The following is a 71,821-nucleotide window of genomic DNA, read 5'->3' on the forward strand; positions in this document are numbered from 1 at the left end:
ACACCCTTCTGGAAGTACATGTTCCTAAGAGCTTGCAGCCAGTAGGAGTGAAAACTATTTACATTTGCTTCAATTACTGCTGTCATGTGAAACTTCCAGTTATGGACTACCACCGCCTGGGGGTGTGTGCCCATACAGAGCTGGCAGTCCCCATCTCTCCCACTCACCAGGGGCACGAGGAGTGGGGTGAGATGGAGCACAGAGGACAGTGATGGGGAAGGGGAGCTGGGACAGATGCGGTGTGCCCCTTGCTCCTTGCACAGAGGTTGTTCCTCTTCGTAGAGAGAAACTCACAGCGCGGAGCGTTCACCAAGCAGCATCGCCTTTAACCGAGTGCGCAGAGCCTAACTTCCCAGCACCGCAAAGGTTCGGCTGCGCTCTGCAGGATGAGCAGCTCCGTTAACAGGGCTGAAGGAACGTCGTCTCCTCCTCAGAAGCAACGTAAAGCCCTCTGCTAGGACAGTTCCTAACTTTCCTTTCCCCACCGGCTCCCACTGCAGTGTCAACAAGAGGCTGTTACGGATAGGAGGGACGGACGGAGAGAGGAAGGGAGGGAGAGGGAGGAGGAGGAGCAGGAGGAGAAGAGGGAGGGAATGAGACAGGCAGAGAGCTCGAGTTACCGCAGCCGCATCAGTGCCGTCCCCGGGCTCGCCCGCAGCCCACGCGGTGCCGGAGGCGGCCACGTACGATGGGATAGTGGAACTGCTCGGGGAAGGGCCGGGACACCGCAGGCAGCGCCGTCCCCCGCATTCACCGCAGCACGGCCCTACGAGCCCGAGGATGTGCCACGAGCGTGTGAGGGAAGGAGCGCGGCTCACCCGGTGCAGGTACGGCCATGTCCGGGGATCTCGTTCGTGCACTGAAGATGGGGATCCCCGAACCTGGTGGGCTTTTGGTTGGGAGAACAACAGAAAAAAGGGCGGTGGGCACGGACCTGATGGCTTTGAAGCGTCGAGTCAAAGTGCAAAACGAGCTACCTGTGATGTCCCCAGCTGACGGCGAGTTCATCTGAAGGCTCGAGATTGAAGCATCCATCCTGCAGTAAAACGAGCAGGAGGTGCGCCCTGGCACAAGGGGCACCTGGGCTGGTGGGACAGCTGTAAGAGATCTCACATACCGGGCCATTTAGGCTGTGGTTTAGTACATTTTAGCACATTCTGGCTGCCCATGAACCTGCCCCCAGCTGCAGAGCTTGAGTTGAGTTTGGGAGGACGGGGAGCAAGGTTTGGCTGTCCCATGCTTTTGTTGAGAGCTGGGAGAAAATTCTTAAAAATCAGGGGATCCACGAGGTAGAGACAAATAATTAAAGGAAGCAGCCACTGGGCTTGGTGCCGCAAATACGTACAGTCAGCAGTTGCAAGCCAAATATTTATTTACGGAGGATTTCCTGCCATGAACACCTCGCGGCAGGGTTTAGTCCCTCTGCTCTGTGCTTTCATCCCACCAGCCAAAAGGGGGAGCTGGGTGCTGAACCCCTGGGTTGGTTTTTGGAGACGGCTGGAGCAAGGAGAGGGCATGAGCTGCTGCTCCTGAGCTGCTTATGCCTTGGGCAGGAACCGTAGTGTGGTGAGAGCTATAGGGTAATGGGAACTGTTGGGGGGAACCATATGTTGCCCTAAATTGTTAACTTCCAAAATACTGGCTTGCCTTTTTGGTAGACATGTAAATGCAAATGTTATGTTGATAAGGGAAAAATGAAGCTCCAAACACTAAACTGACAATGATGCCAAGAGGGAGCGTGAAAGGAATGGGCAGAGAAAGGCACAAGCACTAGGCTCACCTACTCTGTGCAAGTGCTGCTTCTAGTGAAAATAGGAGAAAGAAACCCACATCTCAAGTGCAATGTCCTGACAAGTCCTCATCCCACAGTGGCAGTGGCTGGGCGGCGAAGCACTGTGTGAAAAATTTCAATGACACTGGAATGCCTTTGTTGGTAATTTTTCTTGGTTCGGACATTTTTTTACAGTCTGCATAATTACCTCTTCTCCACATTGCTCTTTTCCTTCCTTCTCCCTGTATCTTGAGATTGCTTCTGAGGGGGAGAAGAGCAAGCTTTGTCCTGCCTCAAATATCATTTTCAGTTTTATTTTGCTTTTTCATTGTGATGAAAAACCCAGCTGTAGGACTGCTTATAAATAAGGGTGCAAGAAAGGTGAAAAAAGCATCTGAACAACACTCTGAGATACAGAATTTGATTTTGGGTGGAGCTATGTGGAGCCAGGAGAAGGACTTAGTGGCCCTTATGGGTGCCTTCCAACTCAGGATGTTCTGTGATTTTATGACTCTTAAGTAATTTCTTTGGGGGTGGCACAAACTCATCTGCATAATTTTTGAAGCACAGTGCTCCTGCAGATAAGTAAACTGGGCTTTTGGAGCCATAGCAGTAACAGTAGGAGCTGAAGGAAGAAGGAAGAATTGTCCTCGTTGCTTTATTTTGCTGTGAGGGTAAGAGGGTGGCTCTGAGTTTGGTTTTACTGTTCAGGACCCTGAATGACATTGGATTGTACTGGGGGAGGCCGCACAATGGGTGCATCCAATAGTGGACAGCCCCCTACCTTTGGTATGATCAGCAAATAAAACAGTAATTGCATTATGCTCACCAATTCATGAGGTGTTGGGAAAAAAATAAAATTAAAAACGCTCATTAGCATCAGAGGTAAACTGAAGATTGGGGGATTGGAGGAAGAGAGTCCACTGGTATTGAAGAGAATTCCAGAAAGCAACATTTGGTATAAGGGAGGTGAAGGGAGCACAGAGACAGAAAGCAAAGGTTTTTAGACTGATAGTTGGAAAAAAGGACTGCTAAGAAGAGTGAAGGTTGTGTGAGGGCAAGGAGGCAGCACAATGAAGGAGCCACCATCTGCCCCTGTCATGAGGCAGGACCTTGGCTAGGTGCTTGCTGGGACTGCGCATTTAGTAAGGCTGTCCCAATATCCTCCTGAAGGGGGAAAAGCACTGGCCTCAGGTGACAGATTGGGTTAATTTTCTTCCTAGAGGCTCGTATGATGCCATGTTTGGGATTTTTGATGAAAATAGTTATGATCATACACTGATCACTGTTGTAGTTGTTGCTGTGCAGTGCCTATGCAGAGCCAAGGATATTTCAGCTCCTCACACTACTTGCCAGGGAGGAGCTGAGGGCACACCAGAAACTGGGAGGGTACAGAACCAGGACAGCTGACCCTGACTGTCTTGTACCATGGGTTGTCATGCTCAGCAATAAAAGCTGGGGTTAGAGGGAGAAAGGGATAATTAAGCTGTTATGTTGCCTTATATGGTACTAAAACCATCATTCAGAGAAGGAAGTGGTGTGAACTGTCGAAAGATAAGAAGAGATAAAGGACTGCAGATGCCTATTCTAAAACTGCCTGTGCTGCAGCACAACCATAGGAGATCTAGAGCAAGCTAGTGTAATTTTTCAGAGATATTCCTCCATTATTGAACTTTGGCCATGGATTTTCTTTGATTTTTACAAGAAAAATTTCTCTGCTTATTACTGCATATTACAACTGTAATGAGTGTTGAGGCTGTGTTGATTGTGCTGCTTAAAGATACAGTTGTATGCACATATCTGAATGCAGATTCCATATGTCTAGGATTTCCTCAGTATGAGCATTAATCTAGAATTTAACGTAACTTTCAAATCTATTTTTTTGTCAAGAACTATTAAATTCTTCAAAGCTGGACTAGTTTCTTCTGTTCAGTTTTAAAGAAAAAAAAAAAAGGTGTTTATTATTAAAATCCAAAGAAATAAATGAAACCAGTGCTATCCTCTCTGGACAGCTGGTTCCAGCACCTCACCACTCTCTGTAAAGAATTTCCTCCTAACATTTATCTATCTTCTCTTTTAGTTTAAAAACATTTCCCCTTATGCCATCACTATCAGACTGTGTAAAAAGTTGGTCTTCCTGTCTATACGCTTTTCTTAAGTACTGGAGGGACACAATGAGGTCCCCCAGGAGCCTTCTGCAAGATAAACAAGCCCAGACCACTTGACCTTTTTACACAGGAAAGGTGCTCCAGCCCTCTGAACATGCTCTTGTCTTCCTGCGGACCCACTCCAACATCTCCACTCCTTGTGCTGATGGCCCCAGGCCTGGACGCAGTACTCCAGGTTGAGCCTCACAAGGGCAGGGCAGAGGGAGACAATCCCTTCCCTCTCCCTACTGCCCACCCCTCCTGTGATGCAGCCCAGGGTACAGTTGGCCTTCTGAGCTGCAAAAGTACCCATCCAGCTTTTCACCCCCAGAAGCCTCGAGTCCTTCTCTACAGGGCTGCTCTCAAGTTCTTCTCTCAGTCTGTACACGTATCTGGGGTTGCCTCAATCCAAAGTGGTGCCTTGCACTCGGACTTGTTGAACTTCATTAGGTTCACGTGGGCCCTCTTTTCAAAATTGTCTGGGTCCTTGTGTCCTATCAACTTAACCACTCAGCTTAGAGGCAGCCATAGTGTAGTGTAGCCGATAATTTACAGAACAGGGGGATGTTTTGGATGGGCAAGGTTGGGGACGTTGGTGACTCTCTGAAGGCCTTGGCAGCACAGCTTCCCACCCCGGGTCCTTTTTCAGAAAGGATGCCCAGCTGAAACCTCACCGCAGCAGCTCAGGAGGCCTGGGCTCTCCTCCTGGTTGTGCAGCAGGTCTTTTCTGTGGCTGCTAGTGAATTCACTAATCACTGCCCGGTACCATTTCCTTGTTCATAAATTGCTTTTGTCTTTCTGGAGGTCCTGAGGTTTATCTTAAATATTAACATCTTCCCTTCTCAGGCCCCTCTCCCCATATATGACCCAAAATGGAGGCCCAGGGTCTGCTGGGGAGCAGCCCTGAGGTTGATGTGCTTTCAAAACACGAAGTGCACAGCTATCTGCTTCCTTGTCCCTCAGGCTGTTTAACCTGCAGTGCCATCTGCCCCGCATGGAAAAGCCAATATTTTCTTTAAATGTTTTTCCATTTAAAAATAATAGAGAAAAGCATTCCTTGGAGGGGTGGGACAGAGTCCACAAGTCTTGTTCACGTGGCCTGTATCTTGTCCTGGTGACAATCCCGGAATAATGGGAGTAAAATATTGCTGCATGTGAAAACAAATAAAAAAACGCACCCATTCAACTAACCAACATCCTCAGTATTAAATAAAGTGCCTAGCAAGTCAGTACTTCCTTGACAGAAACTGGCAAGTATGAAGCAGTAGAACAATATCTTGCTTAGACTTGCTAATCAACTGACAAAAGGAGAGAATCCTGACATTGGTGAGAGGTATCAGGGAGGAAAAGCCTTCTTATGATCCAACAGAAAGACCAGAAGACAACACTTTCTCCCTGTTCTTTATCCAGTTTCCCATCCTCCTTGCCTTCCAGTCTTGACATTCACTTTGGATGAGGACATTGTTAATACGTGCTGCTGTGCATGGTATCCTCTGAGTTGAAAAGAGACATTCTAAAGCGCTGTGAAGATGAAATTTAGCCCCACCACCTCGGCTGCTATCCACACTGAGTTCCTGTGGTTGAGATGGCATCGTGGCCTGACTCACCTATCATAGGTGGCCCTGTGTATGTGGGCACCAAGCAAAGAGGCAGGACTCAGCCAGCACTCCAAGGGAGCACGGTAGGGCCAGGTGTCCGAGGACAATGTTTTATTTTGAACAGAAGTCAGTTGGGCTGGATGACAATGATCAAAGAGAGAAACCTGGCCGCCCAGCGGGGGACAATTTTTCCTTCCCTAGCAGTGTTGACCCAGCTACTGCTGAGCCCTCTGTTTTCGCAGTTTTCACCTTTGAGAGATTGAAGGTGACCCCTGCTCTCCTAAAATGCTTGTGTTTAGGAACATTATTTTCTGATATGTTAAATTATCTAAGTATATTCAGTCCCTCTCTGTGTCCTGCCAAGCTTCTGTGAATGCAGTTTAAAGGCTTTGTTCCAGGGGAAATAAAAAATTAACAAGTATTAGTAGTGGTTACGCCAGGGCACATACTACTTTTGGCTCTTAAGAAAGGCAGTTTGAAATACCTCTGCTGTCTTTAGCTATGCGGTGCCTGAGGCTTCTACTCCTCTTTGCATGTTTAAATCACACCCGTGCTTTTGGGTGTGCAAGTGGTGATAGCAACTGCTTGCCTCTCTCTTGTACAAAGTGGCAACTCCTGCTGATAGCCAGATGTGCTTTGGACATGTTGTGCTTTGGTTCCTTCACTGTTCAACATGTGCGACATGAACGAGAATCTAACACTTCATCATTCACCAAACTCAGCAGTGTGACTGTAACTTCGACCCAGAAAAATTAAGCAAACTTTATTTCTTTAAATTTTTGTTTTTAATCTTTTTCTCATGGGGACTCTAGACCTACTTACCTTCTCTGCTGCAAGCCATATTGCTTTTCCTGATCCCTATGCTGTGTAACCTTGATCTCTTGGTACTGTTTAAATAATTATACTCATTAACAGATCTAAAGAAGGTGTTATTAACTTTGATGGAATAACTAGGCTCAGTCAAATGAGTTAACGTGACCCATTCACAGTGCAACATAAAGAAGTTTAACAAAGGTCAGTGTTGTAAGCAGAGTCTCTAGCAAATTTACCCACCATGGCATACTGTCATGGTGCTTGGGAGGCCTCCTGGCACAGCAAAGATGGCAAATAAATTCTCTCATTCTCCTTGTTTGCTGAAAGGAATGAAATTTAAGGAGGTGGTCTTGGTGAGTTCTGGCAAGCTCAAAGGTTTCCTTTTGCTGCTTTCTAGATCACTCTGACAAGAAGCCGCTTCTGGTGCTCCAACAAAGGGCTGATCCTTCAGCCTATGAGGACTGTGGTTTGTCTAACGTGATACAGACCTATGTTATTGTAAGATCAATAAGTATACAGACGTTGTAAAGTATTTGATGATCAGTAAGTATGCAGAGCAATTAGGCTTAGTAAGATTATCATGTTGGAAAAGATAATCAAAGATAAGTGGAAAGTACTCACCGGGGGTTGTAGGCTTGCAAACAACTCCCCAAGGAGGAATCTCCAGAGGGAGATCCTTCCTTAGTGGCTGTCAGCCCTTAAATGGGATCTAGGAGAGGTAGAGCCAAGCTCCAGCCCTTCCGATCACACGGTTGAATTGCCTTCACCTGTGCTCCTGCAGCTGACTCAGTGCTTGCCTCAGGTGGTCAGTCAGAGGTTCAGACTGTGACCCAACAGTTCCATTACAGTTATCTTCTTCTTTTCTTCCTTGTTCATTTTAGGCATGTGTCAAGAGACAGTGCAACTGCAGGCTGCTGTGACTCCCATTGCTCTGGTCTCAGGCTTTAGTACAAACTTCGTTGGATCTACACAGAGCATTAACACACTCTGCTGGGCAGGTTAAACAAACCACTCTCTAGGATATGAAACAGGTAATTTTTCTGCAATGCCCTACATTAAATACTTGGCAGTTGAAGTGACAGGAAATAGAAAAAGCTTTGAGATAATTGTAAACCGCAATTCATGACTCAAATCAAAGAGAAAACTCAGACCTGTGTTGTGATTTAACCCGGCAGGCAGCTCAGCACCACACAGCCATTTGCTCACTCCGCTCACAGTAGGATAGAGGAGAGAATCAGCAAAAACATAAAATTTGTAGTTGAGATAATGACAGTTTAATAGGACTGAGAAGGAAAATAATGATGATGATGATGATGATGATGATGATAAAAGAATATTAAAGGTGAGTGATGCACAGTGCAATTGCTTGCTACCTACTGACAGATGCCCAGCCAGTCCCCAGGCAGTACCTCCTCCCCACACCTAACCCCCACTTTTATTGTTTAGCATGACATCCCTTCTGCCAGTTTAGGTCAGTTTCCTTGTTCTGTCCCCTCCCAGCTCCCTGTGCACCCTCAGCTCCTTGTTGGTAGGTCAGCGTGAGGAGCTGAAATGTCCTTGGCTCTGTGTAGGCGCTGCTCAGCAACAACTACAACAATGGTGGGTTATCACCTTTGTTCTCATCCTAAATCCAAAACACAGCATCATACTGCTACTAGAAAGAAAATTAACTCTCCCAGCCAAGACCATTTCAGTATCCATGCCATCTATGTCATGATCAGATCCCACACTTTCCCATTATCATTCCCTTAGTCTATGGGCTCTCTCTCTAAAATGTCCATAGAGTTTATTTAGTCTATAAATTTGGGATCCCTCCATTACCATGGTCCTTCTGAGCAGGAGATGTGGTGTGTGATGTTGGATCGTTGCATGCTGAAGCCATTTCTGGTTCCCATTACCACAGTTCTTTGATTGGTTACATAAAAATTGTTTTTTCATTAATTTGAGTGATTCTTGTTGATGAGGCATACAACAACCACAGAAGTGATGATATACAGTACTGTATAGCAGTTGGCATTATATAATTCAAATTATTGGCTGTTTTCACCCATCATCAAATTTCTTTGAGGTACACACTGGACTTCACCATCGTTTTGCATTACTCATCAAATACACCTATGTCCTTGAGAAAAAGCAATCTCACAAATGGGCTTGCCTTTGCCTGAGGCAGGAATAATCCAGACTGTCTTGCCCAGCACTTCCACATGTACCACTGGGATTTTTTCTCTTCTGCAGTATGTAGATATTTTAATTGGGCAGGGCCAGCTCTACTGACAGATCCCTAAGTGTTATCTAACCAGATAGTTTTTTGGTAAATGTGTAACCCAGTGCTTGAATGTCCCAGCACCCATTGCTCTTAGTGTAGTCTTAAACAGTCTTAGCCAGGTTTCTATGAGGTTGTTTTGGAAATGATCTCATTGTTTGACTCAGTTCTTTCTAGAGTGCCATGCCACTACAGGCCTTGCTTTTCAAGGCCCAGGATAGTATTCGGGCAGTGGCATGGGGCATGGGATCTGTTTCCAACTGTTTGGTGGCTTTCACCATTGCAAGCACATTGTGTTTGCCATGGTGAATTTGTGGGAGTGTGGTGTAACCCACCTGCTAGTTTTCCCCATATTTATATTTCAGCTGCTGTCCTCTGAGCCAAAGAGACTTTATCTTCTTGGCTTGATTAATCACAGTGCATATTTTACATTCTTGGATAGCCTGTGCCCACAGTAGAGTCCTGTGTCCACAGTAGAGTCCATCCCTCAGTCCTGAGCCCATCTATATGTTGATGGCCTTTCTTGATGACCTGAGGTTTCATGGGCCCACTGAACTGGAAATTATTATGTTGCCAGTCCAGATTTACCTTCAATCCTAGTGGCTCAATCCACCTGCTGGTTGTCTTGATTTTCCTCAGTGGCTCAGCTTTGTGGTACATGGGCATCCATGGGATTTACTTTTACAACTACATTCTCTACCCAGACAGCAATGTCTTTCCACTCTGCAGTGGCCTAAACCGGTTTGCCTCTGTGCTGCCAGTTCTTTTGCTTCCATTGCTGTTACCACCCCCAGAGAGCATCTGTCACTATCCATGAGTCAGGTAGAAATCATGGGTTGAGATAAAAACAGTTTAATAGGACAAAAAAAGATGGGAAAATAGTAATAATAAAAAATATGAAAGCAAACAAAATAAAGTGATGTATAATGCAGTTGCTCACCACCTGCTGACAGATACCTAGCCAGCCCCTACTAGGGGAAGAATATTAACTCAGACAAAACCAGGGCAAGCGTTCTGCCAAAGGATTTTCTATAAAACATAAGAAATATTGATGCTAAAATAGTGGGTGCTCTTCAAAATAATCAAGAGAAAAGAGGTTGATTACTGTTAAGTCTACACTGTTTTCTAGACCACCTTCTGTAGACTGTAACATCTCCAGGACTCTTCCATGAAGATAAGTATGTAGAAGCTGGAAATCTTGAATCATAGGCTGTACTATTTGTTAGATGCAGACCAAGGAGAAAAAATACAGGGAAAATCAGATAATTTAGAAACTGTAGCCCTTGTCACACCTAACCTGTGCTGTAGAACAAGATGCTTTAGACTGGATGGTGATGGTTCTGCAAAATGCAGTCATGGACATGTTTTGCTAGTTAAACATGACAGAAGCAGTTGTTCGCCAACCCTTCTTTATAGAATAGCAATTTTCCTAGTAAATACAGGAGGAAGAGCATCCCATCCACCCTAGGTTGGATGGGGCCCTGGTCAGCCTGAGCTGGTGGGGGACAGCCCTGCTCATAGCAGGGCTTGGGCTGGGTGAGCTTTGAGGTTCCTTCCAATCTAAGCCATTCTATGAATTCGGTGATGTGCAGGACAGGGACAGTGGGGAAAACTGCAACACAGGAAGTTCCATACATACATGAGGAAGATCTTCTTTACTGTGAGGGTGACAGAGCACTGGAAGAACATGCTCAGAGAAGTTGGGGATTCTCCTTCTCTGGAAGTGTTCAGGAAGCATCTGGATGCTTTCCTGAGTGACTTGCTGTTGGGAACCTGCTTTAGCAGAGGGGTTGGAGTGTTTCTGAAGAAATTTCAATGGGCATCCATTAAGGGAATGGCTTGTGTGAAGGGTTTCTGGGTGTACATATGCTGGGAGTCTTGCTACGGAGCAATGGCAGATCCTTGAGCATCATGAAAGCATGTAACAGGAGCATCATGAAAGCTGGTAACAGGAGCTAACCCATTTTGAACAAGATGGGTTGTTTCCTTGTTCTTAGAACATCATATGTAGAAATGTGTTTATATGTGCATGTTTTTTATTATAGCTAAACTCTCACGCAAATTTACATGTATATTCATTTAAAACAGTTACTGAGATGATCGTAAGACTACTGTATGCTATGCATAGTTGAAAAAATACAGATCTGAGAAGTATTCAATGTAAAGATAATTTAAATGCAAATATCAGAAGAAACATGAATTTGGTAGGTATTTTCAAAAATGCTTATTGAATCTTTAAAAAAACATACATTTCACTGTGGAAGGAATTTCAGCAAATTAGGACTCCAATTCTACTCATCTTGTTTTTGTGGGTACTTACCAAAATTACTGGGATCATTCCTGTTGATAAGTAGAGTTGAACTTACTGACTGAATGTTAAAATGCATTTAAGTCTTTAACGCATAACCTATTCATTGAGTAAAAAGGAAAGAAGTTGGAGGCCTCTGTCTGCATTTGAGAGGAAAGCACTGGTGTGGCTTGGAGAGTCCAGGCAGAACATTCCTGGTCAGAAGACAGAGATCAGATTTTCATGAAATCTACAACTCTGAGTCTTCCCAGCTCCATTTGATTTGTTTTGTTTTGTTGGTTGTTGTTTTTGTTGTTGTTGTTGTTTGTTTGTTTGTTTGTTTATGGGAAACCAAATAAAATTTGCTGTTATAAAGTGGGAGAAGAGGAATCGAATGCTTTCCTCCCAGTAAAAATTCTCTCACTCTAGTTCTCTGAAAGAGGAGCTGGTGAGCCATTTGGTCATGTACTTAGTTACTCAACCATTGGAATTTTCTCAGTTCATTTATGGAGGCATATAATTCTTTTTGGCACTGTGATCTATTTGGCTTTACTTTCATTATTTTTCTCTCTCTTACAATTTGTACTAGGCTTGCAACCATGTATGCAGCACATTGATATGTTACAAAGATGAATGAGCTGTTATTCTTTGGGTCTCCTTCCTCTAAAAGACAGAGAAGTGCAGACCACTCCCTTTTCATGTCAACATGCCTTAGTGAGTCATTTACAGTCTGCAAAAAGAGAAATGTTCCAGTAACCTGACCCACTGCTTTGTCTTCTTTTTCCAAGCAGCTGGCCCAATGTCAAACATACCACTCATAGCCCCTCCAGCAGCAAGATCAGGAACGACTTCTGGATCTGTGCAAGAGACCAACACGATGAAGAGATGAAGACTGGAGGAACCTGGTTGGTTATGCCTGCTAATTGGCCAAGGCTTGCTGTCTTCAGGACCCAGACATTTTTCAAATAAATGGAGAAATATGGTATTTAAAACTTGTATTACTGTTATTTTCTCTCACCTGGCATGAGTGTCACTGCTGATGGGTCAAAGGCATGCTAGGTAACATGCTTAGTGGAGAAATGTTGATGGTAGGTGGGTGGTTGGAGTGGATGATATTGGAGGTCTTCTCCAATCTTGGTGATCCCATGATTCTATGCTGGAAGTAATGCGGAAGTGTGAAGCATCAGCCAGGGTGACCTGGTATCAGTGAGCCCTCTTGTGTGAGTAATTGAGGATATACTGTCTTGGGGGCAGGCTCAAGGAAGAACAAGTGAGAATTTGGCTGCCAGCAGCATATCTTATCCTCAGAAAAATGTGTTTGGGCAAATGCCCTGAGACAGGTAGCTTTCAAAAGGGATGATCTAGCTTTAAAACCCTACGCAGTAAATTTTGTATGCAGCACTGAAAGGAAATAAAATATTTAAAATATGCCATTCTTTCTTGTTTATTTCAGATGGATTTCAGAAAAATCAAGGTGCTTGTTTGCCTTGTGGGGCTCAGCTGTGGCAGCTTATGTTATTTTTGCATGAATTTGACCGGACTGTCTGTATTCTATGGCAAAAAACAAAATTGTACACTACAAACATTTAGGAAAATTGAAGAAAACTTCTTGCAGCTCCCAGATATAGATTGCCGTAAGGACCCACCTTTCCTTGTACTACTTGTGGCATCCTCATGTCAAGACATCGATGCCAGGATGGTCATCCGGCAAACCTGGGGGAAGGAGAGAACGGTGGCTGGCAAGCATCTAGTGACATATTTCCTCTTGGGAACCCCTGTGAATCTTAGGCAGCAGGCTGACATCAGTGCTGAAAGCCAAAAATACAAAGACATTATTCAAAAGGATTTTATGGACACATACTACAATTTGACTTTAAAGACCATGATGGGAATTGAATGGGTTCACCAGTTTTGTAACCAGTCCAGCTTTGTGATGAAAACTGACACAGATGTGTTTGTCAATGTTTTTTACCTCACTGAGCTGCTTCTAAAGAAAAAGAGGAAAACAGGGCTTTACACAGGCTTTCTGAAACTGCATGAGAAACCCATAAGGAAAAAAAAGAGCAAGTGGAGTGTGAGGATAGAAGAATACTCGGGTAACACCTACCCACCATTTTGTTCAGGGACTGGCTATGTTTTATCCACCGATGTTGCTAGTCAGATCTATCATGTTTCGGGGAGCATTTCATTCATCAAACTGGAGGATGTGTTCATAGGACTGTGCCTTGACAAATTAAAAATTCAGCCTGAGGAGCTTCATTCAGAACAGACATTTTTTCCAGAAAAGATTCCGTTCTCTGTTTCTCGTTTTAAGAAAATTGTGACTTGCCATGAAGTAAGCTTATCCGAACAGCAGAGCTACTGGAATCATTTAGTGACAGAAGAGCATGCGAGAGTGCTCTAGCACCTTCCCTGATTGAATTAACAAACTGAAATGCTTTGAATTTACAGGGCCCCGGCAAAACTCACAATTAATTCTAGATCCGTTGAAGACGTCTTACGGTTTTAGTCCCCATTTCTGCCTCAGAGCATTGTAACATCTTTCTCTCCCATTCATTTCTACCTCTTTCCATCCCTTCTCTACATAAGCAACTTCTGTTTTGTTTTTTTTTTCCTTTTTCTGGAAGACAGGGGGCCACAAACGTGCCTTCTCCATGGACTAGCTCTCAAAATCATGCTGCTACTGGACAGGGAATATTTCTGTGGTGCAAAAACGAACAAAAACCAACAAGGTACTTTCATTTATAGAAAATAATTGCACCCTCTTTCTGATCTCTCTTAAGAGATTACTGCATGTGTTTCCATCTGGACAGGCATTTAAGAAAAGTTGCTTATAGCTGTCAAGATGTTCCCCTCCTGGCTTAGGGAACTGTAGCCATGCACTTGCAGAACTGTGTTGTGGCAGAGATATCCCATTCAGCCTACACAGATTTTCTTTCTGAAGTGGAAGAATTTGCCCATGAAGATCTTTCAGGACAACTTTAGGTATAGGAAGTCACTTTATTAATGTGTAAGACTACTGCGCTATTTCCTTATGCGTGCCTCTCAATGGAAATGATTGTGTGATAGAGCTGGATCTGTATCACAGGATCAACCACAGACTGTTTGAGGCTGGCAGTGAACTTTGGAGGTCGTCTGGCCCAACCCTAGCTTCAGCAGGGACTTTCAGGGTTGGGTGCTGTATGGGAACTACTGAGTCACGGCCTGAACATCTGATTGATCACCTGAGACGAGCAATGAGTCAGCTGGAGGAGCACAGGTGAATTGCCTTCACCTGTGCTGCCAGAAGGAAAAATTGCCTTCACCTGTGCTGCCAGAAGGGGTGGAGCCTGGCTGCACCTCTCCTAGACCCATTTAAGAGCTGGCTACCAGGGGGGAAGGATCTCTTCTGGAGATCTGCTCTGCTGAAGTTTTGTAAGTGAGCCTAGGATAGGGGTAAGCTTTCTATTTATTCTCCTTTTGTTATCATAATCTGCTAATTTGTTTTGCTAAGCTCTCTTTGTTTATTTCATAGTTATAACATCCAACTATTCCTTGATTATACAGGTGCTAGGCAGCTTCTGAAGATCTCCAAGAAGGAGACTCCACAGCCTCTCTGGGCAACCTGTGCCAATGCTCTGTCACTGTACATTGTTCTATGTACATCATAGAATATCCCTTACTGTAGGGAGATAAACAGCCATGCATGATTAGCAAGAAAAACTCAGAACATCTTTAGGATATTTTAAGGTTTCATAAATAAGGAGTTGAACCCTTACAGCAGATATGGTGGAAAATGTATTTGGGTTCTGGGAAGGGAATAAGGAGTTCATAAAATCATGCCTTATGCAGTACTCCTATTTCATTGAATTGCACACAAAGATCAGTTTTACCATCAAAGAAGTAGCAAAAATGTGAAGTTGGAATACAAGTCTTATGAGGAGCAACTGAGGGAACTGTGATTATTCAGTATTGAGAAGAGAAGGCTCAGGGGACACTTTATCACTCCCTATGACAACCTGGAAGGAGGCTGTGGAGAGGTTGGCCTCTTTTCCTAGTTAGTAACAGTGATAGGATGAGAGAGAATGGCCTCAAGTTGCATGGGAGGGTGTTCAGGTTGAATATTAGGGAAAACTAATGATCAGAAAGAGAGGTGAGACACTGGCTCAAATAAAGTTAGGGGACTAATGGGTAATTAGGATGGGTGAAAAAGCAAGTACTGTCAGCCTTCCTGAGACTTTCTGAGGAAGTCATATGGAAAGATCCAGCAACAAAAACAGCAAGGAGTGATTAGATGTTTTGGTCTTTCAGGGTTTCCATGACGTATTTTCTAATAGAATTTCTGAATTAGGATTATTGTGATACAACAATCTGTTAGTTTGGTTTTGTTTATTTTTCTTATTTCTGTTCTTTTTATTTATCTTAGTGACAATTGTGTAAGTGTCCTTTTTCACTTCCCTGTGCCTGAAGAGCAGGATGAATATTTTCAGCAGGAATAAGCCCCATCCTGATAGATGTTGAGAGTGCATTTTCTTCTGACATAAAGTAAATGAAAGTCATGCACTGTTTTTTGGCAGCTGATAATGAAAAACTACATGCTACGTGCTACGTGTATGGTATCAGCAGGGACATGGCTAACCAGGTGGTTGGGTAGGTAGCAAAGGAGATGTTTGCCTTCCTCTAGCACATACATCCAGGCTGAACCAAAAGCACCTCCAGCTTGGAGGTATATCTACTCTTGGACTCAAAACCCTGTTATAGCACGTTTGCTTTTGTTCCAGCCCTCAGTAGGTGCAAAGGCTTAGACTGAACAAGCCTAACAGCAGCATTTAAGTCATTATTATTTCCATGTAAATTGTAGAAATGTCATTTTTCTTTGCTGTTCATTGTTTGTCATTATTGTACCCAAGGTGCAAGCTTGCTATTGTACTACTGGAATTACTGCATTCAGTTCTGAGGCTCCCAGCATAAGAAGGACATGGAGCTGTGCAGGGTGGTCCAGGGCAGAGACAAAAGGATGTTCCTCTCCTCTGAAGTAAGGTTGAGGGAGCTGGGCTTGTTCAACCTGGAGAAGAGGAGGCTCCAGAGAAACCTTATAGTGGTGTTCCATTACCTAAAGGGGGCCTACAGGGTCTGCAGCTGAGGATAGACACTTTATCAGGGAGTGTAGTGATAGGACAAGGTATAACAGTTTTAATGCGAAAGAGGGGAGATTTATAATAGGTTTAAGGAAGAAATTACTTGCTAAGAGTGTGATGAGGCACTGGAACAGGCTGTCCAGAGAAGCTGTGGATGTCCCATCCCTAGAGGTGAGTGAATGGCCTCAACTTGTGCCAGGGGAGGTGCAGATTGGTTATTAGGAAAAAAGAGAAGGAGTGGTGAGGCATTGGAACAAGCTGCCCAGGGAGGTAGTGAAGTCACTGTGCCTGGAGGTGTTCAAGAAATGTAAAGATGTGGCACTGAGGGACATGGTTTAGTGGGCAATACTAGTGGTAGATAGTTGGACTAGATGATCTTAGAGGTCTTTTCCAACCTTAATGATTCTGTTATTCTAAGGAAAAGTATTAAGTACAAATGAATGCTTTCATGTCTCTCTCAGTTCCCAGGCTTGTAGAGTAGACAGTGCAGCTTAATGTTTACCCTGGCGTCTTCTGGTACTCAAGAGAAATACTCCTAGAGCCCCTTGTGCATCTCTCATCCCTTCTGTTCACTGCAGCATGTGCTTCACTTCCACCTCTGTGCCTGGCGCCAGCTGTCAGGACCAGTCCAACCAAACTATCCCAGAGAGCCTTTGGCTAGGCAGATGAGTTGGCTTATTATCTTCCACTTGGTGTTGTGATTCAAGAGGCACATGGCTCCTGGGGTGGTGCTGCTGCTGGTCTTCTGTCAGGCTGAGCTTGTGGCCAAAGGATAAAGTCTCCCATTAGGAGACCGCTTTGTGGGATGTCTGCTGTTGAGCAGCATTAAAATACATCTTACTTGAATAGATTGTGGCCTTGTATCATTGCAGAAATGTTACCTATGATGGCAGGCTCTGCTAGCTTTCTTGTCTACAGGTTTTATTTTAGTTCAGGAATGTTGCTAACTAATTAGGGAAGATGATGCTACTCTGTGTTAATCACATTTGCAGAAGCTATCCCTATATTTTCAGGGCTAAGTTCATCGTTACTGTGCCATTTGTTATTAGGTCCTCAGGTGTGTTTAAACAAATGTTGTTTCCAGGGAGCATATTTGAAATTTCTATGAAACCTCTGCAGGATGCCTACAAATTACTGCATTTGTAATATTTTGTCCCCTCCAAATATATGTTATTACACATTTAATGGCCTAACTGAAACATTTCCCTTGCCACTACTAAGTCTGCAATAAGGAGAAAATCAGTATAGAATGAAATGTGATGGATTTAGGTAGCTTGTTCCCATTCTCATTGCAAATTAGTTTCCAAAGTGGACACTTCAGGTTGCTGCACATTAATTTTCTCGACATATGATTTTCTGTTAGCTCACATAAATTAGAAATTGATTTCATAATCCTTCCTATTCAGTATGTTGCTTCGAATAAGAATGTAATAAATAATTAGTTGTATAGTATGATTCTGCTGTAAAAGATGATTTAAGAAAACTAACTGGTTGCATGTAAGGCAAATTTATCTGTTTATTCAAATGCAGCCACTGAGCTTGTCAGTTTATATGTATCAGCTAAATGAAACTAGCTTTTGCTGCTTAGGCCATGGATCATGGCTTTTAATACAATCAAAACTCTTTAGTAGCCTTTTGCCAAATTATGTGTATTTTCCTATGAAAGGCCACCAGAGAAAGATTGGAAATATAACTAAGACAGCAAACAAAATACTGCAGTGTACATCTACTTATCTCTTTTTAGGTTTTTATAGATTAATACAAGAACTGAGATAAATTGTTAGCAATTTATCTGCACAAATCTAGAATTTTTATGTTTCTTGGGAAGGAAGATCATTAAATTAACTTTTTTATGAATAGATTTAGAAAGTTACTCTGAAAAGTTACTCCAGCACTTCTCACTGAGTAACAAGGACTGCAGGAATCAACAGAACTGTCAATGTCTTAGAGAGGTTAAGTGTGTTTCAGCATAGATACAGTATATTTCCAACACGAGATGAGTTTTGGAACACAGAAAAATAAGTACATTTTTTGCAATTCTAAGCATCAGTTAACCTGATCTCAACTTAGGTTAGGATTTTCCAATGTGTCCATGAAACATACCTGATTCAACACTAATGAGGAGGCATTTGCCCTTTCTTTTTTTGAGAATTTGAGAAAGACTTTTGCAATCAAACACTTGCCTTAGTAAAAGCTGAATGGGATACAAGGGCTAACTGTCTATCATGGATCTGGCAAGGACGTTATCCTTCTTGGATGTGTCCAGGATACTGGGTAATGTTAATAAAATACCATGTGATAATGTTTGCATTATTTGCATAGAACCTAAGAATGTTGATCTAACCAATGTATGATATTTTAGTAAACTATTTTGTTAACAGAAATCTGTGTGTTAACTTTTTTTTTTTGTGAATGTATTATCATTTTGGTATGTAATTAAATTAGGAGGCTTGTTCTTTTTTCAGTCACAAAGGATTTTCTCCCCTAAAATACTTATTTTGTACTTCCTAAAGTAGGAGTTGTTGGTTCTTCTTCCTAAGGCAAGCACAAAACTCCCATGAATGACGAAGTGACTGAGAATGAGAGTACTTTCCCAATAATTAAGCATGCAGTCGTGCCACACAACTGTCTTGTCATTAACAATCTGCACAGGGTGCACCTCTAAGTCAAACATCTGCAAACAGAACCTTATAAGCCAGCAATGATTCGAAAATGGATTTTTGTTTTCAAAATGACTAGACTGTCAAGTGCACGATTATTAAAACCATAACAAAGACATGTATATGCAAGGCATAGGGCATCCAGCCCCAGAAAACAGGCCTGTATTTTGCACAGATTCTGGCTGAGAAAACATATTTTTTTTCAAAGTCTGATAGGAGTGCAAGGCTATCCTTTAAAAAAGTTTGTTCAAGTACATTTTCTCTGGAAAATATAATTAGACAGTTTCTTTGGTTGAGAGATCTTTTTGCCTCACGTTTCACAAACTCGAAAGTCCATTATTTGTGTGGAAAAAAAATCCAAGTCCCATCTCTGGATCTCTGCAACTGAACCATTTTCTGATATCCCTTGCATCTGGCTGCTGATCCATCCTGACCTTGTTTAACATATGGCTCTGGGTGCAGGGTGAGAGGCACGTGTAATCAGCTTCCTATTCTTCTGTTGCCAAAAGCACTTAGGAATCAGAGCCACCATTACACTTACAAAATGTCGGTGTACAGCTGTAGGCGCAGAATGTCATAAATTAGTTATGTGGTGTGATTTACACCTCCAGCTTGTAGATCTTCCAGGCAGCTACATTCCCTTCATGTTTAATTTAATCGTTACTGCTGCAACAGTGATTGTAAGTAAATGTTTGACTCTGGTGCGTAAAGGGACCTGAAGGCTTTACATGTGCTTCTGTTAACAAAGGTGCAATGAGGGAATTAAAGAGAGAACAGAGCCTGGAGGCAAGAGTAGGAGTGAGCTGCTGTGTGTGTGAGCTGTGCAGCTTGCTCCTGCTGGGGTGAGGAGACAGCTAAGGAGTGGTACTTGGTGCTGGTGGGGAGAGCTTAGTGCTGGGGTGAGGATGTGTGAAGGCACCAAAGGCTGTGCTCTCCTGGTCCCTCAATAGTGAAACACTGGCAGAGGCTGCCTGGAGGGGTGATGGAAGCCCCATCCCTGGAGACACTCAAGGCTGGATGGTCTCTGAGCCTGATGTACCTATAGGTGTCCCTGTTCATTGCAGGGGAGTTGGACCAGATGGCATTTAAGGGTCCCTTCCAACTCAAATGATTCTGTGATTTTGAAGGTCTTGTCCTCTTATTCTTAGGCTAAGGCCTGCATGCTTTGCAGGCATGTCATGGAATGGAACACTGATTTGGAATACAAATGAAAAACAATGAAACCACGACAAGCTACAGCTTGAGGGGGAGGATGTTTGCTGCCAGGGACCACTGTAACAGAGTGGTAGTGCCTTCTTCATCTTTGCTGAAGAAAATTGTATATGGGGTATGGGAGAAGAGAGATTGGAAATTTCAGCCTAAGAATACGTAAATCTTCTCAATATTCTTAAAGTTTTTCAGCACTCACAGGTTTCTTGACCTTCTGGGAGGTCTTATTTTGCATATGAATTAGTGTTTGATGTCATAATAAATTTTACTGTAGGTAAGAGAAATCCAAAAGATAGCAGTGAACACAAACATAAAGAGAAGCTGAATGTATGGAATGGAACTATCTCTGCCAGGGATTTATGTTCTCTTATTGCAAAAGAACAGCTTTCAGTCAGATGTTGTATCACAAGTACAGCACATAAAAGACATGATTTCAAAGAAAATAAAATGTCCGTCCTTTTTGCTTTGTGATCTTAACTGATTGCCTAAAGGGAGCAGTTTGATGTCAGTCATAAGGCTGTATTTCATGAAAATGCAAACAAGACACAGCTCTTCCAGTGTAGGGCTGACTTTTATGGTGGTAATCTACTCTCTCATCATTACAGTGCCAGTTTGGATCACGCCGGTAGGTCACTTAGGGAATATTCATTAATATTCTATTTTCAGAAGTGTAAGTGTTAACATTTCTTATAACTGGCAACCTTGTAAAATTATCAGAAACGAAAGAGAAAGGGTATAACTTCATACTCCCCTGGCAGTTTTCCTGGCATTAATTGTGGGATGTCTCGTGGGATTTGTAGCCTTGGGCTAAGCACTTGTTCATGTGTGTTGCAGAAGAGGTTTGTGCACCATTCAAGCTTCATGTCACTGATTGATAGGTATCAAGAGCACCAGGGCTAAGGCAGCTCTGGACAGAGCTGCACTTTACCTAATCTCCTTGAAGAGTCTGATTTTTCCATAGGGAGGCATTCTGAAATCATGACCCTAAGCAATAATGAAAAGCAATAATGAAAAATGTAACAGTAAGTATAGTAAGTGTACAAAATTATGCTTACATTTTCTTGGCATGCTATCATGCATTACAAAGTTCCTTAGAACAGGCTGAATGATAATCAGGGCAATTAAGCTAACAACTTGGATCAGAGACAAGGCATTTCTAAAGCTGAAGTAAATGTTGCTAGGAGAACTGATCTATTAGAGTGCACTAAAAATTTCCTTCTCAGATTTACACTCCTCCTATCAGCACCAAAGCTGCATCTTCTTTCATTCTGTGAATAACTTACTTACTGTTGCCTGGATTCCATGCTGAATGTTTTCAACTGTTTCAACATTTCCTGAATTAAGACATTTTCATTTTACCAACTGCAACTCATCACAGATTTCAATACTGGAGAGAAGGAATGCACCTGCTGAAGTGGAAGCAAGGAGTAGTTCAGGAGACCTGGCAGGAAAGTGCTGGAGAACAAAAGTCATATAAGTAATACATAGAGGAAATGATGTGGTCCTGTTGCTTCTGGAGCTTTTCCTCTAGTGCATTTGGGTTCCAATTAAGGAAAATAGTGAATCAAAGCCTCAGTTTGGTCACTATAGCTAACACTAATGTAAAACTGTTGTGAATGAGAAGCATGCCTTTCAGATGGTCAAGTATTTTGAAAAACAGTAGAGAAAAGGAATAAGTGTGTAGAGAAAGAAACAAAAATGAGGCAGATTTAAAACAGCCAAGCTTGGCATCTCCTTGGCCTGATATGCTACTAAGAGAAGGGTCACATACTCATGTAGGTAAGGCAGCTAATTCAGTCTGTAGTTCAGCTTGTCTCCTACCTCAGCCTTTTCTAAAGGTTTCAGCTCTTAAACTATTCTCCATTTGAGGAAAGAACATTTGTTTTTTAATGTGCAGCTATTTCTAAGAATCTTTCTAATGTTCAAAACACTTTTCAAGCCAATTTTTGTGGGAAAATGAAGAATTTTAGTTTCTAGCACTGATCTCAAATTAGCTTTGGTGTTGTATCTCTAAGTGCTTCTTCCTTATTTCAATGCTTCTGATCATACTTTCTTTGACTCAACTAAGTAAGCTAAAGTACAGCCTGGAAGTGCATGGACTGGTGATTTCTTCTGCAGCATTCTTGTTTGTTAAAAGTACTCACAAATGAAGGTATCTAAATGCTTTTCAGTTTCCATCATCACAATTTGTTCAATTCTCCTGTGAGGAATAAAAAAAGTGCTTATGGCCACAGTGACAATGACAGAAGCCTTCAGTAAGCAACACTTTAAAAGTCCATTTTGCTCAAAGTGTGGGTTGGCACAGCAGGTTGTGTAGACATATGTTTCAGACTAACGCAACTGAGAACAAAAAATTTTGGAGGATTGCTCCAGCAGCTTACACGTTTGAGTAGCTGCCGAAGAAATGACATGGTGTACAAAATGACTTTGGAAGAGTTGGAAGAAAATGGGCAAAAATCCTCCCACTCAAAGGGAGAATTGGAAAGAAGTGTCTAGAGAAACTAGAGTGGGAGGTAGGAATCTGCATGGTACACAGCCTGATGATTCACAAAATGATTTTCCATTTGCAACAGGCTAGCAAACTTAGGACGTGATCCTTCAAATATTCATGAGCATGGGTAGTCTTGTACATGCACACTGTTCTCGGTGGCTGGGGTTTTGTACCTTTTACCATGCTGTGTTATGTCTTATCCCACACACATCCTAACCAATGCCAGTGACTGCATCACGATTCTATGGTTCATTAGAAAAATCAAAGTGAAAAAAGAACTAACAAGGTCAGTGAGAAATAAATAATAAAATATTAATACGTGTGTTGGTTGCCTAAGCAGCCCTGGGGAAAACAAAGGACATTTGAATCCAGTCACTGTGCAGCAGATGCACCCAAGAGGATTGCAGCTGATGAGTCCAAGCCAGCAGTGTGTGGGTAGAGGTGACAGGTGCTTCCCTGACAACTCCCACTTGTGTCCGATCCAGAATGAGACATGCACATTGTGGATGCTTTAGGCCATTACTGTGGGCTTCAACTAGTATTGTTTGCACTGAGGAGGCGGGGAAGAAATGCCTGCAATTGGGGCCAGCAAGCTACATGGGGAAACAGTAAAAGCAGTAATGTACTGAACGGAATACTTTATAAGGAGCCTTATCTCTTGTATAGGTAGAGGTGACCCAGTGAAACTGTGAACCTGGGATGCTGCTTGCCTTGAGTGTTCTGCTAGTCTATTCTGGGCAGTTGTAGTCAGGTTAGTTTCTCATAAGGTGGGAAATGTGAATTTTAAGACCACTTTAACCTGAGGAACTTCAGACTCAGAATCCCAACCTTCCAGGTGAGCTCCTCACCAAGGAGGAGCATCAGCTGGGCCTTTGGATGCAAAAACATCCTCCCAAACCAGCAGTGTACCCAGCATGTGGCAGCTGACCCTGTTTTGAGAAACCTCGCAGTGCTCCAAGACCTTCAAAGGCTGTTTCTTTCACTCCCTGTACTCCATCTCTTCCAAAATGACTGCCACCTCCTCGGTGTGGGTCCTAGTGGCACTGATGCTCATATAAGTTCAGATGAACTCAGATTCTGTGTAAGAATACAGATTTATATGTGTTGCCTCCAACAGTCTGCCTGGTTTGAGAATGATAGACCTCAATGGAGATGTATGCTCAAGCATCTGCTTGGCGCCAGTGTAACTGCGCAACTTTAGGTGCTCAGAGACATCATCTGGTAGGTACTAACATTTAAAGCATTCATAAACTGGGAGTCAATGTTCATCTCCTGTCAAAAATGAGCCAGAGTGCAGCAAAACACAATTTGCTCCTTTTGGTCTGTTTTCCGAGGCCAAATCAGTTAGAAACTCTCCAATTAAGAAAAGGACATGGGAAAATGCTATGTTTGAAAATTCCTTCCAAGACTTAGGGATGATGTAGTGCTTTTCTGAGGTTCACAGCCTTGTTCTCTCTCAAAGAAACATCAGTGTCAAACCATCTTTAGTCCTGCAGAGCACTTCAGTGTTAGAAAGGGGACTCTAAGGACCCTATGTTGGATATAGCTAATGTAGTGATGAGTATGTATTGCCATTTATAGACCTCAGGACCACTTGGGTTTTTGAAATCACTTATTTGCCAAATTTCTACCTCTTTCAGTGTTTTTACTAGTTTGTGAAAATCATAATGGGTGTTGTATGCATCTTTATATATGTACATGCTTAAGGATATGGCCAATCTACAGAATATCACAGATTGCAGTGTGGTAATGAGACAGCTGATCAGCCAGTGATTAAATGTTGCAGCAAAAGTTGCAGCACAGATGTAGCAACGTGCCATCTGAGGGACCTTAATAAGCTTGAGGATTGAGACAAGACACAAACATCTTGAAATCCAAAGTGATGAAGCACCAAAATCTGCAACAACCCTGAGGTATAGGCTGCAGTTATATCACCTAAGTGACAGTGGGTAGGAAACTTGCTGGAGACCTGAGGGAACTGAATACCAGGGTGAATATAAGCCAACAATACCCTCTCATTGCAAATATGGCAAACCATGTACTAGATCATGTTCAGAGATGAGTTTCCAGCACGTTCAAAGAAACTGTTATGCCCCTCTACTATGCACATCTGGAAACCTCTGTGTGGTTTTGTGCCCCTCAGTTCAGATAGGTTGTGGAGAACCTACACAGGGTCCAGGGGCAGGAGATCAAGTGGCCAAGGCTCTAGAGTACAGTACTTGTGAGGAGATGCTAAGAGAGCAGGCTTTAGTCTGGTACAGAAGAGGCTAATGGGTGATCTATTAGCAGCTTAAATCTACCCAAAGAGCAATTACAAAGATGACAAAGCCTATCTCTTCTCTGTAGTGCCAAATGGTGGTTTTGTACAAGTTCTAAATGCAGCTATTATTCTTTCTGAAGCTTTTTATCAAGAATTGTCTTTATTAATCCAAACCAAAAACCAGTCAATCCATTTTAACCACTTTTTCCACTTGGGTGACCTGGGATGGAATCCACTTATTAGATGCTTTCTCTTTTCTTCCTCTATTTTTATTTGGATGGAAATCAAAGTGTTCATAGAAGTTATCTAAGAGTACAGTTTTGAAAGTGGGGATGAAAGTGTTCAGACACTCATCTGAACACGAGTGTGACATGTCAGATTTTTAAAAAAGAGATACATGGAAAAGCAAAGAAATAAAATGAAAAAATATAATTGCTTAGGAAATTATAGGAAGTCTGATTGTTTTGCTGTTGTTTTAACTAGTCAGGGTGATATTACTTTTAGTAAAGTTTCTGAAATGCAGTTTTGGAAATCAATCAAAACTCACCAAACAGAATGTTTCCTTTCCCTTTGCTGATTTGAATCTTCTGTCAGTTTGGCATTATTTTTTACTGACTAGAAATGTTACTGTGATTAGTGGGATATATAGTTCAGGAAAATCATATGTCTCTTCTTTATGATTTAGGCTTCCTGGCAGATTGACTCATTAGCAATACTTCCTGATGTGTCACAGCAGCTCAACTTACTGGCCTGGAGGATGCAGTCAAGGTCTCAGAGGAAAGAAAGCTGTAGTAATAGCAAGAGCATCTCTCATAAGACTGCACTGCAGCTTTGGTGACCATAAGTGACTATAGATGTTTCAGAAAAAGGTTTGACATAACCCCACAAAGAAAACAAAATATTTCAGAATGGGTATGCCAGAAAAAAGCATGATTTAATCCTGCGAAGAAAAACAGAATTCAGAATCAGAGATCCTTATGGGTGCCTTCCAACTCAGGATATTCTGTGGTTCTATGAAACTTGCACGGGGCCCATTTTGTCAGTGCTGAGGGTAGCACCAGGCCTGACCCTCCTTCAGCAACTGCCTGGATTCCCCTCATGGCCCAAGTGCCCATCTCAGCTTCTGGGACCATCATTCTCTACCCTAGCAATGCTGCAGGCTGTCTCATAAGCGTCCCTTGCCTAACCTCTGCACCAGTCCTCTTGGCACCATGTTGTGGCATTGTCATTTGCCATACCACCAGCCCCATCTCCCAGACCAGAACCCCTGGATTCACGCTGGTTCTTCAGGAGCTGTGATGGCCTTTCTGCCCCTGGCTCTGGGGAACATCAACAAAAGCACAGCTGCTGTGGGGCACCTCAGCTCTCCCAGGCCCATGGGAGTTCTATTGGGTCGCTTCTGCTCCCCACGGTGTTGCCTGCAGTGCTGCGACAGACGAGTGTGCTCCGATGCTAACACACAATCTCATGGCTACAGAATATGATAAATAAATGTTGTTACAACCTGCACAGATGGCACGGCAGCAGCCCTCTGCTGGGACATCAGGTGTCGTTGCCAATCCAGCTTTTCAGGTCAGGACAGCACGTAACTCACTGCCTCCGGCCTGTCATCAGCATTACGTGCTTCCTCCTGCAGGACTGGTTAAATATTAACACCACAATATGCATATCGGGGCGGGCATGAGGGAAGACGCAGCCCTCACCTTATCTACCGTGGGGACAATGTCACACCAAAGCCCAGCAACGCAATCACGGGATCACACGGGCACTCACCCCACTGCACGGAGCAGGGAGAGGCGGCAGCTGGGCCTGGGGAAAGCTTCTTCCAGGAGGGAAGGTGAGGCTCACCGAGTGCTGCTTGTGTGTGACAGAGAGTGGGTGGAAAAACGCATTTAGGCACCCAGGGGAGGCGATCCTTGCTATCCTGCAGAGCTGCGTTGCCTGGCAGAGGAAGTGCTGGGAGAAACACAGCTCCCTGTGTTTCCTCCTCTCCCTGGCTCCTGCTTCAGCTGGGAGGCCATTGGCTGTCATGCATTTATGGCGATATTGTCCTCTTCATCAGGTGTGGGTGCAGACAGAATTGGACTTGGGTCAAGAGCAGGGGCTGGGAGCAGAGCCTGCAGCTGCCCCACACAGCCAGCAATGCCAACTGTTTGTTTATGAGTGAGATCACAACCACGTCTGCTTGCTTTAGGGACGTGCTGGGTCCTGGGGTGCTCTCTGTACCTGCAGATCCCTCCCGGGATGTTAACTTCCTGGAAAAGGACTCATTACTGATGTCTGTGTTTGCTTCCTGGTGCTACGTTCAGTTTCAGTTAAGGCCGCATATAAAGCTAATGCTGACAGCTACCAGGTGTGTATGTGCGTGCTACAGGCTGGAGCAGAGAGGGAAGGGAGAAGGCTCTTCAGCCCTCCCCTCAGCTACCTGCGCCAGCCTTCGAGTGAGCACGTAGCCAAGGAAACACAAATCTTTCAGAATACCTCAGGCATGCCCAAATCAACCTACAAACTACCCCCCTCCCAACACACGGTTGGAGAAATCGTCACACAGACTCAGCTTAAAACGTTGATTAATTGACAGGGCTGCCCTTTTAAGTTTGTCAAGCAAATTGAAAGCTTGCAAAATGGGGAAAAGCAGAGCAAACTGCCAGCTGATCTCATCACAGCTGCTGCGCTCAGCTCCACAAGATCCCTCCTGTTCAAAGCACTGATTGGTGAGTGGAGCTGCAGGATAATAGCTTGGCACCACAATCAAGCACACCTGGCTAGAGAACAAGAAGGGTTTTGTTGGAGATGTGGAGGCCATGGCTGCATGCCAGCATCTCCTGTGAGAATCCTCCCTGCTCCAAGTGCTGCTGCAGATCTCCCTTTGCTGTCCTTCCGTGTCTACTTTTACAAAAGTACTGCTGGAAATTAAGGTAGGGTTGTCGCGTAGAATGCTGAAATCAGATGCTTGCTCGAGTCTAGCAAAACAGCTGGGCCAGGACTCCTGAGGTTTGGCCCTTGGTGCAGTTTTGGTTTAAGCAAGAGGGTGACTAAAAAGTACACTTCTCACAGGAAACTCAGGGTATTTGTATGGTGATACTAATATTTATGCAGGGCCACAAAGAACACTTTTGAAACCAAAAATAATTTCCTGGCAAGAAATAAGGGCTCGCCACAAGACCACAGCCTCTGGGCTGCATCCCTCTCGTGAAGAAAAACTCAAATTTCCCAGATGAGAAGTTTGTAAACCGAGCAGTGCAGCTCCCATGTGTTTTGAGAGGGAAGAGAGCAATCATAGAATGGCTGGGGTTGGAAGAGATGTCAAAGATCATCAAGTTCCAACCGCTCTGCAGCAGGCAAGGTTGCCAATTGCTAGATCATCTCACACAAGTGAATCACAAAAGCTGGAAAAACAGAAAACGTAGAATTAAGGTGATGGCTTTGACCCCAAGTTCTGTACCCTATCTCTTTGAGGTTTGGTATTTCCCCAGGCTGGCTCTGGGTGAGGTGGCTAGGGGTGGGCAGGATTGCAGTGGTGATGCTGGTGCTAGGCTGCACCTGTGAATTTATGAATAGGAATCCCAATTTGGGGCTAACATACATGGAAAAACAATGAAACATTTTTGGGGATGTAACAATGCACTGGGGTGTGTTCCCATTTTCCCTCCTGAAGGCTGTCCTTATCTGTTTCTTGGAGGAAAACAGTTCCTGACATACCAATCAGCTCTGCAGCCCCAAAGACCAGTTAGGGCCTCACGTGAGGCTTTGCCTGACAAGCAAGTGGTGGAGCACAGTACTCATTACTCGGCCAGGACACTGCTAGTGGCACAGGCAGGGCACCCTCCATATGCGTGTGATTACAGGCAGCTAAAAGAATTGTTTTTCCCAGCCACTCATGATTAATAGTGCAGATAGGGCTTCCCTGACCCAATCGATCCTAAAGCAGTAGTGTTACAATAGACAAGATGGACTGAGGGATGCAAGGTCTGGAGGGGAAGTTTTCTCTGGTGAAGAAAAGTCTGTGTACTGAAAGCTCAGCTACTTCTTTTCAGACAGTGGTTCTAAGATTGGGTACTGCTTTTCCTTCAACCCTTGCCTTATTTAATCATCACTCTTTGTTTGCGTTACAGGTTACATAAGGTTACACTTAATCACAGGACGCAAAGCAGCAACTCATTACCAAGTTTCTCCGTAAGTTCTGTCCTTCAGCTTCTTCTCAAGCATTCAGTGGCTGCTGTGGCTTCCTGCCTTAGGGACCAGGAGAGAATGCTCCAATGGAGAGGTTCCAGAAGTTTGTTTTACTTCCTTTCATCTTAGCTGCCTCGCTCACAGGTAGGACATGTTCATAAACTAGGCAATGAGCCACTGTGGACAAAATGTGTGAGTTAATTTTAAAGTTATGTAAATGGCAGTTACCAGCAATATCAGGCTGAAGAGTAAATCCCACAAGGGAATTATTCAAAGTGTTTAAAATGGATAAGTTTTCATTTCAAATCTGAATGATCTAATAGCTTAGAGTGGTCTTCAGTGTGGAAGATGAGCAGTTGAGGGGTGGGGAGGAGGCTGCCCTCTCACTGCCACTGAGCAGGGATTTCCCCATTTCACTGCACCTACTCCTTACCCTAATCCTTACCCCCGTCTATTCAGGTGTGCTCTTGAGCTTGTAGCCACAAAGAGCTCAATAACAGCTTATTTTGCTTCCAGAAATATGTATAAATTATGACTTTTTTAGTTTGCCTTCAATTTACATTTTGCATGCCTGAGTCTCAAAGTGAATACAAATAGAAGGCAGAACCTTAAAGAAAATGACAATGAGGTGACTAGATGGGTATCAGAAATGATGCTGATTTGTTTATTGTCATTTAGTTGTGGTTCTAAGAGGCACTGAAAGGATGATCTGCAGTGGGATGAGAGGGAAGGTATATTGGCTTAATAACCAATAAAAGGAAACACAATACAGCAAAACACAGTGAGTTTATTGGGCAGAGTGCTGTTCCCAGTAGAGTTATACAGGGATATGTGGTGTTCAACAAACTGCTAAACAACTCATGAAGAGCAGTGTGAGCTGTCAGGTGGCAGACTGTGCAGGTGGTGTGGAATTACTTATGGTAGCCAAAGGCATGAAAAGACTATGAAGGTTTGCCAGAAAATGTCACGATGCCAAGTGAATCAGTAATAAAAAGCAGAAAATATTCAGTGCTAAGCATCATTTAACTGAAGATGAAGAGTAGATATCTTTGGGAAGAGAATGAGTTGCTGAGAAAGAGAGGGAATTTCAGCACTTAGTGTCTTCAACTGGGGAAATGCGATGGCATTATATAAATCCACACAAGGCTTATGTCTCAAATACTGAATGTTGAGCTATCCCTTCCATTTCAAAGAGGACAAACTATGTCTGAGTTATTAATTGTGGCAGAGGTGATATGAGGAATGAGAAGAAGATTCTGACATTTTTTTTTCTACCTGTAGGAAAAAAAAATAGTAAAGACATTTTAGAGTATTTATATGGAGGTGAAGAGTAGAATGGCTATTTAGAGTTTTAGTAAGTTTTACTTGTGGCCACTAGTTCTATTAGAAAGTGGATGTAAATCAAACCAAAGTGTGTGCTTTTCTTGACAGGATGTCATCAAATAGTAAAACTCTTGGTCACTGCACGTGGGGGATACCAAATTATAAATAGACTGGAAAAAAAGCTATATGCAGACATAATACAGGTGCATGTGCAACTGTTGGTTCAGGCAGTCCTCAAGTCTCATATTTTGAGACACTGAGATGTTACAGTTAGGAAGCCTCAATTTTACTTGTTTTCTTTCTTGTATTGTCTTCTCACATTCAGAACAGGAGTTTTGTGAGTTTTAGTGGGTGTCTATTTCACCGATGCTTTTAGTCAAACACAATTGCGATGTTTTACTGCCCCAGCTTCAAGCTGTGTTGGGGCAGCAGGCATTGCTCACACTGTGTGATGCAGCCAAAGGGCCACAGCCCACAGTGGGCAGAAAAAGTGTATTGTGGAGAGAAAAAAGTGCTATTCTTGGAAGAAGTGTCACTGCACATGGGCTACCAAGACAGCTGCATGGCAATTTGAGTATTGCCCTGGGTGGGCACCGTGCACCTTTTGGCAGCAATTGCACTGCCGGGCTGACATAGTGCGGAATCCCAGCTTGCTGCCAGTGTGTTGCATGTGCTGCTGAGATGCTCCCAGCCTGGGAACCCGTATGCCACAGTACAGGAGGAGGAGAGGTCCAGCAGCAGAGATAGAAGAGGTTGCAATTGGCCTCTTTCAAATAGTGTCAGACAAAAGATGAGAAAATGCAATTGGGGGATGTGCAGGACTTTGTGTGGGTGGCAAAAATGTCACTAAGTACCTGTAGACTGGCGTTGCTTGACTGAAATGTCATATATAAGCATTTTAGAGTATTATTAAATCAGAAAATAAGCTTGTCCTTCTCTGCAGGCTTTAAGAAGCTCTAACTTAATTTGGTTTTCAAAAAGCTCAGATTCATGGCTGCTGGTTTGTGAAATAAAGTTGAGATGCTCTGAAGAAAAACCTACTAAATCCAAAACCATTTATTGCAGACCTGGGCAAAGCTGTGAGGTAAGAGAGGCAGAAAACAAGGTGCAATGAGCACAGGACTAAAGAAGGAAAGAAAAAGGAATTTTAAACAAACTGGAAGGAGAAGAGTAGAAAAACAAATAGCAAAGTAGGAAAGGACACAGATGGCACAAAAACTGAAGGATAAAATACAGAGTTTTGGGAGGTTGGTAACAGCACTGAGGAGGAGAATATTTTTGAAATATCATAGTGATGATGGGGGGAAAAAAAGATTTATGGCAAAAGGATGAATCCATCCTGTCTTTAGTTGTGTTGCGTGTAAATAGATCATTTACACGAGGAGGAAAAAGCAAGTCAGTAGAGGAGGGGAGGGAAAGAAGAAAGGTAACCATGTCTTAATGCCCTGAAATGCTGCTGAAACCTTCAGAATGACAAAGCAATTCTATAGAGTTACTTCAGGTGGGAAAGGAAAAATACCAGGGACAAAAGCAAAGGTGGTTCCTTGGAAAATGAAGTTGCTAGGTATCAGCTATGGCCCTGAGAACTGAAGAGGCAATTCTGTGTCTTCAAAACTCATGGTGAAGTGACAGCGAAACTGTGTGACAGGGGAGGGAATAAGGAGTTCCTGAGGGTGTTGATGTGCATTTGTGTGCTGCTGGGAAGGACAGCAACTGAAATACTGTGAACAGTTATCATATAAAGGAGACTTTCACCACTGGTGACTTCTTTATAAACATATAATAATGTGACCCAGAGGAGGTGTCCCAACTCAGCTCTGCTCTTCAAAGCTCAAGTGATAATGCAGCATCATGAAGGCAGTCTGACACTTCCCTCGGTGAGGGAAGTCATCGGTGAGGCCGTTTGTCTGTGTGGGATTTCTTACTGGTTGTATATGAGGAAGCAGAAGTTAAAGCAGCTGTTAAGCACTGAACACATATTTCCTGTAAAGTGTGATGGCAGTCCCGCCTGAAGCTTTAATTTGGCTGAAAGCAACCATCTGCAAGTTATTTTTTAAGCGCTATGTAAATGAAACCAGCAGTTTTTTTCTTACTAGTGTAAGAAACAAAGCCCAGTAAAAGAATGAAGAACACCAGCTGAAAGCACTGGTAATTCAGTTTTGTTCCCGTTTCTGTTGTGAACGTCCTCTTTGACCTTACAGAAGTGACTTTATCAGTGTTTGTATGTGGGTTGAACAGTGGAACCAATTGTTGATTTGGGACCCTGTGTGCTACTGCAAGATTAAAAAAGAAATAGGCAAAAAGATAAAGAGGTGAGTTTATAATCATCAAAAATATTTTGGCAACTGATAGAAGGCTTATAAAACTCCTTAGGTCTAAATGGAGGCAAGGTCAAGCAATTTCCCATTCCTTGATTCTCCTGCCAACCATAAAATCCCCATCCAAGTCTTCTGGGCCTCTTTTCTAGATCTCAAAAATCAGTAAAAGAGCATCTATTACACAGCAGATCCTGGCTGGTGGAGGAAGATGTAGATTCCACCATATCTGTGGACAAATAAAACACGATTATGTTAGATAAATCAAAGGATAACACATACCTACTATATTCTCCTGATGAGATGAAAACAATATTAACCCTGTACTGTTAGAGCAAATGATCACCAATTTTTCATGTTTGGCAATAGATTTCAAGCCTGTAGTGATACTCACAGATGTGATCTCATATCAGTGTACTGGAAGTCACATCATTTATTCAGAGCTGCGGCAAACCACTATGCTCCTTAAGAGTGAGAAGTGTTTGCACAGGCTAAGAAATAAAACACAAATGCACAGATGAGAGTTAGCATTAAGAGGAACAGTATGAATAAGTACTGCAGTCCTTCATGAGCAACTAAATGAATTTTAGTGTTAACTCTGAGGAAGCTTGCGGTCAACTGAGTCCATCATCATGGTAGAAGTTTTTGTCTGCCTAAGCCAACTAGGAAAAATGCACACACAGTGAAAATCAGAAATCTCAACACATCCATGTGTTATAGACTATAGCTGTAAAAGGACTAGTATTGTCAAGGCTGGTTACAATATGAGGGGAAAAAAATAATTCAAACGTGTTTGGGCTCAGGACAGCGTCTCAAGGTCAGCAATATCTGTTTGAACAGGAATCACAGCACTTGGACGCTGAGTACCAGGGAAAAGGAACATACTATATGGCAAATGGTCTCACTGGAATGCACTTCATCAGTATGTGTTCATTAGAAATCTTGTAGCTCTGTAAATAATACCATCCACAGACACATGGACAATCTCTTACATTCAGAAAGTGACAAAGAGAGGAGAGACGAGAGCTTTTAGTCACTTTATTGTGTTAAATGTTATATGGGTGGATAGTGATAAGACAAGGGGGAATGGTTTTAAACTGAGATGGGAGGTTAGATATTAGGAGGAAGTTTTTCCCTCTGAGGGTGGTGACGCACTGGAACAAGTTGTGGATGCCCCATCCCTGAGAGGCATTCAAGGCCAGGCTGGATGTGGCTCTGGGCAGCCTGATCTGATGGTTGGCGACCCTACACACAGTAGGGGGGTTGAAACTAGATGATCTTTGAGGTCTTTTTCAACCCAGGCCAGTCTATGATTTATAAAGCAATGTATTAAGGCATGCCTTTAGATTGGATTGCTGAGTCGGTCTTCAAGGTGTTTCTTGTTTAAAACATTTCAGTTCACCTTTACAAGACTGAAACTTTGAGGAAATGTTACTGAAAAAATTGTTCTACTAAGTTGAACAAAAATATGCTTTATCATATCTTATCTGGCTTTATTAGCTATCAGTAGAAGTGACCCTTTTTATTTAATGTTTTCTTGCTCATACACAGATATGCTCTGAAAAATGGTAGAGGTAACATAAGGAAGGTGGAAAATATCTGTGAAGTTTTTTTTATAAACACGAGAGAACTCAGTGCCAAGCACACAAAGATCCAGCTAGGTTGTTAAAAACCTGCAAAACAAAGGCTGAAAGTACTCTGTCCACCCACTGCGTGTGTTTGAAGAAAGAGAGGAGCTATTTATATTAAAGAACAATTCTTGGCACAAAACTGTGTGGATATAAACTACCTGGGATTAAGTGGGAGCTGGGAATTAAAAAATGGTGTTGATGTAGGGACAATGGGATTACAGGCCATGTGCCAGGAGAGCCTGCTCAGAGGTTCTGCTTGTGAAGTTGTAACTGAGATAGGGCTCCTGTAAGGTTTATGCAAGTACTAAACCTCCCTTTCATGTGAAACAATACAGCACATACTTCCTTTCTCATGCCAGCTAATGACCAAATGAAAAATGAATTTTTCAGTAATTTGTAAATGAATCCATTAATAATTAAACTACATAAAATGAACCAAACCTGAGTTGAACAAAACCTGTAAAAATTACATCATTTTCCTGAATACAGTTAGCACTGGAGTGGCAGTCATTTCATATTTTCTGTCTCCCGGAAAATAATTGTACACTTATACTCAGGCTGAATTTGCAGACATGGAGTTTTAATTACACTGCTATGGACCATAGCATCTAAATGCTGTAATTATGCAGAGCTACAGCTTGAATCATTAGGATAACGCTGGCAGTACTGCTGCTTTCTCAGGATGAATATTTGGCAGAAAGTGATAAAACTTGGCACTGAGGAATGTCTCACTGGCTGGACTGCAGAAAGCTTGTAGAATCTCAGTCCTTAAAAGTGATGCCTAGTGATAGTGGAGCCCGCAATGTGAGTCTTCCTTCCCCGCTTCCCTTTACCTGCAAACAGCATGGCTGTGGGTGTCAATAACTTATTAAAGCAGTGACAGTGCCTTAGTAAAACTAATGACAGTATACATTTTGGGTTCTGCTCTACAAGAAAGACATTAATTAAACCTGAGTGAGTTCAGTAGGAGGCCATTAAAGTGGTCATGGGCTGGATGGAGCACTTGCCCTTTGAGAAGCAGCTTACAGAGCAAGGCCTGTTTAGCTTGGGGAAGAGAGAGCTGTGGGGGAACTTAGAGTAGCCTGCATGCAGTGGAGCAGTTTGCTTGGAAAAACTGTGTGGTCTCTGTCATCTTTAGAGGTTTTTCTCCAGACCTGACTGGATAAAGCTGTGAGCAACATATTCTAACCTTGAGATGACCCTGCTTTGAGACAGAGGTTGGACTGAAGTCAGAGGTCCCTTTCAACCTGAATTACTGGATGACTATTTTGTCATCTACTCCTTGAAAGCCATGGGTAGTGGCCTTTTTTCTACTGCACATGAACATAGCATGTTCTGGAGAATCATAGAATCATCACAGTTGGAAAAGACCTACAGATCATCCAGTCCAACTGTCCACCTATCACAACAGAACCTCGCCAAAACCCATAGGGATTCACACAAGAACAAAGACCCAGAGAAGCAGGTTCCCAGTTTTACACAGAAGTATTCTACTGAGTCCTGTTCCCTAAGAACAACCCAGATTATTTCCTGGGTATCTTAATGTTTGAAGATTTGTCCCTCAGGAAATACAATATTCTCCCCCTGATTAATATTTTAAGATTTGTCTGTTTCCACTGAATATTTCTGGGATGAAAGTCACATCTGCTGCATTGAAAAGAGGCTCTCTATCTTTGTCCTTCACTTTCTACTTAGGAGAAGCAAGTGCTTCTGCCTTCTCTTGCACAGGAGATCTACCACCTGCCTGGGCAACAGCTGCAGGCAGATTCCTCTGAGGGCAATATGAGATCCTCAGCCTGTAGACAAAGACAAGAAAACAAAATGCCACAATTAGAAGTGAGCTTTTGGTTCTGTAGAATAGTAGCTAAGCTTCATGGTACTTCTAAGGAGAAAAACTCATGAAGTCAAGCAGTTCTAGTTAGTAGAAAACCTGAAATGGTGGGTAATGTATGGGGTGCTTGCAAGAGGAATAAGGAAAGAGGTAGATGAATAGGGGAAGGTATATGGAAAGATGCAAAAAATCAGTGGCAATCTCAGTTATGGAAAGAAAACTAGATACACACTCCTTTATTCATTTAAAATCTAGATATGTCATGTATTTTCCTATCTAAAAGTGGAACTTTTCCTTCTGCAAAGGAAAAGTTGTCTACTACTGCTAGACACTATAGAAAACAAGGTAAGAATACTTCTGAAAGCATCAGGTACTGTCAGAGAGGAGGGAAATGCCAGCTCAGAATTGTCACCAGCTTTTCCCAAAAATGTTTAATACCCTAGTGCTCCTTGTAAGCCAGGACTGTGGTTTTTCAGCTTTCAAATGCTGACTTCAAGTCATATGTCTTTATTGGTGATAATCATAAAATCATAGAATCCTTAGAGTTGGAAGGGGCCTTTAAAGACCAGCTAGTCCAACTCCCCTGTAATGAACAGGATATCCATAGCTAGATCAGGTTTCTCAGAGCATAGACTAGCCTGATCTTGAATATTTCCAGGAATGAGACTTCCACCACAACTCTGGACAACCTGTTCCAGTGCCTCACCACTCTCACTGTGAAATACTTTCATATTTACAGGTTGTTTTCTTTTTCCTTCCAGGTCTTAGCTTTTGTTATTCTATTCTGGATGGCCCTACTAATGCTACAGTCCTTGCTGGTTCAGAAGCCCGGTTTAATTGCACAGTGGCAAGTGGATGGGCAATTCTCATTTGGTTGTTGAATGCAAATCCTGTCCTCACTGTCATAAGTTCTCATGGACCTATTGAAACATCAGATCGCTTCACCTCTCATAGCTATAACAACAGTCAAAGTTTCACCTCAGAGCTGATCATCCACAACACCCAGCTAAATGACTCTGGAAAAATTGAGTGCAGCATCCAGAAGCTTGATGGTAGCAGCTTTGCCTTTCTTTCTGTACAAGGTGTGTATAGCCACCAGTAGAAAGCTATTTTATTATCTCACGTTTAAAGAAATCCTCTGATTGATTGTGCAAATTACCCTGTGAAGGAGTATGTGCTCTCATTTACTATAATTTGTCTCCACGGAGGACCTTGTGTTAATTTTAGTCAAAGTAGGTTTCAGTCACAAAGTGCCATCAAAAAGGCTTGAACTGCCCTTGTTTTTCCTGTTATATCTCTTATTCTTCATTGGACTACATTAAGTGCCAGAAGTCTGTACCAGGCCCACTGGCAGTCAGTCAAAATGGATCTTTTGCCTAGAAACATTATGGATTACCTTTACTCCTCTCTTTCTTTGTACCTGAGCCTTCTGCTATCTTTAGGACAGATTTCTCTCCTGCTGTCTGATTTAGGAATCAATCTGTAGCCCACTTTTTGAGTTTGATTTAATGATGTGCAGAAGTAAAGTCTTTGAGACACAAGGTGATACTTTTAAAGTGATGGCTGTCACAAACTACCATTTCCAAAGAAGAAAATGCTCCTGCATTATCAAGTCCCTGAGTATGAGATTTTTTTGTTCTCTTCAAAGCATCAGTAGTTACAGAATGCAGCCAATAAAGCAGTATCTAATGATCAGACACTGTCCATTTCAGAGTTGCTTCATGTGATGGGAATATCTCACCTGTAAACGTTTCTTGGTAAGGTTTCCAAAGCCATACTTAAAGATTATGGAGAAACTCTCTTATTTGATTGTGTTGTCCTTCAGCTAGAAAAATAATGCCTAAAAAGTGTAATTTCCTGTTTTTTAATCAAAAGGTATTGAAAGTTAAGAGCAGTGCTTTAAGCATACTGAACAATGTGCCAATTTAGATGCAACATCTGGTTCTTTATATAATGAACATCTTATGTCAGTGTTAATCATCTGTTTTAAAATTCACGTCTCAACGTATAGCTAATTTGGGTTGACAAAATAAGATTTAAAACTACTGGATAGAAGGCAATGTGGCTAAATATTGTGAAAGAACAAAACTTCTTTTCCCTCCTGCAGTTAATGGATCTTTACTCATGAAAAACAGCACCTTAATAGTTAAAGAGAACACAACAGTTGAAGTTGTTTGTGAAGCCATAGGATGGGCTCCAGCTCCAGAAATTACCTGGATGACAAATGACTCTCTTGTTGATAAGTCGAGGTATGTTACCCAGCAAAGTCAAGGATCTAACAGCCTCCACAACGCCCTGAGCGTCCTGACTTTGACTCCAGTGAATACTGAGATTTTGACATGTTTAGCTGATATAGAAGCACTCCCAAGCCCTCAGAACGCAACCATAGCTGTTATTGTTGGCAACTCTACTCTAGGTAAGTGAATGCTTTTTTGTACTTTGTTCTATTTTCTCAGAACTGTGCTTTACATTTTGTATTGCTTTGAAAAGGCTTTCATTTGTAACTAAAATACTGTTAGATATGCAAAGGTGATAGAATTAGGACTTGATAGTTAAATCTGATATGTAAGTACAGGAAGCTTCACTTTTGTGAAAGAACTGGTACAAGTCTAATGAACCACAAAGTCCACTTAGATCAAAGAGTCATTGGGCCTGTAACCCTCCTCCTATTATGGTCTCTTTCATGTTGTAGAGGAACATGAAAATTCCACTACAGCAACATATGTAAAACTCTTGGAACAGTGCATCAATTGCTTTTAGTTGACTTTTCTTTAGGGAAATTCAAGGTTGCATATTAAACTAAGCATGAGTGTTGAGCAAGTCTTTCAAGAACTACTAGCAAACATTTGATAACCCTAAATATTGTTGCTAATGTTGTCAGCATTTTTTTGGTAATGCTGTTCATCTTTGACCTCATTGATGACCCTTGAAAATGTATTCCAGAATTTTACATGCTCATAATATTAAGACGTTCATAAAAAAAGTTTTGTCTGATTTGCCCTGACAATGTGAAACAAAGTTAGTGTTAAATTCCCATTGAAGGTCTAACTTCATGATTTTGAGGAATCCTATGTAAAATGCTTTTCCATAACACAGCAAGAAAAACTAAGACACAGCATTTCTTTATGATTTAGCCATAGTTTAATGTAGATGGGGAGACAATCACAGATCGTCCTTGGGAGCACAAGACAAGCTGAGTATGAGGAGCTAATAGCATGGCAGGTAGCCAGGGTTATTTGATATAGCTACACTGCTGAGATAGTGACACAATCCACCACACAGTGACGTCCCTTTTATTAGTCTTAGTCCATGGGAAATGCATGGGTTATTTGGAGTATTTTCTTCTTCACAGTGAGTCTATGTAACCCCATCTGCCTTCTGTGTGTAGAGTAGGGCCTTAAATCTGTGTTTCTCTTCATGATGTGGTGAGCACTATGAACTTCTATGATCACATTGACAGCTTCTCTTGATGAACTGATTATTCTAGGTGAATATACCATACCCAAAACATTCTCGTAGAGTTTTGATGAAGGGTATAATATAGAAGTTTTTACATATAAACAACTGAAAAGGTTGAGTAATTTTGCCTTTAATGTATGAATCATTACTTGCTCTGTAATGCAATTGAAAAAGTTCATTTCAACATTATTAATGTGATTATTTTGTAGTCAGATTGTTCCTAATGACTAAGCAAAATAGAACTACCCTGAGGAAATCAATAAATTCCTTTGCCTACTCGTTTGTGAAGTACTGAGGTGTACACCATCGGTTTCCATAGCTACTCATTGTAAATCAGAAGACGAGAAAAACAGATGTCATGAAGCACAATTAGTGTATAATTAGTGATTGTATAGGGCCATCTTTCATTGCTTTTTGGAAAAATTATTTTGCAGCATCAGGCACTCAACATCTGTCAGCATTTGAGCATATGAAGTCTACAGATTATTAGAATGAAATAGACCTGACATTTATGACAGAGGACAATATGTAATGCACATCGCACATGAAATTTCAAACCTTGTTTGGTTTTTCATGAACAGACTCAACCTTGGCTATTTGTCAGGAATAAGACATTGTCAGGAATAAGAAGACTTAAGGTGCTTGAAGCTCTTGTATTATACAATTCAGCCTTCACTTAAAAGCTTGAGGAATCTAATTCCTCCAAGTTCTTGATGAGCAGTACTTGTTTATTCATGAAAATGGCATCCCAAAGCCCTCTGAGCCCCCTTCAGCCAGCCATCACCTCACCAGTGTTCTTCCTACATGTCTAGATCACTCCTCATCTCAAAACTCTTCGTATGGGTAACAAATTGACACCATCAGTTACTCATCCTGATAGGTACCTCACTCCCAGCAAAATTTGGCTGAGTTCCAGATTTGGGAATTTCTATGAAGTTATTGCAACAGATGTATTCACAAAGCTGTTCTTGAAAATGAAGCTCTTGGCAAAGTCCCTTAGCTGGTCCCAAGTTCTTTGTGGCATCAGTGTTGACTCCATGCAGTCTTTGGACTGCAGTAATGGAGAGTGAGGATATGCCAGATGCCTGATCTTCCTTTGTTTTTTCTTAGCCAGAAAATTCCTTAGTGTTCAACAAGTGATGTCCAGCTTTGTTCAGTCTCTAGTTTCTCCTTTGGCATCAGCATGTGCCAGAGAAAATTCCTTTTCTTAAAGTACTTTACACAAGGCTGCTTTAAGAAGAGTACTTGAAGGGAGCTTGTAAGTAAGAGGGGGACTGACTAACAGCAATAGGACAAGGCAGAATGGCTTTAAATGACAAGGGGGGGAGATTTAAGCTTAGATGTTAGGAAGAAATTCTTTCCTCAGAGGGTGGCGAGGTGTTGGCACAGCTGCCCAAAGAAGCTGTGGTGTCCCATCCTTGGAGATGCTTGCGACCAGTTTGGATGGGGCACTGTGGAATGAGGAAGTGGCTTTCTTCACACTGTACACCTAATGTAATTTGATGTGGATTTACTCCTACTTTCATACTGAACTGGCAGCCCTTGTGTTCATATCTGCTGGTCTCAGTTCCAGTTTCTTGCCTCTATAGCTAAGTAGTTATGTCTTTCATATTTTAGTCATAGTGAAATCCCTGTGGCTTGCTTTATGAAACAAAACAGAGCACAATACATACATTTTTGCAGTATTTCTGGACAGAAATATTGTGAACAAGTTCCTCACCAATTGTATTCACAATTGATTACAGTCTGCAGATTTAACTACTAGTCTGCAGGTTGCTCAATGTTTGTTTTCTCTAATTGTCAGATGAATTTCAAAACATGCTGATCGTGCATCAAGCTATTTGTTCCAGACTTCTACGATCCTAATCAAAATGGCCCAAAATTTGGAGAATTCAGACTAACAAAGGCCCAAGCTTTGTAGGAGACTCTGGTCCTTTGTCTCTGCAATCTGAAGAAAAACAAACAAACAAACAAACAAAAAACAACCCAGGTGCTCCAGGCAAATTTGTAGATAGAATTCATTTGCTTCTTTATTCTTGCCATAAGTAAAGCAGCACGTACTTTGGGTCACGCATCTGGGGAAACTCTATTACACTGTGTAGTTGCCTGCAGTCTGCATTGCTGTGGTATCTTTCCCAGATGCCGTCAGTTACATACGGCCATATGATTATTAACTGGGACTTCTAATGAGGAGTGACAATCGTAAACCCCATCTGTTGGGGCACTGTCAAGTTTGGATATGTTTCTCATGTGTCATTTGGATCAAAAGCTTGTTTCTAAACAACTGTCAAAGCAATTTGGTGGCTGCTTTTCAAAGGGTACACAAATTAGGGGTGCTTCTAGCATGTTTGGTCAAAACCAAATGGTACAGTGATGTGACAATCAGACCTGACAGCTTCCTTGTGCATCCAGCTGTGTGAGGAATGCGAGGTATTCTTAACATATTGTGATGTAGGAGTTTTGTTGGTAGAACTGGTTGCTGTGAATGCATTTCCTAAGACATTGAATTATCCTGATATCACCCCATCTATCACTGTGCATTACAGTAAAAAAAATAAGAGAGAGAGAGAGAAAAAGGAAAGAAAAAAATGAAAAAAAAGGAATAATTTATTGTTATGAAAATGCCAGTAGTAAAGATGGTTTGGTAGCTTCAGTGTTCTGAATTGTGCTTCTCTTTACCTTTTTTAGTGTTCAGTGCACTTTAAGTGGATAAATGATGAGCTACAAAGTATGTTGAAAATTTAAACACCTGCTGAAATTAGTGGGAGAAATCCCAAGATGGGATTTATTGTAAAATCTCATCTACAGGCTGGAGATTTCCATCAGTGCTAGAAACCTAAAACTGTCACTGTGGTCAGTGGTGAGAAATGGAAGCTTCTTCAGAACAGATCATTTCATCCGGAGGGATACATACACATTTGGCCAGATGTGTTGTAGCCTAAAATAGCTCGTTTCTCTACACTGACAAGTGCAGCTAGGTAAGGTGTTTAATACCTGTCAGAATTGAATATTTATACCTTCTCCTAACCCCAAATATCTCCAAAGGATGATGGGGGACTCAACATAACTACAGAATAAAGTTTTGTTTGGAATATTAGAGATGTGTATATTTCAGAAAGAGGAATAGCTGTTGGAAAAGTTACAAATGTGATAAAGAATTTTCTTTTGGAACCATTCTAAATTCTTGGAGACAACCCATAAATACAGAGATCATGGTTTGGATAACACGGCTTCCTTGCTAGATAGTACCTTGGTGAGGCACAGGCTGCCCAGGGAGGTGGTGGAGTCACCATCTCCCTGGAAGTGTTCAAGAGCCAAGTGGATGTGGCACTGAGGAATGTGGGCAGTAGGCAAGGTGGGGTGGGCTGATGGTTGGACTGGGTGATTCTTAGAGGTCTTTCCAACCTTAATGATTCTATGAGCTTATGATTCTAATCAATAAGCAGTTAATAGTTTCTCGCAGAAAAAGTCAATATTATGAAAACAATGTTTTGAGTCTCTGATAATACAATTTATCCATTTAATTTAACAGACGGCAATTACAGTGAAGACAGCACAAGCACGTGGGTTATTGCACTAGCAGTCGTGTTTTCAATTGTTGGTTTTATTCTTCTGATAATTCTTATTTGGGTTGTCGTGCGCTGTTGCTGCCTAAAGAAAGGTAAGTGGAACTTCATAATTGGCCTATACATTAAAAAACAGAAAAACAAAAAACAAAACAAACGAGATATAAACTACTTATGGAGTGCAGAGATGTGTAAGCAGATGGGTGAGCAGGGTGATCATGCTCTTAACCATGACCTGGTTAAGATGATCCTTACCTTCCCCTTGTTTCTCCTATAACTTGTTCCAAACTATGAGGGCTGCTCCAAAAGCAATGCCTCCTGTTTTATTATGTTGGCCCACAACATCAGAGGTTGATGTTGGTGGGATGGCAGTAGTGGTTGAGTGTTCCTATCAGTATTCCATTCGATTTTGTTGCTGGTGATAGCAGCAGAGGGGCAGTCTGACACAATGGCATCTGACACAGAAATGTGTGTGAAGCAAAGGTGTGTCACTGAGTTTATCTGTGTGGAAAAAATGACACCTACTGACATTCCTCAATACTTGTTGAACGTTAATGGAGACCAAACAGTGGCTGTGAGCACAGTGAGGCAGTGGGGGGTGCATTTCAGTGGCAGTGCCTCCCCACTGCTGATGCAGATGTTTACAAGCATGCATGCAGACTCTTGTTCATTGCTGGCAAAAGCAGAGCTAATGGTGGTTGCTATGTTGACAAATAGTGTTTTGTAGCTGAGAATTTGCTCTATCAAAGAGTGTTTGCATGCTCTTGACACTCTGTATCTATTGTAGTTTCCACAGAAATAACTAGGAGGCATTACTTTTGGAGTGACCTGTATCATCAGTGACACACGTTAACCTTCACATTACCCAAAAGGGCATTTCAGGAGTATATTAACCTTCAGTGGTGTGTAGTTCCTGCAATGAGGTTATTTGCTGAAGCATATTGGCAGTTCCTAGTTTTCTTATGGTGTGAGCCACTCTGCAGGGATATTGCAGTTCTGCACATAAGGAGAAGAGATTCTCCTAAGGGCAGCTCTCTACAGGTCATACTTTATTTCCCAGCATGTTAATGTTTTTTTTTTTACCCCCCTCAGGATCCACATATGAAAATGAAGTGAGGTAAGATGAACACGTCGGGATAATTTTTTTCCTTTTAACTGGGCTCTTTCAGGCCGCTGCAGGGCGGTCAGAGGGATGTTTCCGTGCCCCACTGCAGAGGGAGGGTGTAAATCAAACTCTCACTTACAGGAGAAACCTCCGGGTGCTGGGTGTTTGCAAGCGCTTCCACAGGAGGTCACTGCGAGCCCGTGGCTCCGCGGGGAGCGAATTGTGGCTCTGTCGAGGTTTCTTAGCGCCAAACTATAAAGTGAAATAAAGAAAAAACTAAAAAAAAACAAATATCTGAGTATCAGCACTTGATCTTTTGTGAAGGTCTGTCGGCTTTATTTATTTATTTATTTATTTACTTTTTTGAAGAGATGGAGAAATTAAAAGCAAAAAACAGCACTGTTTTCTCTCTTGAGGAAATGATGCTGATTATGCCGTACTGGTAAACTTCCTTGAGATTTCTTTGTTTATGATACTGAATTAATCATTTTTACCAAGTCTATCTATATAAATAGTGCAGGACTACATCAGTAGGGAACAGGAGGTCTAAAGGAAGCACAACCTGCATAACAGTTCTGGTATGAATAAAGCACTAGAAAACATTTTTGCTTGGATTCTGACTTGATTCTGCCAAAAGCCCTTTGCAGGGATCAGCACTGCTGCAACAAAATTGATTATATATTCAGAGAGGTTTCTGCTTAGTGTGGGGATGGTACAGCCATGTGAATGTCCTTCCCAGAACCCCACCTTGCTGGCAGTGCCCTCAGAGGGTCTGCATGCTGCCTTCCTGAGCAGATCCAGAATGAGGTTTAGTGTTCAATTTTCCTTATTTCTTTGCATCTGATCTGGTGCAAGTTAATTGCAAAACTGGAGTTTCACTTCGTGAAATAATCTTCATGAAATAATCTTAGTATACTAAAACTCCAGTTTTGCAATTAACTTTAAGCATGGATTGTCATTCCAGCTCCCTAAAAGTTGCCTACAGTCTGAAAGTTAAGCAAAAGCTTAGTTAAATGCTTAAGCACTGGGATGAATCCAGGCTCATCAGCTTCTTTAGGAAAAGTCAGTGCTGACAGTTCTGCAAAATTTTGGTATGTGCGAGCAGTGCCACTGAATTCATACAGACCTCTTAGAATCTCTTTCAAATTTTTTTTTTTTTTCTTAGAGGGGAGCCTATGTGCAGTAAAAAGAACGACAGTTGTCCAGATGTTGGCAGCTATGTTGGGGTATTAACAAAGGAGTCAGAGCAGAGATGTGCTGTTTCACTTCCCCCAGTGTTTATTTTTAACTTGGCTGTTTGCCTTTCAGTATCTCCCACACATCTGTAATTCCTTTCACTTGGCTACAGCACAATCTGTTGAGACAAAGAGATCAGATAAGAGATCAGATGAAGAATATCATGTAACATATGAAAGTGGTATTACTAAACAATTGCTCCTCCCTAGCAACCATGGCAAGCTTCTTAGAGGCACTTAACAGGTTTATCCCGTGAAAAAAACCATGTAGTCGTAGCTGGCTCATCAGGTGTACCTCAATAACATTCATCTGAAGCTCTACGGATCTAAGTTATTTATCCTAATTGAACATAAAAAACTAGAGGGAGCAGTTTCCACAAATACTGTTGAGAGTATTTCCCCTTTTCTACACAAATCCCTGGATTACTATAGTCCCATTACCAATTTATGCCTGTCATGCCAAAAACAAAGATAGACCTATAAGCTTTGAGTAGAAATTCTCTTCTTCCTCACCACATTGCCATGTAGATCATCATTCTGCAAGTTCACAGCTGTGTAACTTTAACAAAGGAAGATCTATCATCTTCGCTGTGACTGTGTGCATGCACACAGTAAATTAGCTTTGTAGTGTACAGATGAATCACTCGGGAACTAACTGCATTGATGTGAACTAACATGCTTTCTTTTTGCAATAGTTCAATCAAAAAATGGTCAGTTGCTATAGGTGACCCAGCTGGTATTCCCTTATTGTGCCACTGACTACTCTGTAATTCCAGATTAGAGATCAAAATTGATTTCCTGTGGTGTAAAAGAGTCTCCACTGCCTGTGAAGATCACTCAGCTTATTTTTGTTCTTGCTTTAAACAGAACTTCACAGGTAATCACAGAATCACCAGGGTTGGAAGGGACCTCAAGGATCATGTAGTTCCAACCCCCCTGCCTAGCAGGGCCACCAAACACACACATTCAGATCAGGTTGCCCAGGACCCCGTCCAACCTGGCCTTAAACACATCCAAGGACGGGGCATCCACAACCTCCCTGGGCAGCCCGTTCCAGGGCCTAACCACTCTCCTTGTAAAGGAGACCACTCACCTTGTAATATTTACATAGGATGAGATTTGCAATAGTTGAATAACTGGAAGCCCCAGCTATATTTTGCAAATACAGTTTTCAGAAGTAGAGCATAGAATATTTTCTCTGCCTTCTACCCAAGAGTTCTTATAATGAAGTTCCAGCAATGTTTTTGTTTGTCTGTTTGTTTGTTTTTTCCCTAGGAAAATTTCAGTTAAGAAGAAAACAGATGACCATTTGGGAAACAGACAAAGGAGCGGTAGTGAAAATCAGGGATACATTCCAGAGGAACCACATTACACAGGACGAATCCCAAGTGAGTGAATTGCTTATGCCTCTCAACAAAGGCATTTTGGGCAACAAGTCATGCAATTAAATTATAAGATTTCACAGCACCTTGTTAAGGGTTTGTGAGACACATGAGTGGACATTGAGGGGGACTGAGAACTAGCTGAGTGGCAGAGCTAGAGTGTTGTGATTACAGGCACAGAATCTAATGGAGGCCTGTAACTAGCAGTGCTTCCCAGGGGTTGGTACTAAGTCTGGTCTTGTTCAATATCATCAGCAGTGATGTGGACAAAGGGGTTGAGTTCACCCTCAGCGAGTTTGCTGATGATACAAAGCAGGAAGGAGTGGTTGGCATGCTGGAAGGCTGTACTGCCATTCAGCAAGACCAAGACAGACTGGAGAGTTGGACAGAGTGGAACCTGATGAACTTCAACATGAGCAAGGATAGGGACCTGCACCTGGGAAGTCATACACCACCTGCATCAGGAACAGATCAGGGGGAATGAGCTATGAGGAGAAGAACCTGAGTGTCCTAGTGGGCAACAGGTTGGCCATGAGCAGCAGTGTGCAATGGCCAAGAAGGATAATTGAATTCTAGGGTGCATTAAAAAATGGCCAGCAGGTTGAGGGTGGTGATCCTCCCTCTCTACTCTGCCCTGGTGAGGCCACATCTGGAGTACTGTGTCCGGTTCCTGGTTCCACAGTTCAAGTGAGAGAGAGATTTCCTAGAGAGTCTAGCGGAGAGTGACAGAGATGATGAGAGATCTGGAGTGTCTCCTGCATGAGGAGATGCTGGGCTGTTCAGTTTGGAGAAGAGAAGGCTGAGAGAGGATCTTATCATTGCTTATAAATATCTGAAGTGCAGGAATCAAGTTGATTGGGGCAGACACTTTTCAGTGGCATCCAACCACACAAGGGGCAACAGGTACAAACTGGAACATAGAAAGTTCCACACGAACATGAGGAAAAACTTGTTTACTTTGAGAGTGACAGAGCACAGGAAAAGGCTGCCCAGAAAGGTTGTGGAGTCTCCTGCTCTGGAGATATCCTGTACCTGCATGGACACTAACCTAGGGAACCTACTTGAGCAGTGGGGTTGGACTAGGTGATCTCCAGAGGTCCCTTCTAACCCCTGTGATTCTGTAATTGTGTGATTATGTAATAATCAATGTAAACAATACTTTGCACATTTGAAAGAAAAACAAAACACAGAATAAAAACAAAATAAAGACGAGAGAAACAAAAAAAAAATTCACAGGGAACACAGCAGACATGACATAGTTTTGATGTTCTTTTTCTTCAGTTACTTCTAGGACTTGTGCTGCATTTCTAAGTAAAGCTGATCCTTTGAAGGTTTTAATTCATCTATAGGTTTGGGGTTTTTGTTTTTGTTTTTTAAGGTTTTTTGTCCATATCTTTTTTGTTATCTATGTAGCTGAACAATGGCCATATTTTTATTCATTCAATAAATTATTGCAATACCAATTTATGTAACATTGTAGTTAAAAATATTCCCTTTGGTAATGATATTTCAGGATAGCATACCAATATCCTCAATATGCTCTCAGTGTTCACATAGTTTTGGGGGATTATACAGCCATGGATGAGAGAAAATGTATCCATTAGTTTTTGAGTATCCTTACAGGCTGTCTCCTGCAGGTTTTCCATGTGATAGAGAATGGAGGTCTTTACGTTCATCTTTCCTCCCAGTCTTTTCCTAAGGAGCCTTCATCCCAAGTAATTCCATGAAAAAGAGAGACAATGAAGCCTGATTTCCAGTCTCACCTGTTGACATGAAAGCCCTTGAATATGACAAACGTCTTGAGACCACCCAATAAGTTCAAATGCTACCGAGTTACTGACATGGGTGCAGATGCACAGTCACCGTGAACATGAACTTATTCTTATAATCTTATTCATGTCCCTAAGAAAGCAGACTTAGAGTTACGTTTCACAGCGATGGCTCTTACAAATTTTATTAGTGTGTGGCCTCTTTTAAATGGTTACTGCACAGTGATTGCAGAGCAGCGACAGGGTAGAACAACAACAGCTAGAGGAACAGAGGTTGGAAAAAGTCCAGTTTTTAAACTCCGTATTTTCCATAAGAAAGCATGGTTGAGCAACCATCCTTTACCGTCCTTTTCGTCACATTGCTGACTTCATTAGTAAAAATATGCTAGTGAATTATGATTCTACTGGTAGATGACTGAGGCATTGTAAATTCTAGTCCTTAAGCACAAAGTCTTTTCAAAATCAAAAATAAAACTCCACCAAATCTTTACCCAGCATTTGCATTTAGAACCACATAATTATCAAAACATTTAATCAGACATTTAATGACAAAATTACCATGTAGAATCTATAATCCAGGCATACACCCTTGTCTCTCTAACAAATACATTATGAAGAAATAAGTACAGTGGAAAGATTTCAAGAGCATGTGGTATTGTTAAATGCAGAAGTTACAAGATAAGTAAATAAAAGGAAAATTAAATCAAAACTAGTCAAATTGATTCTGCTGTTTGTGGTTTGTACCATGATGGATGTTGATAACAGTAATCTTGTATATTTTTATTACAGCAGTTGTTTCTCTTCCTCCAATGTCTACAAAGTTCACTGTCCCTCGTCCAGATTTACGTACCAGCTCTGCACCAAAGGTAATTGTTATGCTGGTATCTTGATTTTTTTTTATATTTTATTTTTTTCACACAGTGGGTATTGTACTGTACGTAAACATGGATTTGGGGTGGAACTAGATGTTTAAAAGTCAATTAAAATTTTAATTAGATAAGTAGAATGATCCCTTAAACATTCATGACTCTTGCTTATAACCACACATGCCTCTGGTGTTAGTCTTGCATTTAGATAGATTTACTGGGGATTGGGAGGTCGGGAAGAAACAGACACCCCTGATATTTGGAAGAAATTTCTAATAAAAAATTAAAAGCTTTAGTTGCCATCTTTTCAGTTCAGATCCCTGCCGTGTTTTTCTTCCCACCTCCCATGCTAGAGTTAGAGTTGCAGTCTGCTCCTTCTCAGATGTCTGCTTTTTGCTTTGCTTTGCTTCTCATATTTTTCTTCCTCAAACACCAGCAAGGCCTTTCTCCCAGCACAGTGGGTAACCCTGAGTAGGGTGAACTTGCCACAGGAAAAGATAATTGTCTTCTCATCATTCCCAAGATCAAAAAGTCGCTTCCTCTCTCAACAGCCCATTTATACCACTAATTAAATCTTTCAGATGTGCCAGGCAGAAAAGCTCTGGCTCAGCTCTTCAGAATTAACCTCTACATATACAGTATGTTAACCCATTATAATGCGAAGATGTTTTCTGTTTCTGGATGTATGAAGATGCTGCACAGTTGTTAGACATGTGCTGTCACAAAAGTAGATGCCTGCAGTTTTTTTTTTTTCCCAGGTGCCAGACCTGAGGAAGTGTGGATATGAGATGGAGGCACAGATGAATGTGAGGCTTGATGTTCCTTTGTAAACAAAATCCAGTGCAGATTTTTTACTGAGAGGGCAGTGAGGCACTGGAACCGACTGCCCAGAGAAGTTGTGGATGCCCATTCCTTAGAGATGTTCACAGATGGGCCCTGAGCAGCCTGATTTAGTGGCTGGCAATCCTCCCTGTCTGTGGCAGGGATATTGGAACTAGATGATCTTTGAGGTCCCTTCGAACCCAAACAATTCTGTGATAACACTAGTGCTTTTTCTCTAGATAATTTCATGGTTGATTTTCCAATTGCATTTCCATACTGCAGAAGTTTCTTCAGTCAAGAGCTTTGCAACCATTTTAGATGCCTTTGGTATCTCAGCAGTGAATGCTGGAAGGGGAAGCAAAGAACTAACATTTGATCCACTCTCATGTGTAGTCCCCTTTCCACATTGCTAAAAGCATAAATAAAAGAGAGTTTAGTGTTTCCTTCACTTCAGTTCTCAGCTGCCACTATTGTGAAGCATAGTGTTGGGCTCTCAACAACACGAATCACAATTTATGCTCTAGATTTGTAAAAGATTTTACATCTTTGTGATATTTTTTTGCCAGTGTTCTCTTGTGAATGTAGCAGTGATGTGATACCAAGTTCACGATTCAACACAGTGATAACTCATTTATTTTTGAAGATATGTTTCAACATGTGCAATGCAGAAATCTGTCTTGAGATGACACTGTTTATAAATCATAGCAGAATATGTTTAGTTCTTGCAACACACAATGAAATTTAGGAAGTACTCAAGCCATGATTAAAACAATGATCAAAATAATAACGGTAAAAATAGGAATGATAATGATGTGTCTGTGGCTGGTAGCTATCATGTTTGACATTAATTACTTGTTAAACAAAATGTTATTAATGCAAAGCTGAAAAGCACATACAAAACAGCTGAGAATTGAAACACAAAACTGAAATACAAACATAGATACAGGCCTCCATTGTCAGATGCTAGATTAGATAGTCTTGGAGGTCCTTTGCAGCTCAGTGGCTAGGGAAACATCAAAATCCGTCACAGGGACTTAGCATACAGTTTTTGTTTAACCACTTGTACCTGGACAGTACATGGTATAAGTCTGCTAAGGTGGCTTCTACTTGCATCAGTAATTGCATGTATACTTTGAAAAATATCAAGAGAGAATCTACAGATGAAAATTATATTATGAAAATATATTTTTTAATATGTTGGAGGAATGTTTAGCAGTCTGAAACTGGCTTGTGAAGACAAATTGCTTCTCAGCTTGAACAGAGCTTCTCAGTATATAGTGGTGGCACCATCTTGTGTATACAGGAGTTGATAAAGCAAATATCGCTTGATGAAAGTTTACCTTAAATTGTGGATTTGCAGTCCATGATTTAGGTTTATGTGACTATATACAAACATAGTGAAACATTTCCTAGACAAAATAAAGTTTTCTTTTTTTCTTCTTTTACATACATAACCTTCCCTGTTAACTGCAAAGTAGAGATTTTCTGACAGAGTTGAGTTACTGGATGCATTAACAAAGTTCAATCACCACTGTAGCCAATGTGTTGCATAATAAATGCTGTGGTGCTCTTTCCTTATAATACAATCCTTGTCAAGTGGAAGAAACCAGATGGCAAGCCATTTAACTGCTGATTAGCTGCATTTTTCAGTTCCCTATATGGATTCTGGAACATTCCCAAAGGTTTTTCTTCTTTTCATCTTTATGTTTTTCTTTGTTTTTGAATGAGAAATAGAGCCAGGGAGCAATAGAAGGAAAAGTAGTTATCCAGAAAATTTTTTCCACAGTCAAGGAGATCATAAAGAGATGGACTCTGCAAGTCGCCTCACTCTCTAGGTAATTAGGAAAAAGGAGCAAACATGTATGTGGTGGTAAAGAAACCAGGTTCTCTTCCAGAGCAAGGTGGGGAGAAAACACAGGAACCAGCTGTTGATGAAAGGAGTCATGGAGACTGAGAACCTAAGGCCTCATCTCTCCCTCTTTATGAAATAAAAAAAATTTAAGATTTTTGTGGCTGTCTTCCTTGACACCTTATGTGATCAAGATTAACCCCAGTAATAAGGTCAGAAAATAAGACCGAACGGGAAAATTATGAATGGAGAGTTTTAAAATTAGAAAGAAGCTCATGGATGTGGGGACAAAATAGAAAGCAGAGCAGTCATAGTGAATGAAGGTTATTCAACCTAGTATTTTGAATGGGCAAAGGTGAACATACCTGCTGCATGGCGCATTTCCTGCCAGGAGAAAACAAGGTGGAAACTTCGATTATATAAGCTTCACCTAATGCCTCCGTGGGCTGGAGGCATTAGGAAGTCTTCCTGGGTCTCTGAGGGCATCAGCTTCAAATTTGGTACCTTCTGTTCCATATCTAAAAAGGTACTATTTTAAATGATTGAGAGATTAAGGGAGCACTTCTATCAGAAATGCCTCAGAAGTCCTTGCCCATTGGCCCAACCTGGTACAGAGCTTGAAATATGCTGGGTGTCACAGTAAAAGGTGGCAAGAAAAATTCACTTAGATCAGCTATTCTCTGTTCAAACTCACTGAATCAGATACTAAAGCAAAATGTTCACGGAAGATAAATGTTGTCCAGTAATTGCACTGATAAATTCGCAACATGAACAAAAGTTCTGGCAAGTCACCCTACGGAAAAATAATAGCGAAGAAGAAGGGAAGGAAAAAAAGATGTGCAAGACATTTAAAAAATGATGAATATTGAACTAAATTATTGAGCTGAAGAAAAAATTACCAGCTACTGGAAGAGAAGGCCAGGAGTATAAGTCAAGAGGTGCTGGAAGGTCTCCATTCTGATTACATTAGCCAGGAAAAGGTCAAATGGAGAGTAGAGTTACAGGCTTCTGTTTAATTGCCTATTTTGTCACCGTCAGCAATGGCAGGAGAGCAATCCTTGCTCCTAGTCCCAAGAGGGCTGATCTGCAGACCAAGTGCCCAGAGAGCTGTTTCACGTGCCCCGACTCATTATGCAGAGCTCCTTCTGAAACCCAGGTTCATTGAGGGAGATCCCTTAACCTGGCTCTAGCATATTTTGCAGTAATACCATGGACACATGTGCTTTAGCAAGGGCATAGGGCTATTTCTGAGGAACTACATTTTTGCGAATCCTACTGCTAGAAAAAGAAATCTAAGGACCATCTTGCAGGACCAGAGAACCTCCTATACAAGCTTCATGATTAGTCCATTTAATATGGCATAAATGTCTCTATGATAAATCAGAAGACCATCTTGTAAAAAGGAGCGCTCATTTATAGTGAGACAGATTCATCCCTGGTATAATTCAGCTAACTTCAGCAGAGCCATGCAAGGCTTGGATTTACCACCACAGCCACACTCTTCCTCTCCAGTCCAGAGTGAGTCACCACTGTTAATGGAGACAGATCTATTTTTCTCTGTAACTACTCCAAATGATACTTTATAAACTGGAAATATTATTTGGTTGTGGTTGTGGTTTTATACCAGAGAGGAAATGAGTGATGGATTGTAGCTACATTTATTGCTCTGTATATAGCCACTCTGACTCTGTGGATTGTTTCAGAAGAAAAATTAAGCTATCAAAATCAAATTAAAAGGCCAATAAAGTAGAAATATAAATGAATGACAGCAAATAATTTTTCCCTTACTGATGAAACATACTATAGAGTATGTCATGTTATGATATTCATTGGGCAGCATGTCTTGATTAAGAGACTAATAAATATTGATGATACAGATGCAGAAAGGCAGGTGCAGCTTATAGATTAAAGTATATTTTTTCCAAGTGTCTGTGAAAGAAGGAAAGGAGTGAAGTTACGTGGGTGGGATTAATACAAAAAGAAATAAGAAGGAATTGCCAGTTTGTGTGTCTGTTGATGGACAGGGAACTGTGCTGAGTGTACTAAAAGTTGACAAGATGGAACTGCTTTGCTATTTGAAGCAATGCTTTATCTGAAATATTGTGAGGGTATCCATAGTTTTTGGGTGGGTGTTTTCCTGTAAATGAAGTGAGTTTGGAAAGAGAATTAAAAACTGAGGGAAGGGGGAGAAATAAGCTCGAGAAACAGAGAACTATGCCTCCATGGTTTTTTGTTCTAGCAGCAGAACGTGTGATGCATGCAGATACATTTGGAAGTACTCCTACTACACTAATTTCAGCAATTTGTTCTAATGCAGTTTGACTTGGATTTTTTTGGCTAGCTAATAGCAGGCAAAGCCTTCAGCTTGTCACGTAGTTCTACAGTGTCAGTATCGGAGGAGCTGCCATCTGCCAAATCAATTTAGAGATCGGAGCCTCTGTTTCATAATGCCAGATGTGAGTTCATCATTCATATCACTGATGTCATATGGGTTGCAGAGCTGACTACAACATGCTTGCAATAGCAGAAGTCCTTCTTTCATTGACTGAGCATTGTTATCCAAAACACCACTCAAAGATTCAATCCTGAAATCAGCTGGTACACACACTCATTTTGCCTTCTGATTCATCTGCATATTGCTGGCTCTTTTGTTTGGTTGAGGAGCTGAAAGAGGTGAAAAGATCTGGGAATCTGTTTCCTCAGTCAAACCAACAAGCTATGCAACCCTTTTCCCAGTATAATACTGCCTTTACAGTAATCCCTGTAAAAATGTATCCAAGGCAGATAGGCAGTCAGCATACAGGTTTTGAAATGTGTGACTGTCAAATGTCCATCATTAGCTAGACACCCAGCTGAGAGTATAGTCTCCAAACTATATAAAGGAAATGCTGATGATGTTTTGTTCTGACTGAGAATCAGTGTTAGAAACTTGCTCCTGTAACATGGGGCTGTGCAGCAAACCACTAGAACGATGTTTTTTTCTTGAACAAGTAGGATGTAATTAATAATAAAGCTTTTTTTTTTTTTTTTTTTTTATTAGTGCTGATGGGACTAGTAGAGCACTGGATTAGTCTGAAGAAGAAACAACTTTGAAATCAAAATCAAGTAGATGCTCTAGCAACTGTAGCATATCAGAGTTTAAATATAAAATGGCTATTGTGATACTAGTCTCTGCATTTTGTATTTGTAATGTGTTGCATTTGAGACCTTCTGCATCATCAGAAAATGAAGTTCAGGTCAGTGAACCAGCAGCCTCAGTGTCAGTGAAGTTATATACAGCTTACTGCAACCTCCATGAGGCAATGCTGCTTCAGAGAAGGCTTCATAGAAAATGGGCCAGTACATAGCATGAATTTATTGAAATTCAGAAAATTATTCTTAATTGATATCAGAGCATAGTGAGAATAAAATGTAGGATACTCAGGGAATTTGCTGTAAAGCAAACAGCTATGAAAGATGCAGAAGGGCAGAGGGGGACCTGGTCAATCATGGCCGCAGTACCCAGTCCAGAAGTAAACTTAGTCCTTGGTTTCTACTTTGCTAGAGAGGAGAAACAGCATTATGAGGCAGGGGTTGTGTGACACATTCTTGCAGGTAAAATTTTTAGGGCAAAAGAGGCAAGCAGGGGCTACATTTTCCCCAGTGGTGTTAGGGAAGAATAGTGCAGTTTAGATCCAGCTGGCGTGAGTCCTCTGGCTCCTTCCTGTTCAAAAACAGATGCAAACCAAGATCTTCCATAGTATGGCCATGAATATTGCTACTTTTGGTAGCATTACCTAGTGAGCTTTCTGATTAATCATAGAAACATAATGGCTAGAAAAAACACTAAGATCATCTAGTCCAACCATCAGCCCATTACCACCATGTTTTATTTTATTTTTACCAAATAAGTGTTCAGCCACAAATGGAGCAAATTTCATCACATATTAATCTCCTGGGCAGCACAGTCCAGAAGAAACTTCTTATGTGCTCTGGAAATGAATGAGCAATGTCTGTGTTGAACACCACCAAGGTCTTTGGGCTATTGCAGATCTGCAAGAAATTAATAGCAGTAGAGAGATTCTGAAAAAAGTCTGAGAGAGACAGGCAGTGCTTTTACTTCATAGTCTCATGGATCGGAGAATGACTTGGGTTGGAAGAGACCTCAAGGATCATCAAGTTCCAATCCCCCTGTTGCAGGCAAAGTTGCCAATTGCTAGATCAAATACTAGATCAGGGTGTTCAGGGCCCCATCCAACCTGGCCTTACACAACTCCAGGAATGGGGCATGACTCTTAGTGAAAAACTTCCCCTGACATCTAATCTAAATCTTCCCTCTCTTAGTTTAAAACCACTCCCTTTTGTCCTATCATGATCTACCCAAGTATAAAGTTCATTTCCTTCCTGTTTATAATCTCCCTATAAATATTTGGAGGCTGCAATGAGGTCTCCCTGCTGCCTTCTCTTTTCCAGGCTAAACAAGCCCAGTTCCTTCAGCCTGTCTTCCTAGGAGAGATGCTTCAACTCTTGGATCATTTTTGTTCCCACCTCTAGACCCTCTCCAAAAAACTACACATCTTTTCTATGAAGGGGGCCACAGGCCTGGATGCGGTACTCCATATGAGGCCTAACAAGGGCATGTAGAAGGAGACAATCACCTCCCTCATTCTGTTGGCTACTTTTCTTGTGATGCAGCCCAGGTTACCGTTGACCTTGCAGGCTGCAAACACACACTACTGGCTCATGTTAAGTTTTTCAACTACCATGACCCCTAAGTTCTCCTCAGCAGGACTGCTCTCAAGGAGTTCTTCTCCCAGTCTGTATACATATCTGGGATTACCTCAACTGACGTACAAAACCTTGCACTTTGCTTTTTTGAACTCCATTATGTTCACATGGCTACACCTTTTGAGTTTATAAAGGTCCCTCTGGATGACATCCCTTTCTTCCACTGCATCACTTAGCTTGGTGTCATCACAAACTTGCTAAGGATGTACTCAATCTCATCATCTATATCATTGATAAAGATGTTAAAGAGTACTGGCCCCAAGACAGACCTCTGGGGAACACCACTCCTCACCTGCCTCCTTATGGACATAGAGCCACTGACCTCAACCCTCTGGCTATGACCTTTCAGCAGTTCCTTATCCAGCGAATAGTCCACCCTTCAAATCTGTCTCTCTCCAATTTAGAGACAAGGATGTAGTGAATGATCATGTCAATGGCCTTGCAGAAGTCCAGGTAGATGATATTAGTTGCTTTCCCCTTGTCCACTGATGCCATCACTCCATCTTAGTAGGCCTCCAAATTGGTCAGGCACCATCTTCCCTCGGTGAAGTAATGCTGGCTGTCTTGGATCACCTGCTCATCCCTCACTGCTTTAGCGTGTCTTCCAGAAGGATCTGTTCCATGATCTTTCCAGGCAGCAGAGATGATGCTCACCGGCCAGTAGTGCCTCGGCTTCTCCTTCCTCCCTTTCATACAAATGGCAGTGGTTTCCCTTTTTCCCATCACTGAGGACTTCTCCCAGCAGTCAAGACTTTTCAAATGTGATGGAGAGCAGCTAGGCAACTGCATCAGCCAGTTCCTTCAGGACCATGGGATGCATGTCATCTGGTGCCATAAACTTACCACTCTCATGAGTCAGTCTTGGACTTGCTCCACCCTTACAGTGGTGAGCAGTTTGCACCCCAGTTCTCACCAACAGCTTAAGGGATGTGAAGAATATGAGAATCCTGGCAGATAGTTCCCAGAGCACCACTACTCACTTCTGAAATAAAGCAAAGAAGGGTAAATTTGGGAAATAGCAGTATGCTCTAGCAACAGATAAAGAGGAGAGAAAGGGGGTGAATAGTGTTGTGTTTCAAACAGAAGGCAGCTGTCCTATGAAATGTTTCTAGGGTAGTTATATTTATCCCATGGTTTTCCTTGAGGTACTTGGTCTCATTAAATATCAGAAAAACACTGTCCACATTTGTTATCTAACATTTTCCTCTGTGGCTTGTTTAATAATATATAGGTACCAAATTCATTATTCAAGGTACTTAGTACTGGAAGAATACCAAAGCAATACAAGCTGTGCCTGATTAGTGTTTGAGAAAAAAGTATACGAAATTCAGTCAATAGCTGGAAAAAAACTTAGGGTTCATAAAAGTTTTCATTGAGAAGAACAGTGGAATTTCCATTAATGCCTGCACCAGCTGGGGACATTGCAAGGAACAGTAGCCATTAGATTGCATCTTCTTGGAGGAAAACCAAACCAACATCGGAGCTAGGCCCAGCAAATCATTTAATTGTATTGCTTCTTTTGGGAAGGTATCTAAAGATAAAGGTTAACAACTTTGTAAGTCATTTTCACTCCTTAGAAGTACTTTATAATTGCCTGTGTGAGATCGCACTACCACATTTAAATATTCATAACACACATTTCTTGAATGCATTTAAGAATAAATTTTATTATTTTCCTCTGCAATGATATTCATAAAAGTACATAAGTAATTAGGACTGCAAATCCACAGCATCAGTTTCAAATGATGACAAGGTTTTCAAATCTGCCAAGTGCTTGCCTTACTCTGATTCCACTGGGGTCAGTTTGGAAACACGCTGGTGTCAGTGGGAGTGGAATTGTGCCAGTCATGGGAACTTAAAAAAAAAAGGCCAACCTGGAATAAACATGAAGATGTTGAGAATGGCATTTCTGACACGTGAACGACTAGCATGCTTCTTGGTGCAATTTCCAGTGTACTAGGAAAACAATATCAGAAGTTAAGCATTTATTACAACTTACGGGGTATTTTCTTTAAGAAAACACCATCTTCTGCTTAAAAGAATACAGAATGCAGAATACACAAGAACTTCTCAGATAGCATAAGACCAATTAACAAATTCCCAGTAATGCCAATAGTGCATTGCATACTAGGCTGTTCCTTCTGTTCTTTGTAATTAGATTTTGAGTGGGTTGCTGATGATGGATTTAATTTTGGCATAATGCTTTGCGGTGGGTGGTGGCAGGTAACCTCCTGAGGACCCTTGAGTGACTGCTTTTCTAAGACTTTTAGTTCTCTAACTGCTTTTTATTCTGCTCTAGGGACGACCTCAAAGACATACCGATTATCCAATCAACCCAAAGAAAATTAGAAATGTGACACATGTTTAGGATGGACTTCTGAAAATTCTTAACCTGAGTTGCATTTCATGCTTCCTGCCACAGGGAAAAGTCACCACCAGTTCTCTCAATTTAAGCTATAAGTTATTATTGTTTTTGTTTATTTCTCTTGTTATGAAATAAAATTGCAACCTTTACAATACATTGTAGTATTTGACAGCTCAGCAAAATAATGGATGCAAATGACTACCTTAAATTCAGAGGCAGCAAGTATGATGAGAATCTAAAAGAACAAGAATGTATCGTTTCGATTTCAAGAAAATCAACAGAACTCCTACCAGCTAGAAATGTCCAACTATCCATGGCGAGGTGAAGGACTGGAATTTAATTTTGGCATAATGCTTTGCGGTGGGTGGCGGCAGGACCTCCTGAGGACCCTTGAGTGACTGCTGGTGATTAAGTAGTTCAGAGGAACTGGTTAATAGTCATACTGGTTAATGCAATATCTACTGCATTTAAAAAAAAATACAGCTGATTATCTCAAGATCATGGTACTTTTCAATTTATGTTCTGTAATAAAATCAAGGGGAGTTTTGACAGAAAGCAAAAATCTTAAGCTGAAAAATGTGGATAAAATGACTGATTTTTAAAAGCTGCTGCTTCAGTGCTTAATGTCTCTGATCAACTTGGGACTGAGTTTGACAGCTAAATGATGTGGATCACAGTAAAGGATGGCTGATGGTGTTCACCCTGTTGTTCCATTATGGATAAAGTTGATAATGACCAGGAGAAACGCGTTTTAGCTGAGCAACCCATCCAATGGATCAGGTTCTGCAGAAGGACCTTACATATGCCTTCTCAATCTAAAAAGTACACTTTCTACCTGGAGTGTTTTTTGTGAAATTCTGTATTTCATAAAAGAAATGCTTAAGCAATTTTATTTTTATACAAAGGCAAACTTTTTCCATTGCACTTGTCTTTTTGCCCACTCAAAGCATTCTGAACTTCAGTGTTTCGGTATTCAGTGTTTTGCATGTTAATTTTCTGCATGAACCTTTGCAGGTGATCTTTGAGTAAAGAAGCTGTTGCACAGAAGTACTTTCAGTATTAATCAGTGCAATGAAAATAAGAAATTTGAAACTTGATCTCAGGAAAAAAAATATATTGTTTTGTTTGTTTAGCATTTAGGATCGCATTAAACTGTGACAGATTTTGCATTGCTGGTCATATTTCCAGTCAGTCTGTCAGAACAAGTTCTGGGACTAATTCATCTTCTGCCATATGTAATTGTATACATAGCTCTTTCAGATTCTGGCCGCCTCCACTCTTTCTGTCTTGTCTGGTTGAAGGAGGAGCTTTGAAATGCATTCTCTTTGAATGGAATTGTAGCAAAAACATGTAAATAACTATAGTGTTATACAGAGAAAATACAATTTGTGAAAATATAAGTATTTGTGGGATATCTGCATTTATTCTTTGAATAACCATGCATTGGGAGAAAGATCTGCATTATTCTGGTATGAGTATTGGTACTGCTGACATCTCCAAGTTGATAATGCAGCTCAATGCAACCTGAAAACCAATAAAAATCCACTTTATTACAGAAATGACCACTGCACAAAACAGATAGGCTGAGGGTAACATCAGCCTGTGCCTTTGGGTAAAAGCCATGGACCTTTGGCTTTCTGATTACATGCATGGTTAGCAAGTCTACTCTCATGAGAAGAGTAACCTTGCAGTACAAAAATGAAAACTGGTTGGAAAGCATTTGTTTCCTTGCAGAAAATGTGTATTAATCAGAATGCATTTTGAAAATGAATCAAACTGTACTGTGTTGTTTATCTCAGAACCCTTGCTCTCAAGCTTAGCGTTGTTATTATTTGGTATCACTGTCCTTGAACCAAGGAAAACCTTTTCTACATTTAATCTGTATCCTTCCACATTAATTAAAAAAAAAAGAAAAAAAGAAAAAAAAAAAAAAAGTGTTTGTGTTGAGGATGAGGACAGGAGCCAAAAGAGGGAGACCTCATGGAGACTCACATGGCGCTACCCGGTGCTTGAGGATCCTCAGATGATACCAGCAGTGCTACCCAAATTGATTGTTAGGCTGTGGTTGGGCCAAATTTCCTGCACTGACTGCACAAGCCTATGACCAGAGTGAGCAAAGGGCTTTTTGCACAAAAATGTGCCACATCCATGGAAACATGCCTGGTAACCAGAGTCTGGAGCAATTTTCCTTCCTGACAGCTATAAGAATGCATCTCATGTGGCTGTGGTTTATTTTTTGCAGAATTACCATCAGGTTAAAATTCTTACAGTGTCCCTGAAATTTATAGTTGGGTGCATTTGTATGCTTACAGATTTGTTTTCTTCAGGCATGTTATACAGCCTGTATATCATCTCCAGTACTAGTTGTTAGTTATGTTTGCAAATAGAGCTCTGCAAAAAACAATGCATAAAATAGAGACAATTTTTAGCACTCAGGGAAAATAAAATATGCAGGCACTTTCAGAAGACAGAGTAGGATAAAAATATTGAATTTCAGACAGTTTATGGAGGCACCAATCTTTTGTACACTTGCGTGTTGATTTATAATTATGACTTGGGGGACATTTTAGTAATCTAGAAGTATCTTATTTTTTTTATTGCTTACAGACTGCTGTTTGATTATATACAACCTTTCCATGTTCTCTTACGTAGTGTTCTGATTGGAATTCCATACATGTGTATGTGGGAAAAAGTACACTGGAGATATCCAGTACTTCATTCTGTAAGAAGGTTTCCTAAAGTTGTACCTATACAGTTTTATATTTCAGAGAGAACTCAGGCTACCTGAAGAGAAGGCCATCTAAAAATAACACTGACTCCATGTGAAGCTTTCTTTTCTAACAAAAAAGCACCTCATGTGGGCTAAGCAGACTCAACAGATATGCTCTTAGCAAAGGGTACTCACAGTGTTGGCTAAACATTTGGTTTCATACTGATCGAATTGAATAGAATTGCTGTTTTTGATATTTGCTTGGTGGTATAGCTAATATGTACTGTTACTAACCTACAGTAGACCACTTTCAGTGTGTGTGGGCATTCCTAATGGCAGAGGAGGGTACTCATTGCTGACCAGTCAACCAGCCTCAATATGTCATTCTTCAAAAGTATCCTCCATGAGGCAGGAAGGACACAGCTTCCGACAAGATTCCTCAGCAGAAGCTCCTCTGAAACCAGAGCATGGTCCCCTGGAAGTGTTGCAGAAATCTTATTCCCCTGTCCATCCAAAGTGGGCCCGCACACTAATTCTCCCTCCCAGAATTTCTCAAAACCCCACATCTGTATTCTCCAAAACATAGTAAAATTAATCCAGTGGCCTCATAGTAGCTACACAAATAAAATTAAGCTATCTGTATGCTCCTGAATGGTCCCATATGGTCAGCCTGTAACTGGAAGAGAACCCCGGCTGCCAAAACGGGAATACCTTTGTATCTTAGTACTCTTTACCAGATCAGACTCCAAAAAACCTCTGCTAAAGAACAGGCCGAGACCAGGAATTCATAAAGCCCCTGATACGGAGGTGCATGCTCTCAGTAGATGTGACTGTCATGATTAATCTCTCCTCCTACTCACCATGAACCACTCTTGTTCCCCAGGCTATGAACTAGCTGTCTGTTTTCCCCCTGTGTGATAAGTAGCTTTGTTTAACTTTTTAAACTTCCTTTGTCTCTCTCTTTCCTCTCTTTTACCATCCTTATTTTTTTTCTATTATGGAATATCTTTTCTTTAAACAAAGGGCTAATTGATACATATCCAATTAACATCTGAGCATTTGTTCTCAGCTTGTATTTGGCTTTGCAAATTGCTGCTTCTATTTCAGACCTGAGGAAGGGCTTGCGTGTCAGAAAATTTGTCTAACATTTCCAGCAATGCCAGCTGATCCAATAAAGCACACAACCTCTACCTGCACACTTTGACCTGCCCACGCACTCATATTGACGCTTGTCTACTTCAGTCATCCCACTCACTGGGACGTCAGGAGGACACTATGCAAATTTAAGCTGACCTATCTAAATTGCTATTGGGAAAAAACAAAGATGTAACTAAGGGGATGATTTTCACCTTGACAGTAAAGGACAGGAAGTCGCTCATCTCTTAAACTCACCAAGGTGATGGAAAAAACTATATTTTCAACATAGAAGAGTCTGAGCTGGCTTCCCACATACTTAGCCCCTTCAAACACAAGGTATTTACATTTAGACCACTTAGAAAGAGCACAGTAATTTCACTGAGAGGGCGGTGAGGCGCTGGCAAAGAGAAGCTGTGGTGCCCCAACCCTGGAGGCGCTCAAGGCCAGGTTGGATGGGGCCCTGGGCAGCCTGAGCTGGTGGGGGGCAGCCCTGCCCATGGCAGGGGTTGGGGTGGGTGGGCTTTGAGCTCTCTTCCAAACCAAACCATTCTATGAATACTAACCCATCTTGGAAACAAAACTTGTCAATAAAGAGGAAATTAAACAAAATGTTACTGATGGAAAGAGAAACTAAGCCAGGCCCACACTAGCATGTCTGCATCAAACCTCATGATGACGGAAAATTAGCCACACTGTTGTAAAGATTGAATGTGATAGGAATGCTGTGCACTGTGGCAGTCTGCAACTCCAAACAGAACTGGAGATTTCCCATAGCCCTCCCTCCCCTGCTCTCTGTTCTTTGGGAGATGTGGGTTGCTAACAGCGCCATTATGTGATCCGAGAAACCACTGATCATTTGACTGTTTGACATCTAGTGTCATACTGATCATGACACTAGATCAGTACTAATATTCATTTAAATGAGAGTGGATACCTGCAGGCACAAAGGCTATATAATAGAATATTCATTTTCAGTTCAGAGAGGCTTTCGGCATTAGCTCTCACAGCAGAACTCACGTCACACAGATTATATTTATATTGTTTATTTGCTACTGTGATATGATTACTCTCCCAAATAAGAGATTACATTAAGTGCTTTTCTCAAATCATGTTCCAGCAAAACACTCTGTTTTTGTTTTGGGGAAAGAATGCCAAAATCCAGGGAAAACAATACAGAGATGTTTTAATTAGAGAAGCCAACCAGATCTATATTTGCTCTGCCTCCATCTCATTAGCTTCTCCTCATGAAAGGCCCAGTGGCTGCTCTGACCTTGTGCCAGATCCTCTGTACTATTGATCTCCTCAGTTCTAGTGTCCTCTCAGCCGGGTACGACTGCTGAAGCCAGCGGTCTTCATGAGATTAGCCCAACTGAACTGAAAGGGTGGTGGAGCAGCAGCTCCTTCTTGGAGTCATAGAATGGCTTGGGTAGGAAGTGACCTCAAAAATAATCCATTTCCAACTCCTTGCTGTGGGCAGGGCTGCCAACCACTAAATCAGGCTCTAGATCAGGCTGCCCAAGGCCGTATCCAAATCAGCCTTATGGGTTTCTCCAAATGGAGAAGCTGGGCAGTTACTGTCTCACACTGTGCACGAACAGTCTGCCACATGCTCATGGAGTCAGGATATTTGTCTGCATTAATCCGTGCTCACCGAGCAGTCTGTGCATGTCAGTACAGCCACTCACTCCCGTCATGCCATGATGATGCCTCTAAACAGATGCCTGAAGAAAATTGTTCCTGTCGGAAACCTCTCCAGTGCAGTCTCTCCTGCTCAGTTGCCACAGTGATGTCACCTGTGGTGATCCATATGTAAGCTGTACCACTGCAAATAACAATTTATTTCCCTCCAGAAAAGTCTTCTCCCCCTCCTTATTTGCAGAATTTTCTTTTCTCTGTCTCTGCCCTTGGTTTGGTGTCACCTCTCACGGAGTTACGTGTTTAACTGGGAGTCCCATGCCTTGGAGTGGGTGCCCATGTTCTCCAGCTGGCTGCGAAGTACTGCGAAAGCCACATGGCACCGTAGGAACAACAGACAGACATCTGTATCTCCTTAGCATCAACAGTCAAACTGCTGACAGATTTTGCCCTGCATTGCAGGTGCTCTTCAATTATTGCAATGAACCCAATCAACAATAATTGATGAAGACTTTCTAATGAATATTGGGAAAATCATTCAGCATACTCAAGGAGGATTCCTTTCTTCTCTTGCTCCACTGAGCACCTTCATAGCTAATTGGTTACAAAGCCTTAGTTTCCTTCATTTCAACACCTTTAACAGGGCAGAGGTAGAAACAATCAAAGTCAGGCGGGTGATTATGAAGATGATGCACAATGGAAACAGAAAGAAGAGCCATGAGCTATGGTTACTGATGGTACGTGACTAAAGTCACTCTGCTCCTAAAGGATAACTTTGCAGCTGGCTTAGATATGCTGCGCAGACACTTCGGTCCTTTGTGCCCTTTGTGCCTGCTTACTGGCCAAAGTGACAGCGGGCAGGGAGTGACAGCGCATGCCACCTCCCAAGCCCTGTGTTCAGTCTGCCAGGGGAGCACTGCTCCCAGACATGCTCATGGGTCATTGACTACATCAGTTCTAAACAACATCTAAATAGCCTATAATTGCAGCTATTTACATGCAAGTGCTGGGCTGCAGCTACGAGATTTTCCCTACTATAGATGCAGAGCATTCAGCTTTTAGAGCCTGAGCTGATGTTATGCCAGAGACCGCATAGGTAAGAGTTCAATGCACTGTTTGCTCCTCTTGCTGCGTTTTCTTCTTCTCCTACAGTTATCAAATGAATATAATTGCTAACAGAGAGTTGCTTTTTTTTATCCTGTAAAGGAGAAAGAGGACTTCATGACTGCTTAGAGATCTTACAAAACTGTGAATTAGTGTAATCAACAATTTCAGTAATAAATCCAGGAGTATGCTTTCAATTTCATCAGCTCAATTCAAGATTCTTCCTCCTGGGTTAGAACTGGCATCTCAGTGCACAGATCACAGCCATTCTCATCAGTCAGGTATATTTCTGAATGCACTTTATGGCCAAGACAATTTATAATACAAAACCAAAAAGGACATAATGGTTACTTTGTTCTCTAGGCATCAATTGTGCACTTCTTTAAATTAGAAATGTCTAAAATGGAGCAAGGGGAATAAATACCTAATATGGAAATGGGCTCAACTTGGGATATTTATTTAATTGCTCATCTTTTTTTTTGTTTTGTTTTGTTTTTGTTTCTGTTTTTTTTTTGCATGATGTTAATTGAAACTAACAAGAAGCACATTCTGCCCAAGGTTCTGGTGACAGCCCCAAACACTTCCCACTCTTTTCAGGACTGCAGGAAGAAGGTGAACAGGGAAAGGGGGGAAAGGGGGGGGGATACACATTTCAACAGCAGAAAGGAGACAGAAGCTGACTCCCGCATCTTTGCTGTTGTAAATCAAGCCAACCTCACTCATTTGAAGCCATTTTGCTCACACTAAGACCAAAGATCCTCTGGAGTGACTGAGACAAGATCCTGGTGTATTCTGCTAACAACTTTCCCTGGGGTCGGTCATGCAGAACTAGTTTTCTAGTACTATGAATCATAACTGAAATCCATATATTGCTGATAAATGGTGCATAGGATAACAACAGTGTTTATTACTGCTTTTTAATACAGGATTTAAATGTGGTCTAAGCAGATAAGTAGCAAACTGTTTACAGATGCAGAACCAAGAACGCAATTAAACATCCTGCTGAATGAGATATTAGTGGGTATCACTCAAGACCTTGGGGATATGTATAAAATATGCTTTCTCTTGCTTCTCACGCCTTGTCCTGATCAGTGTCTCACCAAGCTGAGCTCTCAAGAATGAACAAGAAACTCCATTACGAGGTGAGGCTTCAGGGTTCATTAAAGACACTGAGTCAACCTACAAGCTTAACAGGACTGGCAGGGTTTTCCCACCAACTAAGATATGCTCAGTATGAGGCCTTGTACTTGGGGCCTGGATTTGAAGGTTTTCTGCCTCTCAGACAACTTGGGCATATGTTAAAACCCAAAAAGTGCTGTGGCCTCTAGGGGAACACCTTTGAGAGACACATCCATGAATGCCTTTGAAGGAAAAAGCAAGGTAGATTCACGCTCATCAAAATAGTAATGCCCTCTGTAAAAGCAGTTAGCAAGTTTTTGGCCTTTCCTAGAGAAGAGGGATGTTATTTTATGCCCTTCCTCAATATCAGGTGATCTCATTGCTTACGGTTGCATAACATCATTAAAGTTTCAGCTTCTGAAGCTTTAAATACAGAGATGATAAACTAAATATTTAAGAGATCCCGAGTTTAGATTCCACTGACCTTCACAAGCTCCTTCTGGTAATTTATATAAATGAACCTACTAATTATTCATAGAAACAAAATGCCTGAAAAGAATGTAAACACAGCACTATTACTGAATTTTACAGCTGGGATCAGAGCTAGTCTTCATGGGCCATAGCCAGCACTCTTTCACCCTGCAAAGTCTACCAAACTGATTCAAATTGTCTTAAAGCATCATTTTTTCTGGTTGTTTGGGGATGACCAGGCACTGTAATTTTATTTTAGTCAAATCATAGTGTCCCCAGGTAAATGCCAGATCTTTCTAAGCTTCATTGCACTAGAGCTGCACAGGGACCAACTACAAAAGAATGCATTAAATCTCAGGGTGCTTTTTACTAGTACTAAGTAACACGAGGCAGCTATTTTTAATTTCTGTGCAGCAGCAAGTCTTGAACAAGCTACATGTGACCTACCTTGCATTTTAAAGAGGGAGGATAAGAAACAAAATGTGTAGAAGCTGCACCCTGCTAGTTAGCCAGTCCACAAAGCTGAAAATGGAGGTCCCACGGGCTGGCTTTGACTCTCTCCCATTGCCATCTGTAGAAGCTTGTCATCTTTTTAAGGAGGAGTTACTGTACCAGTTTCTACCTAAGGGGATAGGCACAATGGCAAAGCGTAATAGTGGGTACCTTCTTTTCCCCCAGCTAACTAGAAATTTAAAGGAGGAGGAGAAAAACATAGATGTTCTTCTGGGACGCAAACCAAGGTGTCCACTGGTGTCCTGAAATACCTTCAGGGAAAGTTGTCATTTCAGAGTTCACATAGAGATACTCGAGAGAGCAGCCGCTCCAAGCTTAATTTTGTTCCTCTTACTGTGCTTTGGAAATGCCACCGAGGAAAACTCTGTGCTGCATAAAAAAGCACTGCAGTGAGTCAAGACAGAGAACCACTTATCTTTTGTATTCACGGATCTATTTTAGAGTTATGTTGACCTTTACAAGAACCTTTAAATAATAACACCTCAATTAGAGATACTGGGTCAGAGAGAGCACTTTCTAGCAAGAATAGCGGGTGGACAAGGCCTTCAGAAAAGTCATCAGCCATTCAACTGAAATGTCACCATTAGCCCATAGGAAACAGCTGAATTGCGCATTATTATTGGTAACAAAGGCTGTATAGAAAAAAGATGAAGGAAGCAGATCTAAACATTTCTTCACTTTTAAAAGTGAGATGCTTTTCATGAGAAGCATTCATTCCCAATAGTCAGCTGGTGGTTGCTTTGATTGCCATCTCCATTTCCAAGCGAACAGTGACAACAACCAACCAACAAACAAATGAACAAAATCCCCGAATAGTTTTATTTTAGAAGTTTCAGTCAAGTTAGCTGTATCTACATATGAGGTTAGATCTTTACATAGTGAACAGACACAGCTGCTTTCTTCTTTCATAGGTTATGTCATCTTTCCTTTCAATGTTTCATACTCAGCAAGCTAATCTTTTCTGTAAGGAGAGATTTAACTAGGTGGCACAGAGCAGGCTATGTTAAAATTCCTGGCTTTGGATCTCTGAGTATGCCCATTACTAAATTTCTAGAAGCCAGCACAATCTGGTCTACTGTCATACTTCACAGCCCAGAAGTCAAAAACTGCCAACCTTGCTTTTTCATTTGACTAGCCTGGTTTGTGAATGGTAACTAAATATTCTTACCTTGATATGTGGAATGGATCTCATTTCATGAATAAGCGGAGAGTAGGAAATATGCCGAGGAGAGAATTCTTAATCAAGTCCATATCCAGCTTCCTACCTCCAGCCAACCTTTTAGATAATGTTAATTTTAACTTGCTCAATTTCTAAATCAGGTACATAGGGGTTGGAAGCCCCCAAAACTGAGGTTGAGAACCTCAAAATTTCGGGTGTTGGTCCTAAATATATCAACAAAGATGTTATGGAGAATGTTGTTATATCAATAAAGATGCAATGGGGACAAATTCTTCTTCCTTTTATTGGCCTTCCTTTCTGTGAATTTGGACATCAGTAAGCTTTTCCTTCTACAGATGACTACGTAGTCTTGATTCACACTTTAATTGCATCCATCCTGCACAGCAGAGGCAGGCTACTGCCTTCTGAAAAAATTAAGAACCTCTGTATATTTGTATGAGGTGAGATCAGAGTTGGAATACATTTACATTGGAATCTTTATTCTGGCAGCTGCCAATTACATATTACTTGACATGGTGACCTTAACTTCCTTTTACTGGAATACGTTACTTGTATTTACTAGCAGTACAACACTAAAAGGTTTCTAGAGCAAATGGAAAGGAAGGGTTTGGATGCCTCGACTTTTTACTATTTCCTGCAAAGTGTTTGACAAAACTTGGGAGTGCTACAGCACAAAGATCAGAGGTTGTTTTGAAGCCTTTGCTCTGTCTAAAGAAGAAAAGCAAACAGGACAAAAATCCTTCTGAACTTCAGCGCTATGCTTCTGCAGAGAACAAGAAATCCAGTAGATTCAGCAGTCACTGTAGCAGTGCTGGATGATGCACAGAGGAAGGGTTCTGACAGCCATATCTTTCATTTTTGGTCTAACTAGCTTTATGTACCTGAAGTAGGAGAGAAGACTAGGATCACTGAGCTTCAAGCAGCGTTAAGTACTAGCAGTGATGTTATCTTTGCAATGTACTTCAGCTTCTTTGAAGCTGGTAGCCTTCTAGATCCATTGTCTAAGCAGAATAAGGACATAGGGAGTACACAGGGGAAAAGGATCCTGAACTCTGGCTCCTGTGCAACAGTCAAGAGCCAATGCAACTCTCCTAGATATCTTAATCCTGACACATGCTGTATAAATACATGCATGTACATATATTTATATATACACCTATGTGAATATGTGCTATATCTGCATATATATGTATGCAGCACCAAATGATCTCGGCTTGTACTGGAATTAAATTCTTCGCTTCTGTAAGACACCACTGGGAATTTTTGGGGAGAGGATTTGATTTTTTCTTTGCTTTGCTTGTTTAAAGGGCACCGAAAAGGTAATGAGAATGGAGTTTGTCCTTAACCTTAATTTCTCCAAAGCCACTGAAGTGAAGGAAGGAGTACATTTAAACTCCTTTCTCTCTCCACACCGCAAGCTGTAATTGTTGTGGATCTTTTTAATCACGTTAATTCCTTTGTCTGCACAGAGATTGAAAATTGTTAGCTGATAATTAATATGTCTTTTTACCATTTAATTAAAAAGTTAACTGCTGTGGTTAAGTGCCAAATAATACCTGAGTACTACACATTTTCATATCCTCTCTGCGAATCAAAAGCCAATCTAAAAGTCAAAACCCACAAGCACTCCTTGGGCTTTGAAACATTTAGAGAATTTAACTTATGCTGAGACAAGCTTTCTTTGCACCAAAGCTCAGGACACGTCTATGAATTACATCCCTCAAAATTCTTTGGCTTGACTGAAAAATTCACACTTACATTTGGGTATTTTTTTTTTTTTTTTAATGTCTGTTTTAGTGGTACTTTGTTTTTTAGGATAGAAGATCACTCACGCTGTGGAGTAAGTCATATCATGCAGATCTGTGGATAAAAGTCTCAAATTTTCAAAACAATACTTGATATATTTTTGTGACATGGATCATGGTAAGGTTTTTTTGAAACCACTGGCTCCTAGCTCTTGTATGGGAACACAAATTAGACTGTAACACAGGCCTTAGGGCACAGATTTTCAGAGGTGCTTTGTCCCTGAAATACACACAGCCATTAGCTTCTTAATTACAAGGTAAAAATACATACTAATGGGAGTTAAGGCTGTGGAAACTGCCTTTTTTTCCCTACTTTTTCAATTATTTAGTTGGGCAAATTAGCTGATCTGTATGAGTGGCCAGTCACAGAGTGCAGATCTATGCTTGTTAGATCTATTGCTATCAAGAAGACCAAAGCCTATAATTACAGCATGTTCTCTGTAATGAAGGTCATGTTCTAGATCCCATTCCATTTTCCATATTCAAATATACACATCTTTCTGAAACAAAACCTTCCAATTTGAAATCAGCATCCTTCATTTCAGTTGCAACACAAGCTTCTTTGTCAAAAAGTTTGTGTAAAATTGTTCTATCTCTTTAGAAATTCCAAGAATAAAAAAGAGGCACAGGCTTCACATCAGTGTACTGATCTCAAGTTCTTGGAAACTTCAATTTCTGCAGTCAGAATCAAAATGCAAATCTATTCTGGCACCAGTGGAATATAGAACACCTTTCAAGGCACAGTCATATGTTCATTTTCATTTTTTGGGGGGGTTTGATTTGATTTGGATCAAATTTTGAGTGAAAATATGTCAGCCTAGGAAGTTATCTTTCCCTGCACTTTCTCTTTCTGTGTCTTCTGGAACAATCCTGCAGCTAGCCATACTTTAATAAAACCACCCAATTTCCTACACACTTCCAATGGTGGGGTTTTAAAGTGAAGCAAGACTTTGCAATTACTGTTACCGCTAATGATCAAGATTGAGAGTACAATTAGTTTTTTTGTCATGCATTTGCAACATATGAATCTTCAATTAGGCTTCGATCACACTAGTGGGGAAGAGCTGCTATTG

At 41.5% G+C, this 71,821-nt stretch overlaps 2 protein-coding genes across 8 annotated transcripts; both read left to right on the plus strand.

The window, feature by feature from the left end:
* Positions 1-602: 602 nt before the first annotated feature.
* B3GALT5 (beta-1,3-galactosyltransferase 5) lies at positions 603-14,132 on the plus strand. Of its 3 annotated transcripts, none has more exons than XM_042810343.1 (4): positions 606-827; positions 7,211-7,360; positions 11,668-11,861; positions 12,333-14,132. In XM_042810343.1, exons 3-4 carry the CDS (start codon positions 11,859-11,861, stop codon positions 13,281-13,283), a joined length of 954 nt encoding a protein of 317 aa, XP_042666277.1. In that variant the 5' UTR covers positions 606-827; positions 7,211-7,360; positions 11,668-11,858; the 3' UTR covers positions 13,284-14,132. The 3 variants fall into 3 exon arrangements, with proteins under 3 accessions (XP_042666278.1, XP_042666277.1, XP_042666276.1); XM_042810342.1 differs by having other exon boundaries at positions 609-827; positions 11,671-11,861; XM_042810344.1 differs by lacking the exon at positions 7,211-7,360 and having other exon boundaries at positions 603-827; positions 11,671-11,861.
* A 153-nt stretch (positions 14,133-14,285) lies between these two features.
* IGSF5 (immunoglobulin superfamily member 5) lies at positions 14,286-60,474 on the plus strand. Of its 5 annotated transcripts, none has more exons than XM_042810338.1 (9): positions 14,286-14,314; positions 28,732-28,933; positions 36,651-36,971; positions 37,997-38,305; positions 42,881-43,009; positions 44,007-44,031; positions 46,530-46,642; positions 49,195-49,271; positions 50,030-50,155. In XM_042810338.1, exons 2-9 carry the CDS (start codon positions 28,876-28,878, stop codon positions 50,099-50,101), a joined length of 1,104 nt encoding a protein of 367 aa, XP_042666272.1. In that variant the 5' UTR covers positions 14,286-14,314; positions 28,732-28,875; the 3' UTR covers positions 50,102-50,155. The 5 variants fall into 5 exon arrangements, with proteins under 5 accessions (XP_042666272.1, XP_042666274.1, XP_042666270.1 ...); XM_042810340.1 differs by lacking the exon at positions 14,286-14,314 and adding an exon at positions 26,313-26,453 and having other exon boundaries at positions 49,198-49,271; positions 50,030-50,186; XM_042810336.1 differs by lacking the exon at positions 14,286-14,314 and adding an exon at positions 26,316-26,453.
* The last annotated feature ends 11,347 nt before the right edge of the window (positions 60,475-71,821 follow it).

Source organism: Centrocercus urophasianus, unplaced genomic scaffold (genome assembly GCF_019232065.1).
Source record: "Centrocercus urophasianus isolate 14NV4802_14NV808 unplaced genomic scaffold, USGS_Curo_1.0 seq_12, whole genome shotgun sequence".
NCBI lineage: Eukaryota > Metazoa > Chordata > Aves > Galliformes > Phasianidae > Centrocercus > Centrocercus urophasianus.

Bases quoted from the DNA above. Each gene is read 5' to 3' on its own strand.
- IGSF5 (XM_042810338.1), top strand. From the start codon at position 28,876: ATGGAGAGGTTCCAGAAGTTTGTTTTACTTCCTTTCATCTTAGCTGCC. The intron at 44,032-46,529 runs GTAAGATGAACA...TTTTTTCCCTAG, and splicing joins ACATATGAAAATGAAGTGAG to GAAAATTTCAGTTAAGAAGA. The intron at 46,643-49,194 runs GTGAGTGAATTG...TTTTTATTACAG, and splicing joins TTACACAGGACGAATCCCAA to CAGTTGTTTCTCTTCCTCCA.